This window comes from Peromyscus maniculatus, chromosome 9 (assembly GCF_049852395.1).
Source record: "Peromyscus maniculatus bairdii isolate BWxNUB_F1_BW_parent chromosome 9, HU_Pman_BW_mat_3.1, whole genome shotgun sequence".
NCBI lineage: Eukaryota > Metazoa > Chordata > Mammalia > Rodentia > Cricetidae > Peromyscus > Peromyscus maniculatus.
Genome location: NC_134860.1, coordinates 33,555,838 through 33,617,065, shown reverse-complemented (window position 1 = coordinate 33,617,065; position 61,228 = coordinate 33,555,838). Strand labels below are relative to the sequence as shown.

The following is a 61,228-nucleotide window of genomic DNA, read 5'->3' as shown; positions in this document are numbered from 1 at the left end:
GAGTAGAGAAAAATAACATTCTTTAGATGATCCGTGGAGGGCCAATCAGACTTCTCAAAGGGGTGTTAGTTGTTCTGACGCCAAAGGCATTGCAGTATTGCCAGCAGACACCAGGTGGCGGTGTGGGAGGCTGCAGGGAAGAGCATAAGCAAAGCTCAAGGGAAAAATTACACACACAAGCCAGACCAGGCTTAGGGGGCACACAGTCTCTATCCAGATTGACTGATAATCTTCCCTTAAACCAAGCCGGGCCATGGAAACTGGGAGAAGCTGTTGTATTGTTGTTGCAGCTTGTCAAGTGCTCAAATTTCCACAAAAGAATACAAGGCATTAAAACACCAGAGAATGGCTCACTCAAGAGAGACAAGTTTCTAGGACTGTTGTTTGCGTTACTTGAGACAAAAACTCATTCACAGGAAGCCCCACATTGGGCAGATTCCCACTTTTTCCCCTCCACACAGAAAAGACTGGAGAGTTCAGAGTTTGTTCAGCCAGGACATTTCCTCCTAATCATAGGACAGGTGTGTGTGTGTGTGGGGGGAGCAGGATTGGCTGCACCCTCTGGCATGCTGTGACATTTTACTCATTCCTAGAAGTCTCACAAAGGCAAGCTCATGTTATTGTTGAGTTCTTGTCTCTACCAGTACACAGGGAAGGGCATGGGACTTCCTGTTTCAGCATCACACTGACAGTCCAGGTCCAACTGAGCTTTTGTCTCTCAGCTTGTTTGTGGCTTCACTTCCTGACTGAGTGTGCTGAGACTCTGTCGTTCCTGCACTGGAGGCACTGCCAGGACCCAGCAGCAGCCATGCTCACGGGATCCACACAAAAGTGTTTCTGTGAGAAACATGACCTCCTCTAGGCCATCATTACTTCAGCATTGTGCACAGGCTGCCCAACAGTATCAAACCCAATCAGAGCAGAAGAGTATTGAATATAGTTCTTTTCCAACTGATGATGTAGAAAACCAAATCTGACCTGAGATTAATGTGCAGGAGCTCCTGGGGTGATCATCCAAATGAGGGATTGCTCCCCCTTAACTCTGAGATCTGAACTGGGCACTGGAACCTACATCATAGTCCATCTGAAAAAAAAAAAAAAATCTAGGTTCTGTCCATAGTTCTGGAATTCTTGCTTATTAATGTAGCTTTTCCTCCATCTATTAAAAACCTATAAAAAGTTATGCCAGGTCTGGTGGTATACCCCCTGAATTCCAACACTTGGGAGGCACAGGCATAGAGTTTGAAGCCAGCCTGGTTTACATAGAGAGTTCCAGAACAGTCGAGGCTACATAATGAGACCTTATCTTGAAACAAACAAGCAAACAAACAAACAAACAACCCCCCAAACCAAACCAACCAACCAACCAAACAAACAAACAAAAAATAAGCCCAAAAGGCAGAGCGCGTGGTGGCCTGTACTTTTATTCCCAGAACACAGGCTTTTGGATCTCTGTGAACTGGAGGCCAGCGTCATCTACATAATGAGTTCTGGGACAGCCAGAACTATATACAGAAACCCTGCCTCAAACAACAACAGCAACAAGACAGATACCAGAAAAGGCATAACACGTGAACCCACATGAGAACAGGTTGTGAGCTTGTCTGAAAAGATTATACTAAAGACATTAAAAACCTTTCTTCACTCAATGTATCCTTTAGTCCATACATCTTTACTTGTAAGTGTTTAATGCTATGAGTCATTGGTCTGGTTTGAGGCCTCTGGCTTCTGCTACACTATTGATAGATAGTCAGCCCTCACTGGGACTCTGCATGGAGATCCTGCAGTTTTGGATCTGTAGGTCCAGCCCTTTCGTATACTCTAGCAGTTCATAGATAAAGAGGATGCTGTGGTGGGCCAACTCATAGCCCTGGTTCTGGGCCTCGGTGGTAGCTGGGTTGGTCAGCTTACCAGCTTTCCCTCATCGTCATTACCAGGGCAAGCTCTCCAGAATTGCCCTAGCTAGCTCACTTAATGCAGCAGGCAGCAAGGAGCAGGGCCAGTTTCCCTGCTTTCAGGCCCTTGGGTTTGGTTCACCTGCACTGGTACTACCAGGGCCAGCTCTACTGTTTTGTTCAGGTGTGGTGCAAGGCCTGCTCTCCCAGTTGCTGTATGGGGAATATGGGGGGGGGGTCAGCTTTCCTGCTTTCACACCCTCAGGGCTGGATCACCTACATCCCTCCCCACCAGGGTCAGCTCTAGTGTGCTGTCCAGCTTTTGTGAGGGGCCTGCTCTCTTGAGTGCTTTAGCCAGTAAGGGACAGTGCCAGCTCTCCTACTCTTGTGACCTCAGGGCCAACTGTCCCACTCGACATGGGCAGTGAGAGGTGGGAGATGGAGGAGGTCTTCTCTCCCTCACCCACTCCATCTTATGGCAGATGAGGGGTGGGGCCAGATTGCCTGTGGCCCTGTCAACAGGGTCAGCTCTATCGTGCTGCCTGGGTGAGGTGCAGGGCCCGCTCTCCTGAGTGCTGCAGTTGGTGAGGGGCAGGGACAGTTCTCCCTAGTGCTGCAGCCATGGAGGGGTGGGGCCAACTCTGTGCAGCCCTATCCTCACTGCCTTCAGTGGTAAATAGCCATGGGGACATCAACACAGACTGTGGCTGTGGCAGGGCCATGGACCCAGACATGGCCCTTGGCAACAGCCCTGGCCCAGAGGACACATGGCCCCAGTGGCAGTGCAGGCCACCAGACCTCTCTCTTAATTGCTGGGATTTGCAGCCAACCCTTCATAACTTGCCTTCTAGATCTACTGCCTTATCCCTGGCTTCATGTGCACAAGGCATATTCTCTAATTCACTCATTCACTCATTTATTACTCATTCTCTTTTTCTCCTCTCTTCTCTCTCCCTCTGCCTTCATCTCCCCCTACCTCTCTCTGTGTTCATAAAGACACTCTTAATACCAGTTTAGGCACATGCCTTGCTCTTAGACTTCAGTGTAGTCTCAACTTGTTGGTCTCTACGAAACCCTATTTAGAAATAAAGCTGACCCCCCCCTTTTACTGGATAGGGCTTGTAATAACTATTTTTAGTTGTCAACTTTATTACATCTGAAATTAACTACAGTTCAGAACTGGAACACACACCTGTAAGAGATTTTTTGTCTGGTTTGAGTAGGTAGATTCACTTCCAGTCTGGATCTTTGAGGTAGCAAGACACATACTTTTGATCTGGATCTTGAGACATGAAGACACACACCTTTAATTGGATATTGAGGCAGAAAGACACATGCCTTGATACACCTTTAATCTGGGCCACACCTTCTGTTGGAGCCTGTATGAGGACACAGAAGGAGGAAGCTCCCCCTCTTCACCTGCTTGCTCTTGCCTTGCTAGCAGCTCCAGTCCTTCACTGATGTTAAAGCCGACTTATGTGGGATTCCAGCATCTACCAAAGGCTGGCTGAGACACCCAGCTTTGTAGACTGAGCAAATACTGGATCCTTGGACTTTCCATTTACAACCAGCCATTGTTGGATTAGTTGGACCATAGCCTGTAAGTCATTCTAGTAAATTCCCTTTATACATACATACATACATACATACATACATACATACATACACACACACACACACACACACACACACACACACACACACACACACACACACACACATATATATATATATATATATATATATATATATATATATATATATATGTATGTATCTGTAGGTTCTGTTACTCTAGAGAACCCTGGCTAATACCAGGTTTCAACATCTGAAAACACACAGATCACCAACAGCCTTCCTCAGACCTAGGGTCCAAGGAACACACTTTGGAGGAAAATGTTCGGAGGTCTGGAGAACGTTCATTCCAGGCTGATGAGGGGCTGGGTCCTCTTTACAGGGACTGTCAGGATAAGCAGGAAGGTGTGGTGGAGCTTTAAATAAAGCTGTATGGTATAAGAACCCTGAGTGGCTCCCCTTGCCCGCCCTTCTCATATTCCTATAATGGATGTTGTGCCCAAAGCTAGGACTGCTACCTGTTTTCAAGAGCATGTGAATTGTCACAGACGACTCTAGACCAAGGAATTGGGCTTTTGTTCACTGATTGAAGTGCTATTGCAGTGATCTACCACGTTTAAACCTGTGACTGTGCACTCTGTGCTGGCTTTTGTGTGTGTGCGCGCATGTGTGTGTATTCATGTGTATGTGTGTGTTTTCCTACTCATCATGCCTCTCCATAGCCGAGGCTGACCTCTTACTTGCTGCTACTCTTTCCTCAGCTTCCTGATTCCAGGTTTGGTCCATCATATGCTCTCTCAGAATGTTTGCTTTTGATGGCTGAGGGCCATCTCTGCTGACCCAGTGCTCAGGTGTCTTCAGCTTGACCTGTGAACAGCTCATCACATCTTCACTAACAGGCTCATGGCTGGAGTCAGGTCTGCTGAAGCTCCGGGGGACATTTTCATCACCACGTATGTGATCTTTCTCTCTCTTTTATTTTGATCTCCACACTGTAATAGTCCAAGGATCTTCCCTAAGTACTCGTTCATTTCAGGGGACTCACCTTTCTTTCCTCCACCCCATCATCCTGACCTAGTTTCTCAGCATCCTTTATTTCTCATCTTAGAGTATGGATCTTAGGGAGGGGAAGAGCCATTCTTGGGCAGTGTTTGGAAGTGAGCCCTCAATACCCCACAGATTCTACTGAAGCAGAGAGCTAATTTCTGGCTTTGGAAGGAAGAGGTGCTGAAGGGCTTCCCTGTGACCCTGGAGAGGCTCCTGGAAAGGGCAGCCTGGCTTCAGATCAGTCTTGGATGAGCTAGTTAGCAGGAAAGCAAGGACTGTATAATGTGACACCAGCGGTCTCTTCCCTGGTCATTCTATTGTATCCTGGAGAGCCCTAGCACCTCTTGTGATGTCACCAGTGTTGTGGTGACATCAACTGCCCTCGGGGCATTCCTTCCATGTTTTTATGGTTCACCCATGAATGTGTTGGGAAGACTGAGGAGTCTACTTGGGAGAGAGAATAGATGGTGTAGAGAGACCAGAGAGAGGCAGAAGGAAGCTGGCCTTCGATCTCTGTAGAACATGGAGAAATAAATGGTTCTGGTGAAGGCACAGTGGGTCCTGGGCAGGGGATGGGAAACTTCTGGGAAGATGTGAGGCTCGAGCTGTGCCTCCCAGTAGTGGAGTTCAGCAGCTGGGAGCTTCTGGAGAGCAATGGGTCTATCCTGCTTCTCTGGGCTCCTAAAGAGCAGACCGAGCGTCAATGATCTCTGATGGTTGGTTTGGGAGAGCCACAAATTCTTCAGGCTGCAGCTGCTTTTCTGGGGGCACCTTAATTTCATCCTGAGTGGCAAAGAAGGCCCCCAAGAGGCACAGAGTGATTAGAGCTGTCCCCCTCTGGATAGGGTGTCATTGCAGTTCATCCTAGTGGATTCCTTCAGGTTCCATGGGAATCTGTTGCTAATAAGGGAGGGAAACTCCCCTGGCCATGCACCAAAGTCTCAGATATTCAGATGTTTTGGTCCTGGATACATGTGATGAGGACTTGGTGCTGCTAAGCTCTAGGGACAACGGGACTCACCTGCATCACATCAGATATGAGCTGACACTGTCCTAAATCTACATGGCTGGGCTAGCTGATGCCTTCCAGGGCCAGGGGACTGCAATAGGGAGTGAGGCACAAGCCTGGCCACGCTGGTTGAGGACAGAGACATAGCTCATGGGCCCCAGTTTGAGGATAGCTGCCCTGCTCTTTGGTGGCTTCACTGGGTCCCTACCATTTCCTCTTCCTCAGGCATCTTCTTGGGACCCAGCATGGACTCCCCTGGCCCTGTGCCATTCTACTGCATAAGCTCACCTGTATTTATCTACTGCAGGGACGACTGCGGAGGCACCAACCCAACCCTCCATCTTCACTGAGAAGGATCAGGAGATGAACAAGTGGAGAAACTGACCATTCAGCTACAGATGATGACCTGTGAGAGGAATGAACTGCATGGTATCCTGACCCATTATACCAACAATGATTTGAACAGCAGGTAGTCATTATGCCCAGTTCTCTGTCGACTGTCTTGAAACCACTGTGTGAAGCCCGGGTTTCCTGAGGAACAGGAGGCTGAAACTCTAGGTTGTCCTGGTGCCTAAACTAATTTTCCTGAGTGCAGTTGAGATGCAGAACTTGGAGCTTGGGTAGGAGTGAGATGGGGAATCAGGCTGTTCTGCTTCCTCCGAATGAAAAGCAGAACCTGTGGCCTGAATCACAGTCTAGTGGTAGGGACAGTAGTGTGTGAGTCCTCAACATGCATTTCTTTTCCTTTCCTTTCCTTTCCTTTCCTTTCCTTTCCTTTCCTTTCCTTTCCTTTCCTTTCCTTTCCTTTCCTTTCCTTTCCTTTCCTTTCCTTTCCTTTCCTTTCCTTTCCTTTCCTTTCCTTTTTCCTTTCCCTTCCTTCCTTCCTTCCTTCCTTCCTTCCTTCCTTCCTTCCTTCCTTCCTTCCTTCCTTCCTTCCTTCCTTCTTTCTTTCTTTCTTTCTTTCTTTCTTTCTTTCTTTCTTTCTTTCTTTCTTTCTTTCTTTCTTTCTTTCTTTCTGTGTGTGCGTTTTTATTAAGAAATTTTTCATTCATTTTACACATCAATCAAAGATCCCCTCTTCCCTCCTCTCACCCCCAGCTTCCTCCTCCAAACCTACCCCCCACTGCCCCCCACAAGAAGGCAAGGGTCTCCCATCGGGAGGCACATGCAGTAGAGGCAAGTCCAAGCCCTTCCTCAACATGCATTTCAAGAGGCCTTGACAGGTGTTGGCTTGTGGGAGATGCTAGGTGCTGTGAGTTCAAGGTAAGTCTTTGTACTTAGCCAGCAGGTTCTTGGGTGCTGGTTGCTCCTGGCAGTAGCTGGAGGAGCCTGGTCCGTTCATCCATCTCAGTGTGTGGCTGGAAGGCCTGGAGCTCATCACTGCTCCTCTCTGGTCTTGTTCCTTATACTCTGAGACAATGCCCCCTTCCTGCACTTCTTTGGCAGCATAATTGTGTGTGTGTGTGTGTGTGTGTGTGTGTGTGTGTGTGTGTGTGTGTGTGTGTCCCCGTCTCTCCGGATCTTGAGAATAGGTAGGTCTGTGGTGGGGTCTGAGGAGTTGCCTGTCTCACAGCTTCCAGATGATGCCTGAACCAGCCTCATAACCTTGCTCAGGTTGCACAGCTGTATTATATCTATGTATAATATGAGGTGGTGGATCACTCACTCATTATGAACAATGTGTGTATCTCTCCTATGCTGTTGACTATGGTGTTAATATGCTGTTACTTTTTATAAAATGATGTCCCTAGAGTATAGGAGAAAGTCCTGTTCTTTATAGTAGAACAGAGAACATACAGTACTCAGATCAAAATCTGACACTTAGGACTAGCTACTCTGCAATCCTTATTCCTTAGTCAAAAGTTCAGTGTTGACTTATCAGCACAGTTGAGTTAATGGGAGGTAGCCGCTTGAGAGCTCAAATGGTAGATCTCCACTGGGCCTGTGTCTTAACTCCCTTCCTTTCTCAGGTCTGAAAAACTCCAGCCTGAGCTGGAACAGGCCACAGCCCATGATAGGAGCCTTCTGCAGAAGGAGCTGCTAAACCAGGAGCCACATGCTGAGCCTTATCTCCCCTTCCCCACCCCCAACCCCCCAGCAACCAGGGAATTCCTGGGATGGATTTTCTTTCTTAAATTTTGTTTCCTATGTGTGAATAGGCCCTGATTCTACCTAGCCAGTGACCTAGGGAGGCTGCTTCTGAGTCTGATTCCCTTTCTTTTTCGACAACACCACTTGAGAGAACCGAAGAGGCCAATGGAAGCTACAGACAACTTGAACCCATGACATCCTCTACTCCTGGATCAAGGCCATCTCATAAAACAAAACAAAACAAAACAAAACAAAACAAAACAAAACAAACAAGCAAACACGTCCCTTGTAACTGTGAACTCACCAATGAGGAAAATAACAACTGACCTCCAGGTGACCCATGTCCAATCTGATCCATGTGTCTGTTGGCTCAGTATTCCTGAAGAAAAGAGAATATCAAAAATAAGCTTGAGATACAGAAAACCTGAGACAAAAATTACTCATAACTCCAACATCCACCAGCAAGTGGTCCCAGTGAGAGGTACAACAATATGGAGGGAGGAGATGTTGGTGAGCAGGACTTACTCTGTTAGTTTACTGTTGAAACCTTTGGCAAACTTGAGTCCCCAGCCCTCCATGTGGTGGGAAATCTGTCATGGAAGACTTTATTGATGTCATGCTGTTATCCAGACAGACCACACCCAAAAGCATAGGATTCTCTCTCCAGTGCAGTGCTGAATCAGACCAACTCCATGACATGCAGAAGCACTGCTGAAGACAGTCCCCACAGATATGACAACAGTCCCTCTTTCCATGTAGGAGTTATTTGATCTTCCATTAGGAGGACCAATGGGGATTCTCAGTTTCACATCTGGACTGAAGGGATCAGACTTGAAAAGGTTCTGTAGAGGGTGTCAGAGTCACCTTTGACCTTTGTAGACAGCAGATGATCCTCATGGATTTGTGGGTCTTGAATAATCTGACACAGGCAAATGTTGAGGAAAAAAATCTCATAGTGGCCAACACATTGCAGGATCATCCTGCTGCAGAACTTGTTCACAGATCGGCTAGCCAAGTCTGTGTATATTATGCCAGCAGAGGGCGGTAATTCATCAGAAAACATCCCTTAGTGTTTCAAGAGTGTTCTATGAATTACCAGGCAGTGGTAAGCCCATGTTGGGTAGGGTCTAGCAGTCATTTGACTGGGAAATTTCAGATAACATCATGACACTCAAGAGCTGTGTCTGGTGTTGCTGGATCATGTGAATGTCAGCTCAAAGACATGTATATAGAAGACACCATTCCAAAATTATCTGGAAGCAGCATGTCACCCTACCTTCAGCGCAATGAGGTCAACTCCCAGCCCCTGCTTTAGGATGAGATCTTTTGAGTATAAAGGAAAGATGTATAGGAATCACCTGTGCATCATGTGACAGTAGAACAACTAGACAGTACAGCATCATGACCTGCAGGGAGCACGGCCTGAGTGTGCTGCCAGTGTTGTGCCTGCAGCTGATGAGATCCAGGCATGATCCCAGATGACCTAAATATTGAGGTCAATGATAAGCTTGAGTTTTTAGGGCAATACTACCTGCTGAATTTTGGGGAAAATCAGAACCCAAGGATCCTAGAAATTAGTCACCACATAGTCCTGATACCCAGCGCAGAGAATCATGATGGATTACAAGGCTAATCTTAATCCCAAAGGAGACTGCAAATGAGGTGTTTTGGTCATGATGAAGTGTGCAAAATAAATGTGTTTGATAGAGGGAACCTGATGTTACCTTTGAAGGTGTATGTTCCTAAAAGCTGGAGCATGAGTTACTGTGAACAAATGTGAATGCCCATATATATCTGATAAATGTGTAACTTGTCTGTTGGGAGAGGCAGAGCAGGATTTATCCAGGATGTGAGTGGTATTTTCTGTGATGAAGGTAAACCCAATGTCTCAGAGAGGATTCAGGATTCCAGTTTCTTTCTTGACAAAGCTCTTGGTTTAAAGGAGGATGGTGGCACGTTAGAGTCACAGAGGGATGTGACCTGAAGACAGTAGCAGTGAGTCCTACTGCAAAATAAAAGAGCATTCCAGAAACTTCTATTGGCTCAACACAGACCCTATCTGGCTGCAGCGTTCCAAGGCTCAAGGTTATAGGTTTGGATCAGGTTTTTTTTGGTGATTATCTAATTGTGTAGGGACAGCAAGAGCTTTTACAATTCTTCAGGCAGAGAACCTAAGAAACTTCACAATCAGCAGCTTAAGTGAAAAGCATTGTGAATGGACAGCTTGTGAATAGACAAAGTGTTAAGTGCATGAGGCTCAGCATCCAGTTCAGAGCTGAGGAAGGAACACTATATCCAGACATGCATGACTATGTGCAGGACGTCTTAGAAAAAGAAAAAGAAAAAAAAAAGCTGTGGGGGTTCAGGAACAAAGCACCAGGGAGACTCAGGCTGCTAGAAACTGTATGCTACAAAAGTAGTGCACATTAGGAAGATGAACTTTCAGAAGATTTATCTCTTTGGGATGGAAAGATTGCAGCTGAGGAAAAGCCTTGGCCCAGGTAGACCTTATGGTGTGTTTGCACATGGAGGTGTTTGGGATTCCACTCTTGCTAGGATGAACAGGAGAGGGCTTTGAAGAAGTGCTGAAGCATAGCCAGAGCTACTAGACATCCAGGAGGAGTCCGGGTGTATAAATCAGTGCTCGTCCTGATGGACCATCAAGAATACTTTAGTGAAGATGACTCAAGTGAATTCAACAGTGTTTGAGCCAAAACCTGTAACATGTTCTATTCTTTTATTTTCATGTTTTTGACATAACAATATTTTATTTTACTTATTTTTATTTAATTTTTTCCCTTTTACATACCAACCACAGTTCCCCCCTCCCTTTCTCCCGCTTCCTTCCACCTCCCCCACCTCCATATCACATCCATTCCTCCGTGAGGGTAAGGTCTCCCATGGAGAGTCAACAAGGTCTGGTATATCAGGTTGAGACAGGACCAAGCCCATCCCCACTTCAAGGCTGAGCAAGGTATCCCATCATAGGCTCCAAAAAGCCAGTTGGTGCACTAGGGAAAAATCCTGGTCCACTGCCAGGGGCTCTGCCAACTGCCCAAGCCACACAACTGTCACCAACATTCAGAAGGCCTAGTGTGGTCCCATGCAGGTTCCCGAGCTGTCAGTCCAGAGTCCATGAGCTCCACTAGCTTGGGTCATCTCTGTGGGTTTCCCATCATGATCTTTTACCGCCCCCCACACTTGCTTATATCATCCCTCCCTCTCTCTGACTGGACTCCAGGAGCTCGGCCCAGTGCTTAGCTATGGATCTCTGCATCTGCTTCAATCAGTTACTGGATGAAGGTTCTATGATGACAATTAGGGTATTCATCAATCTGATTACAGGGGAAAGTCAGTTCAGGCACCCTTTCCACTATTGCTTAGAGTCTTAGCTGAGATCATCTTTGTGGATTCCTGGGAATTTCTCTAGTACTAGGTTTTCCCCTAATCCCCATAATGCTCCTTCTATCAAGATATCTCTTTCATTGCTCCCCCTCTCTGTCCCTCTCCCAACTGGACCATTCTATTCCATATCTGCCTCTCCCCACATGCGTGAGCTCCCAGTTTACCTAGGAGATAATATTTCACCATCCTAGGGCAATTCATGTACGTCCCTCTTAGCATCCTTTTTGTTACCTAGCTTCTCTGGGGTTGTGGTTTGTAGCCTGGTTATCCTTTACTATATATCTAATATTTAATTTCTGGGTCTGGGTTACCTCACTCAGGATGTTTTTTTCCTAGTTCCATCCATTTGCCTGCAAATTTCACAATGTCATTTTTTTTTAAACTGCTGAGTAATACTCCATTGTGCAAATGTATCACGTTTTCTTTATCCAGTCTTTGGTTGAGGGGCATCTAGGTTATTTCCAGGTTCTGGCTATTACAAATAGTGCTGCTCTGAACACAGCTGAGCAAGTGTCCTTGTGGCATGATTGTGCATCCTTTGGGTATATGTCCAAGAATGGTATTACATGGTCTTGAGGTAGATTGATTCCCAATTTTCTAAGAAACTGTCATACTGATTTCCAGAGTGGCTGTATAAGTGTGCATTCCCACCCATAGTGGAGGAGTGTTCCCCTTGCTCCACACCCTCTCCAACAGAAGCTGTCTTCAGTGTTTTTGATTTTAGCCATTCTGACAGGTGTAAGATGATATCTCAGAGTCATTTTGATTTGCATTTCCCCATGACTAAGGGTATTGAGCAATTCCTTAAATGTCTTTTGTCCATTTGAGATTCTTCTTTTGAGAATTCTCTGTTTAGATCTGTACCCCATTTTTAAGTTGGATTATTTGGTATTTTGACATCTAGTTTCTTGAGTTTTTTATATATTTTGGAGATCAGTCTTCTGTCAGATGTGGGGTTGGTGAAGACCTTTTCCCATTCTGTAGGCTATCATTTTGTCTTATTGACTGTGTCTTTTGCCTTACAGAAGTTTCTCAGTTTCAAGAGGTCCCATTTGTTAATTGTTGCTCTCAGTGTCTGTGCTACTGGTGTTATATTTAGGAAGTGATCTCCTGTGTCAATGCATTCAAAGCTACTTCCCACTTTCTCTTCTATCAGGTTCAGTGTAACTGGATTTATGTTGTGGTCTTTGATCTACTTGGACCTGAGTTTGTGCATGGTGACAGATATGGATCTATATGCAATCTTCTACATGTTGATATCCAGTTATGCCAGCACCATTTGCTGAAGATGCTTTTTTCCATTGTAGAGTTTTGGCTTCTTTGTCAAAAATCAGGTGTTCAAAGGTGTGCATATTTATGTCAGGGTCTTTAATTCGATTCCATTGGTCTACATTTTGGTTCTTATGCCATTACCAAGCTATTTTTTTTTTTTTTGGTTTTTCGAGACAGGGTTTCTCTGTGTAGCTTTGTGCCTTTCCTGGAACTCACTTGGTAGCCCAGGCTGGCCTCGAACTCACAGAGATCCGCCTGGCTCTGCCTCCCGAGTGCTGGGATTAAAGGTGTGCGCCACCACCGCCCGGCTACCAAGCTATTTTTATTACTATAGCTCTATAGTAGAACTTAAAGTCCAGGATAGTGATGCCTCCAGAGGTTCCTTTATTGTACAGGATTGTTTTAGCTATCATGGGTTTTTTTTTCTCATATGAAGTTGAGTATTGTTCTTTCAAGGTTTGTGAATTGTGTTGGGATTTTGATGGGGATTCCACTGAATCTGTAGATTGCTTTTGGTAAGATTGCCATTTTTACTTTGTTGATCCTACCTATTCAAAAGCATGGGGGATCTTTCCATTTTCTGATATTTTCTTCAATTTCTTTCTTCAAAGACTTAAAGTTCTTGTCATACAGGTCTTTTACTTGTCTGATTAGAGTTACCCCCAGGTATTTTATGTTATTTGTGGCTATTGTAAAGGATGATGTTTCCCTGATTTCTTTCCCAGCTCATTTATCATTTGTATATAGGAGGGCTTGTAGCCAGGATTTTCTTCAGTCCTGCCTAGCTCCGTGGTTGGGACAAATCTCTCCCACCCATGTCCTTCAGCTGCTTGATCCCAAGTGAACACACAGGGGCTTATATTACTTACAAACTGTATGGCCTATGGGTCAAGCTTCTTGCTAGCTAGCTCATAACTTAACCCAACCCATTTCTATTAATCTGTATGTTGCTACATTGCTGTGGCATTACCAGTCTGCAGGCATTTTGTTGTTCCTTGGGTAGTGGGCTGGTGTTTCCCAGACTCCACCCTTCTTTGTCTTGTCTTTAGTTTGAATGTACTGCCTAACCTTTTCCTGCCCTGCCATAGACCAATGCAGCTTTATTTATCAACCAATCAGAGCAATACATATTCACAGCATACAGAAAGACATCCCATAGCAAGGACTACTGTTTTTTTTTTTTTTTTTTTTTTTTTTTAAGTTCATCTTGTATCCTGCTACATTACTGAAGGTATTTATCAGCTATAGGAGTTCTCTGGTAGAATTTTTTTTTTCAAGACAGGGTTTCTCTGTGTAGCTTTGTGCCTTTCCTAGAACTCACTCTGTAGCCCAGGTTGGCCTCAAACTCACAGAGATTTGCTTGCCAAATTTCCCCAGTGCGCCACCACTGCCCGGCCCCTGGTAGAATTTTTTTGGTAACTTATGTATACAATCATATCATCTGCTAATAGCAGAAGTTTGACTTCTTCCTTTCTAATTTGTATCCCTTTAATCTCCTTTTGTTGTCTTGCTCTAGCTAGAACTTCAAGTACTATATTGAATAGATATGGAGAGAGTGGACAGCCTTGTCTTGTTCCTGATTTTAGTGGAATCGCTCTGAGTTTGATGTTGGTTGTTGGCTTGCTATATATTCCTTTTTTTATGTTTAGGTATGTTCCTTGTATCCCTGATCTCTCAAAGATCTTTATCATGGAGGAGTGTTGGATTTTGTCAAAGGCTTTTCAGCATCTAATGAGATGATCATGTGGTTTATTTCTTTCAGTTTGTTTATATGGTGGATTACATTGACAGATTTTCATATGTTGAATCATCCCTGCATCTCTGTGATAAAGCCTACTTGATCATGGTGGATGATTTTCATTTTTTTTTTATTAAGAGATTTTTCTATTCATTTTACATACCAACCACAGATTCCCCTGTCCTCCCTTCTCCTGCCCCCCAGGCTTCCCCACAACCCACCCCCAATTTCCACCTCCTCCAAGGCAAGGGGAGTTAGTGGAGCCTGACACATTCAGCTGAGGCAGGTCCAAGCCCCTCCTCCCTGTACAAAGGCTGCACAAAGTGTCCCACCATAGGCACTAGGCTCCAAAAAGCTGGCTCCTGCACCAGGGACAGGTCTCAATCCCACTGCCTGGGGGTCCGCTAAACAGTTCAAGCTAAACAACTGTCTTGCTTATCCAAAGGGTCCAGTACCATGGGGGCTCCTCAGCTAATGGTCCACAGCTCATGTGTTTCCACTAGTTTGGCTAGTTGTCTCTGTACTTTTTCCAATCATGGTCTCAATATCCCTTGCTCATAGAATCCCTCCTCTCTCTCATCGATTGGATTCCTGGAGCTTGGCCTGGGACCCAGTTGTGGATTTCTACATCTGCTTCCATCAGTCACTGGGTTCTATGATGACAGTTAGGGTATTCAGCCATCTGATCACCAAAGTAGGTCAGCTCAGGCACCCTCTCGACCATTGCCAGTAGTCTATGGTGGAGTCATCCTTGTGGATTCCTGGGAACCTCCCAGCACTCTGCATTTCCCTATTCCCCTCATGTCTTCATTTATCATGGTTTCTCTTTCCTTGCTCTCCCACACTGTTCCCATTCCAGCTCGAACCTCCCGCTCCCCTAGCTCTCATCCCCATCCCTTGCTCTCCATTACCTGCTCCCTCACCCCCAGTTTGCTCATGTAGATCTCATCCAGTTCTCCATCGATGGGCGATCCATGTGTCCTTCCTAGGGTCCTCCTTACTAGCTAGCCTCCCTGTGGGTTGAAGTCTGGTTATCCTTTGCTTTACATCTAGTATTCACTTATGAGTGAGTACATACCATGTTTGTCTTTCTGAGTCTGGGTTACCTCACTCAGGATGATATTTTCTAGATCCATCTATTTGCCTGCAAACCTCATGATGACATTGTTTTTCTCTGCTGAGTAATACTCTATTGTGTATATGTACCACATTTTCATTGTCCATTCTTCACTTGAAGGGCATCTAGGGTGTTTCCAGGTTCTAGCTATTACAAATAATGCTGCTATGAACATAGTTGAGCATGTGTCCTTGTGATTGGGTATTCTTTGGATATATGCCCAAGAGTGGTGGTATATCTGGGTCTTAAGGAAGATTGATTTCCAGTTTTCTCAGAAACCGCCATTCTGATTTCCAAAGTGGCTGTACAAGTTTGCATTCCCACCAACAGTGGAGGAGTGTTTCCTTGACCCACATCCTCTCCAACAGAAGCTATCTTCAGTGTTTTTTATCTTAGCCATTCTTACAGGTGTAAGATGGTATCTCAGAGTGGTTTTGATTTGTATCTCCCTAATAATTAAGGATGCTGAGCAATTCCTTAAATGTCTTTCGGCCAATTCTTCCTTTGAGAATTCTCTGTTTAGCTCTATAGCCCATTTTTAAAATTGGTTTGTTATTTTGATGTCTAGTTTCTTGAGTTCTTTATATATTCTGGATATCAGGCCTCTGTCAGATGTGAGGTTGGTGAAGATCTTTTCCCATTCTGTAGGCTGTCATTTTGTCTTATTGACTGTGTCTTTTGCCTTACAGAAGCTTCTCAGTTTCAGGAGGTCCCATTTATTAATTGTTCTTAGTCAGGTGGGTGACTGTTGCTGTTTTTGCTGGCTTTGTTTGTATGGCCCTGCTTTTTTTATGCTAGCAGTTTTCCCAGGTCCTGAACCTCCTCTACCTGGGCTCTACACTGTTTGACAACTGCAGGGACCCTGGTATCTCCAGAACACACTCAAACTCCCTTGCTTGCTCCCTTTGCTAATTGCTTCCAGATCACTGGTTAGCAATGACAAAAAACCGCTGAAAGTAAGATTTAGCCACGCTTCAGGGGATTTTTCTTCTATACTAGGGCAGTTACAAGTGATTCTCCCATTCAGATAGATGTTTCTCCCAGGTGAATTTAATTTTTTGCCCCTACAGAAAGAGAAAGAAATCTGAGAAAGAAAGGTCTGAAAAGCTTTTAGATTTTTAGAGAGAGATTTGATTAAGTTTTTTCCAAGGAAAGCTTTCAGTTCTTGAGAGAAAGATTATTAAGTTTTCCCCAAAACTTCTGTTCTCTAAACTTTGATTTTATGGTCAAATGGAAACTAATTTTGATTGTACTGTGTTGCCAGTGGAGCAGAGAATTTTGTTTAGTTTGCATCTGCCTCAGGGAAAATCCCCCCCCCCTGCTTCTCAAGTCTTGATTTTAAGTTGTCTCTAGGCAAAAGCTTTCATAGGAGTCTTTTTCTGCCCATTCTTTTTCTCGTTTTTTGATAGATTTTTCTGACTCTTCCCCTGGATTTTGCATACATAGACCCATACATGGAAAGCAAGGACATAGTTCCTCTGTCTTGTTGCTTATTTTGTCCTAAATTTTTCTTAAGTTATATTTCTAACACAATATTTATATTTTCTAACTCATTTAAACTTTTTTCCTACACTATTTTCCTATAGATAGAAATTAAGAGAGAAAAAGAAACTTGATAGAAAGAAATATACATGGTAGCCTAACTTTTCAACTTCAGGATTTCACTGCCTAACTGGACTCCTGAGAATAAAATACCATTGTCTTTATCAATTCCTTATTGGCATGCCTTGTATATGCCCTGACACTTCCTTTCACCAAGTCCCTGGGTTCCTGTTCAGGGTGCCATCTGTGGGCACCCACATTGTTGTTATTTATTAAGATCAATCCACATGAGTCTATTTAATGGATAATAGGGATTTATTAAGATATAAATTGAGGAGATACACTCATGAAGACAGAATGGAGTAGACAGCTGAAGTTGTCCTCTGATCTGACCAGGAATGAATCCACCTCACAGGCAGTAGGGAGAAGGGGCCCCTTTCCTTTTAAGAGGTCACATACAATGGCAAGAAGCACCACCTCCTTTGGGCCCTATAGCCCAAGGTCATGGATGGAGCAAATACCACTACAGTTGTTGGTAGTGTGTGTTTCCCTTCTTTGGGATTTGCTGGTGTGAGGTTATCTATTGCCTGTTTTTTCGTGGGTGCAGCTTACTTCCTTGGGTTGGAGTGTTCCTTCTAATACTTTCTGTAGGGCTGGATTTATGGATAGGTATTGTTTAAATCTGGTTTTGTCACGGAATGTCTTGTTTTTTCCATCTATGGTGATTGAAAGTTTTTCTGGTTATAGTAGTCTGGACAGGCATCCATGGTGTCTTAGTGTCTGCAAAATGTCTGTCCAGGACCTTATGGCTTTCAGAGTCTCCATTGAGAAGTTGGGTGTAATTCTGATGGGTCTGCCTTTATATGTTATTTGGCCTTTTGCTTTTGCAACTATTAATATTCTTTCCTTATTTTGTATGTTTAGTGTTTTGGTTATTATGTTGTGAGGGGACTTTTTTTTTCAGTCCAGTGTATTTGGTGTTCTTCTTTAGGTTGGGAAAATTTTCTTCTATAGTTTTGTTGAATATGTTTTCTGTGCCTTTGAGCTGGAATTCTTCTCCATCTTCTATCCCTATTATTCTTAGGTTTGGTGTTTTCATTGTGTCTCAGATTTCCTGGATGTTTTTGTTAAGAATTTGTTGGATTTGAACCTGGCAGTGGTGGTGCATGCATTTAATCCCAGCACTTGGGAGGCAGAGACAGGTGGATCTCTGTGAGTTCAAGACCAGCCTAGTTGACAGAGCAAGTTCCAGGAAAGGCTCCAAAGCTACAGGGAAACTCTGTCTTGGAAAACAAACAAACAAAGAATGATTTGACATTTTCTTTGACTGATGAATCTATTTCCTCTATCGTATCTTTAATGCCTGAGAGTCTCTCGTCCATCTATTTTATTCTGTTGGTTATGCTTGAATCTGTAGTTCCTATTCATTTACCCAGATTTTCCATTTCTAGAATTCCCTCAGTTTGTATTTTCTTTATTGTCTCTATTTTAATTTTCAAGTCTTGAACTGTTTCCATCATCTGTTTGATAGTTTCCTTTTGGCTTTCTTAGTTTTCTTTTAAGGGATTTATTGATTTCTTTCAATTTTTTGTTTGTCTTTTCCTCCATTTCTTTAAGGGAATTTTTTGTTTTCTCTTTAAGGACCTCTATCATCTTCATAAAGTTATTGCTAAGGTCATTTTCTTCTGCTCCATCTGCATTGGGACGTTCAGGTCTTGCTGTTGTAGAACCACTAGGTTCTTCTGGTGCCATATTGACCTTTATGTTGTTGAATGCGTTCTTACACTGCCGTCTACCCATCTGGGTTTGGGGTAATTGTAGGTACAGCTGTTGATTCTTCCTCCAATCGGTGTGTATGGTGCTTGTGCCTCCAGGAGCCTCTGATGCTGCTGGGGAGGGTGGTGGAGCAGCCCAGCTGCAGGAGTCTTGCCTGTTGACTGGCTTCTGAGACTCTTCCTTCAATCGGTACAGGTGGAGGCTGTGCATTCATGGGGCCTCTGATGCCATTGGGGATGGTGGTGGTGCAGCCTCTACATGTTTCATTCTTGATCTTGGTGAGAACATGACATATAAAGCCCCAAAGAGGCATGGCCATACTTGTTTTCAAAAGGCTATTACAATCAGTGACTGCCTTGCTAAGTTATGTCCAAGAACAAGCACAGGTTCTACATCTGAGCTGCTATCCACACCCAAGACACCAATTCCCTATGTTTCCCGGCTGGCTGGGAACTCACTATGTAGCCCATGAAGCCTGGAGCTTGCAGAGAGTTGGGCTTAATTGTGAAGAGTTAGAAATTGCTTTTTTATTCATAAAAAATACATTTTCCTCAAAAGGCGCTCTAAAAGGCAGTCAGTATAAACAGGGAATGGCCTTAGCAAATTATGAAAAACAAGAAGAGCAAATAACATCAAAATAACAAAACCAAAGCCAAAACAATGAAAAGCAAAAACTTAAATCAAAACCCAAATAAAATAAGATAAGCAGCATGCTCTCACTGCAGATTAAACAGCACAGATCTACAACCTGTGGCTGGCCTTGGAGACATGCTAGGAAGACAGTCGCCAATTATAACAGCATTTTCAAGAGGAGTATAGCCATTCCTCTTTGGGGCTTTATATGCCATGTTCTCCCCAAGGGTAAGGGGTTTTCCTCCTTCTGAGTTCACAGCTACAAAGGGGTGTCATTTTCTGAGGAGGCCTAGATCCAAGGGTGGTGAATGCCATGCTCTCTAGTTGTCTGTGGCTTCCTTTGGCTTCCTCAGTTCTCACAAAAGGTGTTGTCAAGAAGGAAAGAGAGTCGAGACCCAGAAGTAGCCATGGTGGGGTCACTGGCTAGGCACAGTCAAGGCCTATTCCACAATGGAAACCAAATCTGAAGAAGAAACTTCATCCCCAGATTTCAGCGGTTGCTGGGAACGGGGCTCAGCAGGTGGCTCTTGCTGTAGAGCCTCCCTCTGCATGGGGCTCTCACCCTGGGCTGTGGCCTGTTCCAGCTGGAGTTTTCTGGACCTGGGAGAGAAAAGCAGTTAAGACACAGGTCCAGAGGGGCCCTGCCATGTCAACTGTCTAGCTACTACCCCCCCCCCCCCACCTCAGCTGTGCTGGACAGTCAACATTGATCCCTTGACGGATGTCATTGTTTGAACCCCCAAGGAACAAGGCTCATAGAATGGCAGGGCCTAGAACTTTTCTTATCCCTAAACACATCATAACTTAAACTGAGCACTGTGTGATGTCCTCTCTACTAAAAAAATAGGATATTCTCCTATAGTTCAGGTACATCATTTTGTAAATAGCAAGAGGATGTTAATACCATAGCCAACAGTATATGATCAATACACATGGTACTGATGATGAGTTACTGATCAACCACATCATTTTATTGATAGCCATAATACAGCCTAACCATCTGGGCACCTGAAAAAGGTCATGAGGCTAGCTCAGTCCTCATGCCCAGGAGACACCTTGAACATGAGCAACATGCAAGATAGAGTCAGTCAGTAATCCTAGAGCATTTCCTGAGATGTGTGCCTGAGAACACGGGCCCTGCATGGACTCTGGGACCAAACAGAAATTTGTGATTTCCTTAGGAATATCATGGGAATCTGCATCCTGACTTTCTTTGGGAGTATGTTACAGAACATTCCTGAGAAGGTTCTGATCTTCCCTGGAGCAGAGGCATCTGCCTGGGTTCATTCTGGAAAGTCATTAACCTATTCTATCCAGAGAACACTTTACACAGTAAATGGACAAAAGATGCAGAGAGCAACGTTCAAAGGTGGGAATCTCTTCTCTACAGGGGATGTTCCTAAATAAAAATGTAATTTTACCCAGGTGTGTTACTGTACACATTTAAATCCAATCACTTGGGATGCTGAAGCAGGCAGATCTCTGTCAATTCAAGAAAATCCTGCTCAGAACACAGAGTTCAGAAGAGAGGAAGGGAAACTCAATTCTATAGACATACTGAGTATCAAATGTATTGTTTTCTGGACAAAAGTTATTGTTGACGGGACCAGCACATTTATGTGAGGTCTTCTTTCCCTGGTTGCAACTGGGAACCATACATGTGAACAGAGACCCATAAAAGACAGAGATCTCAAGTACAGAGGCTCTACCTCCTCTCCCAAGCCTAGGATCCTAATTCATCTGGGAGAATTCAAAGTGATGCTGCAGTTTTTCTGCCAAGTCCTTTTCCTGGGTGACCATCTCCTTCTGCTTCAGTAGGAACTGAAGTCTTTCCTCCAAACTTTGGAGCTCCAGTTCATTAGAAGATTGGGTTCTTAGTGGAGGGTTACACACTGTCATACAAATGCAAGCACATACGCAGAATCCCAGTAGCTTGCTGGTCAGCCAGGCCCGCAAAACAGTAAGCATCCAGGGACATAAGAAACCCTGATTAAAGGTAGAGAGTGACAAAAAACTCAGTGGTGTCCTCTAGGCAATGGACATATGCATGATGCACCACAAGACCCACATGCATAACTACACACACACACACACACACACACACACACACACACACACACACAGAGAGAGAGAGAGAGAGAGAGAGAGAGAGAGAGAGAGAGAGAGAGAGAGAGAGCAAGAGAGCGAAAGTAAAAGGAAGAGAGAGGAGAAATGGAACTAGCAGAAAGAAACATTATGGCAGGTGAGCAGTTGAGTTTAGACTAACAATACCAGCCTTTTAGAAGAATCTCACAACTTAGTCATCACTCCTTGGGGGACTAAGACTGCTGTGGGAAACATGATTGGCTTGGCTAGACTATGTTCAGTTGCTCAGAGAAAATTTGCCCCCAAATATCCCACTCTCCACCACTAGCTTGTCAAAAGCCCCCAGGTGATCATCCAATGAACCCCAGATATATTCTGTTGGAGTGGAGAACTGTCTAGCACCACTCACAGAAAACAGGGCTCACAAGCCACTACTCAGGCTTCTGTAACTGTGACCAAGAGCTGGGCAAAGTGAAGAGAACACATCTGGATGCAAGAAGAAAGGAGAAGGCCACATGCCACCCTAATCCATGAAATGAGAAGCACTCATTTGGCATGTGCACAGAGATCTCCTCCTTGCAAACTGCTTCCAACAAGTGATCTCACATGAGCTTTGCCAAGCAGATGAGCCCCAGGACCCAGAACTCATTTACTCAAAGCTCTGAGCATAGCATCCTACCTATCATAATGACATGTAGGTGTGATATGTTATTGACCCATTTCCCTCATTGGGCCGCAGTTTCAAGCAGAGTAGTAGGCATGGCTTGCCAAAAATTTAGTTTCTCAGAATAGACTAACTTCCCAGAAGTACTTGTCCATGGACACTGAAGTGAACACCTCAGATGGCATGAGATGGGTGGCTGGATGGGAGCATGGATGAGTAAGATGATGGGTGAAAGCACAGGTAGGGGGATGGACAGACAGAAAATCCAATGGGCAAATGGTGCCAGACCTTAGCCTGACCCACCTACCTGCCCCTACCTGTTGTTGCTGGGTTTGGAGGTCACTGGTCTCTTTCTCTTGGTCCTTACAGATCACTTTCAAGTCCTTCAAATGGTGCTTCAACAGGACCCAATCCTCCATTAGTTTCTTGTTCTCCTGCCTCAGCATGTCTACTTTCTTCTTCAGCTGAGTCTGTTCCATCAGGAGCCGGCTGTGCAGACCACTAGAGACACACGCTGCATAATAAGGCCCTGCCAGCCTCCTCCTGCCACCCCAGCCTCCAGGAACCAGCACTTCCAAAACCACAGGTTTCCAGGAAGACAAAGCCTAGAGTCCCATACAGCGTGACAGCTGCACTCAGAAGGCCAAAATGAGGACAGCTGATACCAGAAAAAAAAATCTAACTACTATGGAAAACCCCAACACCAAAAGGGATCCATTACCCTTCAATAGAAAGAGGAGTCCCTAACTGTCATTAACTGTTCATGGTAATGGGGAAAACTCAGCAAGTGGTGGGTAGATACCCTCTGAGGGAGGACAGGAGACCCAAGGGGAGTTTATTCTATCTACAGGTTCCACAGCAACTAGATCTGTAAAGCCTGGGTATGAGCTACAGATGCCCAGGACTGCCTGACAATCCCCTCACGGTGGAAATTGCTTGTCTAGATGCTCCTGAGGCTCCAGGACAATGGTGGCAGGGGCTAACAGTCTCTTTTACACTTAGCAAAACTGAGTCTAAAAGACACAAGTCCAAGAGCTGTTTGCTAAGGCTGCTTACTAAGAAGAAGAATGGCTAGAATCAGAGTTGGGGAAACTCCAGTTCAGAGAAAAAGAAAGGCAGAGATGGCCATTCCACAACTAATGGAGTCCATGTCAAGACGGGAACTTACCGACAGAAGACACTCCTTGGTCAGATCACTGAACTTCTCTGAGGACTCAAGTGTTCTCATTCTGTAAGCTCTTTAATTCTGACATGATCTCTTTATGCTCCAACTTCAGTTTCTTACAGAATTTGACTTGTGGTAGAGACTAGAGACAGGAGGAAGGAAGCCTGAGAACACAGGCCTCAAGGCTCACAGGAACTCAAGTTGTATCCTGGTCTATCACTGCACAGTAGATATCACATTCTGGCTCAAATGTACTGGGACTTCCTGGTGCTTTTAAATTCATTATCCTGGCCCCAGGTCAGCAGAGGCTGGGGGTTCAGATGGAGGCTGGCCTGGCTGCATGAGCTTACTCAGTAGGCCTAGAAGGTTAGTCTAGCTTTCTATGTTACCAGGAGTCTATGCCACAGGACTTGGCACAGCAGATATTGCAGTGACATTTCTCCTGTTTCACAAGAGTGATTCTAGGTCCTCGGTGACTATTACTGAACAGTTAGATAGAGCACGTAATTCTGGGGTTGAGACCCAACATCAGGACAGCTATAAAAACTCCCCAAGGGATTCCTAGGTGCCACCAAGCTGAGCACATTGGGCAAGAGCAGAGCGGCTTAAAGTGGGGTTCGCAGACCTCAGCACTGGCATCATCTGGAAACTGAGACAGGCAAATCCTCAGGCTCCACCACAGTTCCCTGGCTCCCAAGAGTCTGGAGGGACACACAAACCTGCAAGTACACACACACACACACACACACACACACACACACACACACACACACACACACGAGAGAGAGAGAGAGAGAGAGAGAGAGAGAGAGAGAGAGAGAGAGAGAGAGAGAGAGAGAGAAAGAGACAGAGAGACAGATAGCACACACAATCAGATGCTCAAGAAATGCATGGGGCACAATTGTCTAAGAGTATAAGGCACACAACTAGAGAGGAACAGTGATGAGCCCCAGTCACACATGGACATGGACCAAGTGGGACCAGGCCCCTGTAACTGTTACCAGGAGCTTCCAGCATACAGTCACCTACCAGGCAAGTTCAAAGACTCACCACAGACTCTCAGCAGCTAGTATCTCACACAAGCCAACATCTGTCAGGTTCTTTCAAAATGCATCCTGGGAACTCACACATTAGTGCCTCAATCTCTGAGTGGTGTAACTCAGACCACAGGCTCTGGTTTTCATTTGGAGAATGCAGAATAGTTAGAGTCCCCATCTCACTCCCTCCAAAGCGTCAGGTCTGCCTCTCCTCTGAGAAGAATTTAAGACATGAGTTTGGGAACAGAATCACTCTGGAAGTGCAGCCTCCTAGAACCTAAGACCTTGAAAGGAAGAAGGTGAGGGTGACATTGAGGACATGCCCTGGAGTCTGAAACAATGGATACCTATTGTCCATGGTTCCTTCAGTGACAAAGATCAGGCGATCCCGTAGCTCATTTCTTTGGCTGGTCACCAGCTGCAGCTCCATGGTCAGTCTCTCCAATTTCGTCCTCACCTCTTTCTTGGTGAGGAGGGTTGGGTGGGATGAGGGCTCCATAGCAGCCTCTGTGGAAAGATGAACACAAGTGAACTTGCATAGTGACAAGGCATAGAGAATGGACAGACCACCCTGAGGCCCAAACAGACAGATCATGTCTGGAACTCAGTGACACCCCAAACATTTTGGGGCAGGCTGAGATGCCCACACTGTGGATCTCAGCTCTCTCATCATTCTGTAGAGATGCAGCTATGTAAGCAGTTAGGGGTTTCCTCTGCCTCCCTACACATACTTCAGGGGAACAAAGACCACCTCCTCAGGCATATTCAGAGCAGCACAGGATGCAACATAGTCCAGAGCTCTAAAGTAGGCCTGTGGTTTCAGAAGCCAGCAGAAAAATGGCACAGTGCACAAGCACTCAGATGTTGTGAAGAGCCCAGATCTCCTGCCTGGTCACTCCAGGACCACAGCTATGGATTGAAGTCATGCAGGCACACAACATGCTCTAAAGACTCAACAAATTACTCCATTGACAGCCCAGAACAATGACTGGCATGAAGGAGCCAATCTGCCCTGATCCCACACCTCTACAGTTGTTTGACTACTCTAGAGAACTGCCTGCCACCCTTAACTGCTGATCAGAACCCTAAAGGGGCCGCTGTTAGGGAGAGGTGTTCAGAGGAGTCTGATGGACAGCCTGATGACATGATGTCTTGACCAGAAGCACTTGTCTCTCCATGTGACTAGTGTCAACAGCCACTGCACCTAAAGGAAACTACTGGGCGTGAAATACACTGATGCCTGGCCTCAGCTGGGGACACATTAGTCCCTCTCTGCCTCCTGCTTGTCTCCTTCTGTCCCCTCATTACACCCCCAAGACCCAGGAAAGGTAAAAGCTAGGTGCTCCTAGAACGACAGCCTTGGCCTTGCCAGCTCCTGGCTTAGGAGATGAAAAAACCAATGTTCTGGAATCCTTGATTTTAAGGAATTATGATAAGCAGGGATGCCCATTTGCTTCTCAGAGGCTCCAGCTCCTCTGCCCCATTACTGGAAGGCCCAGCTCAAGCCCACCTCCTCCAGGAAGGCCCCCATCTCCTGCCCAACACTCACTGTGCCTTTGCCAGAACCACTTATTTGTTCCTGTTTTCCTCTGAGCCTGGACAGCAGCTTCCTTCTGCCTCTCTCTGGTCTCTGGATGTTCTCCATTCTCTCTCCCAAGTAGACTCCTCAGTCTTGACAACATGTCTATGGTGTACCCTACAGACACTGAAGGAATGCCCTAAGTGATGTTGGTGTCTCTACAACACTGGTGACATCACAGGGGATGCCAAGAGCTCTCCAGGATACAATAGAATGTCCAGAGAAGGGACTGCTGATGTCATGGGGAACAGCCCTTACCATCCTGCTAATTGGTTCTCCCTGAACTGACCAGAAGGCCAGATTCCCTTTCCAGGATCCTCCATTGGGACATAGGGGAAGCCATTCAGCACCTCTTTCCAAAGCCAGAGTTTCCTTGGCTTGATTGGAAGCCCCATTGCACTTTCCTTGGTGAGAATTGAGCTATACTTTCCAACCAGGAATGTCTCATTCTTTCCTCAAAATTCCTCTATTAAATAATACTGAGAGGCCACATTAGGATGGAAATACTCAGGGGTTTCCTCTACCTTTCCACACATGCTTCAGCTGAACACAGAAATAGTCTCTTCAGGCATATTTACAGCTGTACAGGATGCAACGTGGGGAAGAGCCTTGAAGTCTGCCCGTGGTTTCAGAAGCCAGTAGAAAAATAATACAGTGCACAAGCACTCAGGTGTTGTGGACAGTCCAGATCTCCTGCCTGTCACTCCAGGTCCATGGCTGGAATTGAAAAGTCATGCAGGGGCACAACATGGTCTAAAAACTCAACAAGTCACCACACTGACAGCTCAGAACATGAAAGCTGGCACAAAGAAAGCCAATCTATGCCCTGGTCCCATGCCTCTGACAGTTGTTTGTCTACACTAGAGAACTGCCTGCCATCCTCAACTGCTGATTCATGATGCTAAGGGGCCACTGTCAGGCAGAGGTGTTCAGAGGAGTCTGATGGACAGCCTGATGACATGATGACTTGGCCAGAAGCACTTGTCTCTCCATGTGATGTGTCGAGAGCCACAGCATCTCAAGGAAACTCCAGAAGCTGAAGTGCAGTGATGCCTGGCCTCAGCTGGGAACACATTAGTCCCTCTCTGCCTCCTGCTTGTCTCCTTCTGTCCCCTCATTACACCCCCAAGACCCAGGAAAGGTAAAAGCTAGGTGCTCCTAGAACGACAGCCTTGGCATTGCCAGCTCCTGGCTTAGGAGATAAAAAAAAAACTAATGTTCTGGAATCCTTGATTTTAAGGAATTATGATAAGCAGGGATGCCCATTTGCTTCTCAGAGGCTCTAGCTCTTCTGCCCCATTACTGGAAGGCCCAGCTCAAGCCCACCTCCTCCAGGAAGGCCCCCATCTCCTGCCCAGCACTCAACTGTGCCTTCTCCAGAACCTCTTATATGTTCTTGTTTTCCTCTGAGCCTGGACAGCAGCTTCCTTCTGCCTCTCTCTGGTCTCTGGATGTTCTCCATTCTCTCTCCCAAGTAGACTCCTCAGTCTTGACAACAGGTCTATGGTGTACCCTACAGACACTGAAGGAATGCCCTAAGTGATGTTGGTGTCTCTACAACACTGGTGACATCACAGGGGATGCCAAGAGCTCTCCAGGATACAATAGAATGTCCAGAGAAGGGACTGCTGATGTCATGGGGAACAGCCCTTACCATCCTGCTAATTGGTTCTCCCTGAACTGACCAGAAGGCCAGATTCCCTTTCCAGGATCCTCCAATGAGACATAGGGGAAGCCATTCATTCAGCACCTCTTCCTTCCAAAGCATGAGTTGGAAGGCCCATATTACTTTCCGTGCTGAGAACTGAGCTATAATTTCCAAACACTGTCCAGGAATGTGTCGTTCCTTCCTCAAAATCCCTCTATCAATATGAGCAATTATATATTAGTGAGAAGCCACGTTAGGATGAATGTAGACAAGGAAAGATCACCTTCCTCAAGTACAAGTGATTAAAAACATTCAGGAAGAACCTGCTGGGCTGGTTACAGTGTGGGGTTTGGGTTAAGGGTATAGTCATGGAAGCCATGTGCTTAGCTTTAGGGAATTGCCCCAGGAGTCCTTAACAGATAGAGAATGCAGCCATCAGGGAGCTGATAAAAGTGTGATGATCCATTGGCAGAGGAAACAGAAGTAGTGGATCAAGACAAAAGGTCTCAGGATGAGTGTGGTGCTCTCCACTTTGCATCAAAGACACCAAAGCAGGATTAGTTACAGGCCTCTGAGTTACAGTGAGATTCTGCCTCTTGGGGGAACAGAAAGGATAGTGGAAAATAAGAACACCTGAGATATACCTCAGTTGGGAGAGTGACTTCCTAGCATGTAGCAAGTATTGGGTTGATGCCTAATGCTTTCCCCACCGGCCTAGTTGGCCCCACCTGTAATCTTAGCACTTGTGAAGTGGAAGCTGGATGATCTAAGCTAAAGGTGAACCTGAAAAGCCAGTGTGAAGACATCTTGGGAGCCATGAGACCCTGTCTCAACACACAAAACAGAAACTTACCCTACCTCCCAGGTCTCACCTGCCAATCCTTTGTATTGAAAAGAACTTACCATTCTCCCTACCAGTCTTTCATCTTAGGGAGGTGGAGGGGAAGGTGATGTGATGTTTTATATCTGAGGACCCTATTCATGCCTTTCCTTAGGACCACATACAGAATAGATGAAATTGTGTATGACCATGTGAACTACTGAGTAATATCCACTGCTGCCAGCATAGAACTGTGCCTATGACAATCTCTGTCTTTCTCTGAGGGATACTGCCCCAGAAGGTAAGTATCAGGGTCTGAGACCAGACTGCACTGATCCTTCAAGGGACTAGACAGAAGCCATCAGAGACACCCCACTTCCTTCACCAGAAATTAAATCAAGCTGATTCATTCCAAACCTGGTTGTCTATTGAACTGCAGATGATACCCCCACTCTCTTCAGAGTTCAGTTCAGGGTAGAGTTCAGACACATTCCTGAGGAGTACCTTTGTATATTGCCCAATGGGCAGATTTGTTATAGGACTGGGTGTAGAGCAATGTGTTGCTGTCAGTAAGAGGTCCTGCCCAGGACCTCTGTCCATAAGAGACTTTAGAGGAATCACCCCTCTTCTTCCTCAAGACTGCTAATGATGTACAGTCTTCACTTGGGAGCCACAGGCTACAGAGCCCTTCAAAAGTGACTCACATGAGGAAATTCAAAATTTCTATTTCCTTTGCTTTTAAGGCAGTTAAATTCAAAGAGACAGTTCCTAGCCAGGGACTAGCCATCCCACACTGAACCTCACATCCTAAGTACTTTTCCAGGAATGCTTTGAAGGTGGTTTTCTTGGTTTACACCTTCCAACTTCAATGTAAAATAGACATGGTATATCTTTCATACAGAACAAATAAGTGATGTATTTACAATGAGTACATTAGTGGCAAATCCAGTCTAACTGAATGGGAAGCAGGACTGTGTCCTGGCCCCCGTGTGTCTAGACCTGGCTCACAGGCAGGAGTGTGCACACCTCAGGTCCTCTGCAAGGACAAAGTGAGGTAGAATGGGCACTGATTAGGCTGAACAGCTGTCTCAAACCCCCCACAAGTTAGGTTACAAGCAGACTCCCAGTTAACCTTCCAAGGAGTTCCTGCTGAGGCCATGGTCTCTGATTCTGTGCACCATAAAAGGTCATGAAGGTGTCTGTTGAAGGGATCCAAAATCCTTCCATTCAGCACCCTACAGGACAAGGAGCCAATGTCAGGAATGGTGACCTGTCATAAACTAGAGGGATGTGGAGTTCATTTGTGTTGAAGATCAGGGGCCTCCTGGGTGGTTTTGGGTCCCTGTTGGCCTTGTGTAACAGCTTGAAGAGCCCAGTTCCAATGTTCATTGGGATTCCCATGATGATGCATTCGGACATACCTGGAACCAACCAGAACCAAGGTCAGAGAGCTGGATTCACAGAGTGGAGAAAACATGACTGAATCAGGATTGCAGACTTGGGATCCGAGGTCCAGCTCTACCACATACCACCTGGCTGAACTTGGCTCATTATTTTCCTTCCCATGTATATACCCTAGGGGGATGGCCAAGGAGCAACTGTCTCTCGAATGACAGTGCCTGCCTCAGACCAGCAGGTCACCAGAAGCCAATTCAGCTCAGCCAGTTCTCTGCAACAGGAGTAAAGATCAGGAGATAGACAGCCTTTGAGAGGCTGCTTAGGCAGCAGGATCCCTGCACATGATCAGGAGATGGTGACTTTGCCACCTGCCTTCCTTAGCTTAGTGCCCAGAAGAAAAGATGCCAATGGGGCTGGAAGTGCAGGGCCAGGGGCAGCAGTGTCCTTATCAGACACTGGAAGGCAGGCTGCCACTGACTTCCAGAAGAATAGCCATTTCCTCTGCTCCTGGCTTCACTTCACCTCTCTCTTGATTTTTGGAGACATGGTTTCTCTATGCAGTACTGGCTGCCCTGGAACAACTCCTGTAGACCAGGCTAGGCTCCCCTGAAACTCAGAAATCTGTCCACCTGACTCCAATGTGTGGGGATTAAATGCATGGATATACACCACCTGATTCAGTTCAAATTTTAAAAGCTCCAAGAGTCTTTGCTAGGACTCTGATTTTACAGGAAGGAAGTTGAAGGTAGATGCATTCTATGTTGATGTCAAAGACAACTCCAGAACAGAGAGGCAAAGTGCCAAATTAACCCCAACACAGTGAGATCTAACACTGGGCTAGAGTGCTCCACACATAGAGACAGGTAGGGTGGTGGACAGAGGCTGGACCCAGGCTGCAAAGGTGTCAGTGGTGGGTGCTGGGTTTCAGTCCTGGTGTCTGACAGCTGCACTCTGGCTTGTGCATGGGCTTCTCCATTCTAACCCTCCTCACTTTTCTTTCACTTCATCTTGATGTTTTGAAGACAGGGTCTCATGGTGTAGCCTTAATTGGCCTGGAACTTGCTATGTAGAACAAGCTGGCCTTCAACTCAACAGAGAACTGCTTGCTTCAGACTCTTGAGTGCTGGGATAAAAGGCACCAACCATCAGGCCTGGATTTCTCATTACCTTCTGTCTCTTCATCTTTAACCTCTGTCTCTCCATTTTCTGTGCTTCTTGGCTCTTAAAATGATGTTCAGTGCCTCACAAGGAGGCAGGACCACAGAATACCCTACTGCTACACCTGGAGGCTCTTCCACTGTCTACCCTCTGTCAATCCTGGACAACATGCAGGCTGTTAGTCAATGTGGCCAAGTACAGCTTCAAGGATTAAAAGGTCCCCCACTGCCTCAGGGTCCGTATTTCCTTTTTTGCAACTCAAAAACTGTCTGCACTGAAAGTAGCTCTCATAATGGGGAGAGGGAGGGTAGGGTGCCTTAGTTGGGCTCTGGAGACAATTGATCTGTTTCTGTAAACAATAGGCCCGGAGTCTTTCTGCCAAGTAAGCAGCATCAAAGAGATGGTCAGCTGTTGTTTCAAAGGAGGCCAGCATCAACACCCTCTCCTCCATCTTGGCCAGGCATGTTGGGCCTCATAAGGCCCAGGTGTGAGGCCCAGTGTAACTTCCTGAGCCTAGCTTGAGTTTGGCAACCTGTCTTTGGACATGACTTCCGCATATGAGTGACTCAGCTCAACCCAATCTAGAATCGCCTCTGCCTAATAACTGCTGAGATGGCATCATCTCATTGGCCTGCTACCCTCACTCCATCCCTCATCACTCCGACCTATATAAGTCCATTCCTGATGCAATAAAATGAATTCCTGCTTTGACAAGACTCCTGGCTCTGTGTGCTTCTCTCCAGTGGACAGGGGAGGTCTGGGCCGTCGACACTCACCATCCCGCTCAGCCCTGGGGAGAGACCGGATGGACTGGTCCTGCCTCCACCCTACCTGTCAGTCAGACCAACAGACTGGTGCCCTGTGTGAGGAACGATTTCTTCGATAGAAGAACGCTGATGGGCCAATCGGTCTGTGGGTGAGTGTACCTCCATAAGATATGGGGCAGTCTTCTTCTAAGATAAATCCTTCCTTGGAGTTCCTATAAGTATTACTAAAGAGCAAGGGTCTCAACCTCTCTGATAGTCAGGCACTCCAGACATGGATTTACCTCATTAAGATTGCCCCATGGTTGCCTGGTGGCAGTCTTTTCAACTGGGACACCTTGGATAGAATAGAAACCCTGATTCACAGGGCCCAGATTGACAGAGGAGAGATTGAATGATAATCGGTGCCGGTGGAGGTGCTGGTTGTGTGAATAGGTCACGGTCATGAGAGAACCCAGTGTTAGTTTTTAGAGCTTTATTAGGAGGGAAAGTGGGGAGGAGAAAGGGGAGAGCCAGGCCTGGAGAGAGAGAGAGAGATGGTAGTGGGGGGGGGGAGCAGAGTAAAGCAGAGAGATAGAGCGAGCATGGGGTCTGCATCCGGCTTTTAAGGCGCAGGTTTCGTGACCATGCCACGCGTACATAGTCCCCAGTGCCCCCAATGACATAAGACACAAGACCCTGAGCTGCACATGTGCTGGAATGAGGGCAGGATCCTAACATCCAGACTTTTGCTTATTATAAAAAAGTGAGTGAATAGGAATAGGGGCGTAGTTTCTCCTGGAAAAACTGCTTCCAGCTGACTTGGTGAGCGTCAGTTGGCTCTTGGGGAGGGTAGGGAAGGGAGCCTTCCGAGGTAGACAGGTGTCCTGGGACAGTGGGTTGTCCTGCTGCCCTGGAGCCGTCCGTCCCTCTTGGCTTGGCACCCTGGCTGCTTTTGTGTCTGACAGGATGCTGGTGAGACAGAGAAAGCCTGAAGTAGATCTGACCTGTCCAGATGGATTTAAGCTATATTCAGGAGCTTGGGAAAAATTTTGAGCATATTAAGAAGCAACCATGAGAAAATTAGTGACCGTTGTAGTGTTTAGTACTCTGCTTATATTGGTTAGTGTTAATGAGAGAGACAGAGAGATTGGAACATGTTTATAAGCTTTATCAGAGACAGATTGTTTAAGGCGCCTGTTTCCTTTACTAGTTTAGCATCCAGGAGACACAGGTGATGAATTGTTGAAAGCATTTAACAGTAACAGATGGTTATATTAAATCTCTTTTTGTAGTGCCCAGACACTTTTAGGTCTGGGGGTGTAAATGTCTTTTAGCTGTTACAATTTCTTACTTGATGATCTCTGGACTCCAGTTCTGTGGTGGTCTAAAGCAGCCATTAGCTGAGCAGTTAGTTAGAAGAGGGACTGGGAAGAAAAAAAGCCTGTGGTACATGAGAACTTATTTCTTTGGAATTAGGGACAGTACAGAGATCAGGACCCTGTCTGTGTACATGAGGAGGAGAAGCACTTCTGATAGGTCTGGAGTGAGGCACATGGAGGGAACAATGAAATGAAAGCTCCTACCTTAGCTGGAAAATCTTTCTCATTAAGTAACCATGAAAATACAATTAAATCTGGTGAGGTGGGTAAGGCTGTCCTCCCTACCCTGACAATAGGGAAACGAAGAGAGGTGAAACCCCAAAACTCCCAGGACTGGGTTAGTGGCTCTGGTGTCTAGGAGGAAAGAAATGGATCGCTTCCATGCTTCTGGGTTCCCTGCGAACGAGCCTGTGGCTGAGCCTAGGTCTGCTGGAGGTCTTTGCTTGATGTTCCTCTGCCCCTTGGTGCCTGGGTGCAGTCAGCTGACTGGTTGTCTTTCTAGGCGGCACTCTGAACAAGGCTCAGTGATGGCCTGGCAGGGCACGTACTAGCCCACGTGGCCTTTTTTCCCCCACACCCAACGGTTTTTGGGAGCCAGCTGGACACTTGGGTGTTTTTATCTCTCCCTGGTACACCTTAAATGCCATAGATGAAACTTCTGCCTGTGGGGTCAGGAGCCTTGCTCTCCAGATGCTTAAGTTTTAGTCCTATGTTGGGGAGGTCTGGGGGACAAGAGATGGATTTTATTCTGTGTCTTGAATTTTTTTTTGATGTCTGTTGGCTTGGGGACAGCTTTAGGAAGACCTGCCAGGAGGCAGGCAATAAACTGATCTATGGCTAAAGACCATCCTGATTACTGTAAACTTATTTGCGTGGATCCTAGCCTGCTTCCAGACTCATCTGTGCTTCTCATGGTAGCTTGAGAACAAGTGGGAGAAGTTAAGGTGAGAGACAGGGTTGGGCAGAAGCAGCCCAACCAATACTGGAGAGCGGAGAGCAGAAGTCAGAGAGGGTAGTGGCTGCACATGGCAGAGAAAGAATCAAAAATGGAGAAGGAGAAGGGTATAGCTGGAGTTTTCTTGGCCCCCCAGGGGCATGGACAGCATCCTATATTTCATCAAGATAGAATGTCATGGTACTCAGCTGAGGACCCTCCAGGGGTCTGGTGTGAGTAATATAGCTCAGGCTGCAGTTGTGGGAAATGGCAGGGGACTCACCAATCTTGGCAGCATGTGTGGTGGGGGAGACAGCGGTCACGGTGGCACGAGCGTTACCGCAGTGGTGGTGGCAATGGTGGCTGGGCAAATGAGAAAGCAGATCAGGCAGTCACAGGTCCTCAGTATAGGTTTCTGACAACACTCAGCCCCGGATGCTGAGTGAGTGGAATCTCCTATCTGAGTCCACGGCACTAATGAAAGGATGATAATCAGCACTGGTGGTGGCGCTGGTTGCGTCATGGAAAGGTCATGGTCAAGACAGAACCCAGTTGTAGCTAGAGTTTTCCTGCCTGGCCCACACTCAGGACAAATCTCTCTCACCCGCCAGTCCCACAGCCGCTCAGACCCAACCAAGTAAACACAGAGTCTTATATTGCTTACAAACTGTATGGCCGTGGCAGGCTTCTTGCTAACTGTTCTTATATCTTAAATTAACCCATTTCTATAAATCTATACCTTGCCACGTGGCTTGTGGCTTACTGGCATCTTCACATGCTGCTTGTCATGGTGGCAGCTGGCAGTGTCTCTCTGACCCAGCCTTCCTGTTCCCAAAATTCTCTTCTCTGCTTGCCCCGCCTATACTTCCTGCCTGGCTACTGGCCAATCAGCATTTTATTTACACAGAGCAATATCCATAGCACCCAGTGTTAGTTTTTAACATCTTTATTAGGAGGGAAAGTGGGGAGGAGAAAGAGGAAAGCCAGGCCTGGAGAGAGAGAAAGAGGGTATGTGTGTGTGGTGGGGAGGGAGCAGAGCAGAGCAGAGAGACAGTGTGGGGTCTGCATCCGGCTTTTAAGGCACAGGTTGCATGACCACACCTCGAGTACATAGTTGACAGGACCCCCGACGTTGTAAGACACAAGACCCCAAGCACAGGAGTGAGGGCAGGATCCTAACAGCTATCCCCATTGTTACTGCCTTAAAGAGCTGTCTTCTACCAAGGCCCATTAAGGAGAAATGGCCTGTGGATACCTTGGAAAACTCTAAGAGGAGAGACATAAGTCCGGAGCCCTACAAGGAGAAGGGGCCTGTAGGGAGACCTCAAGGAGAGGAAACAGAGCCCAGGGGGAAAAGGGACATAAAAACTCAGGCCACATCCAAGCCAAAAACCCCTGAGTCAGCCTGGCTCATCTGGCTCATTGTTTCCATCTCTTGATCCCTTTGATGCTGCCCCCTTGGCCTTCAAAGGATCCCTCAATGTCTGCTCTCCCTGCCAATCCATTCCTCACCCCTCCATCCATGCATTCCATTCCCTCGAATCTGTCTGCACCTCCGTCCTACTCTGGGTGGGGCAAGGCCCCAGGGGATGTGACTGGCCTCTTTCCTGTTAATATTAACCCCGGCAGAAATTGCTCCCTTGCCTGGTACCCCTGGGAGGCTCAGGATCTTAAGGACATTAAAAAGGCTGTTTCAGAGGATGGGCTAAATTCCTCTTGGGCTGAGACTATCCTTCTTGTCTGGCTCATCAAGCCTTGACCACTCTGGATTAGAAGTCCCTCACTAAAGCAGTCCTCTCTGGACCCCTCTACTTGAAATGGGATGCCTTCCATATAGAGGAGTGCAGGGTCCAGGCAGAGAGAAATCAAGTGGCCAACCCTCAATTCCCTATCACCTTTGGGATGCTGCCTGGTACCTCTAACCAGTACTCCACTGGCCTCTATCAAGATCAAGTTAGGGCACTTGGGATAGCTGCTTGGAAAAAACTGGATGAAGGCCCCACGGAGGGTCCATCAGGGTCCATCAGAGATCAGCGGGGACTTAGTAATGTTTGTAAAAAGGGTCAATAAGAGTCTCCAGAGAAAGTTTCCTCCCAGAGAGTTGAGGGATAAATTTGTTAAAATGTTGGTGTGGGACAGCATGAACACTGATCATAAGCTTGCCTGTGCTGGATTGAGAGATCAGGGCATTAGCAAATTGTGGCCTCCCTCCCGAGATGTTGGCTCTACTTCTCACCAGGTCCAAACCATGGCCGTAGCCATGTCGGCAGCTAATCGGGAACAGATGACAACCTTAGTCAATGCCCTCCAGCAAGTCTCCACAGGAGGGAAAACAGTTCTGCTTTGGTTGAGGGGAGGAAGGCCATTTTAAAAGAGTGTCCTAACCATGCTAAGGGCGCCTCCATGGCTCCTCCCCAATCAGGCCTGCCCCGCACCCCATGCCCCAGGTGTAAGAAGGGGTTCCACTGGGCAAAAGACTGTAGATCTAAATTCAACCTCCAAGAGGTGCCTTTAAACTCCCCCAGGGGCGATTGCCAGCCCTGTTAAATAAGGGGAAAGAGGTGGTCAAAGCCCACTGGACCGTACCCAAGATGACCCTAACTATTAAAGGAAAAACCTTTAATTTTCTCATAGACACTGGGGCTGACCACACGGTCATCTGAAAGAAGGAAGTCCCCTCCTCCTGGACCCCACGTGCTTGGCATTGGGGGGCATTCTATGTCATGGGAGACAGCTAATTGGTTGTCCTGGACCGAACCTGACAGTAATCACAGGGAGGTTCGCCCCCTTGTGGTTCTTGGCATAACTGACAACCTTCTTGGTCAGGACATCCTTGGGGAAGCTGAGGCCTCTATCACCGTGGACCATAAGGACCCTTATCAGGACGTGCTTGACACTGAAGAGGAGGGGTGGGAAACACACCCCAATTACAGGGATGATCCTTATTTTGAGAAGCTCAGACAAGACTTTCCCCAGGTTCACCCCCAATCCTAAGGGCACTGCTTGCCCCCTGGTGCCAGAGATTCAGTGGACACCTGGGGAACCTGTATGGGTTGAGCAGTGGCCTCTACCGTACTTTAAATTGCTATAGCTTGATGCTCTGGTTAAACAATTGTTCTTGGGGCATATATAGCCATCCACCAGCCACTGGAACTCTCCTGTTTTTGTTATTTAAAAAAGGCTAATGGTTCCTGGAGATTCCTACATGACTTAAGAAAAATCAACAAAAGAATGATCCCCAAAGGGGACTTCCCTGGATACCTGCCATCCCTAATATCTATTATCCAACGATTATTGATATTAAGGATTGTTTTTTCTCCATTCCATTCCATCTAAATGATATGGAGAAGTTTGCATTCTCCCTGCACTCTACCAATTTCAGGGGCCTGGACTTAAGGTTCGAGTGGACCATTTTGCCCCAGGGGATGGCTAACAGCCCCCCTATTACATATTTTTTCCTCCCTGATGAGATGCCCGATATTTTACTTTATATTTACATGGAAGATACTATTCTAGGAAGCCCCACTTTTGATGGGCCTTCAGGACCTCACCACTAATTGCCTTACCATCTTGAAAGATCATAATTTTAGGGTGGTTCCAGATCAAATACAGTCCATCACCCCTTTAAAAAATTCTGGGCTCTCTAATGTCCCTTGATACAGTTTCCCCAGCTACATCCCAGTTGCTTATTCAAGAGACCTATACCTTAACTCAGCTTCAAAAGATGCTGGGAGAAATAAATTGGCTGAAGCCATGGGTCTCTGTGCCCAAAGTGCAGTTAAACACTTTAAATAAACTCCTTAAGGACCTTGACCTTTCACCCCCCATTACCTTATCCTTCCACCATCTGCAAATCTTGCAAGAGGTTCAACAAGTCATTGATACAGCGGTCCTAAGGAGATTCAACCCTGACCTGCCTGTCTCCCTGTGTATTTTTCCTGTGGAAACCTTATGCACTGTGCTGTTAGCACAAGAGGGGGAGCCCATTCATTGGGTTCACCTCTCAGTGGGTAGAGCCTCCCCCCCACCCCCGGTTTACTCCCTGACCAACCAGGTAGCTGACTGTATTATTAAGGGTAGGGATATTTCTGTCAGGATGTTTGACACAGAACCTCATTCTGTTATTGTTCCATTTAAAATTACTGACTTTACCTGGCTTCAAAGAAATGATAGCAGAATTGCCATAGCCCTTGAGGAGTTTCTGGGGAAGGTTGACTGCCCATAATGGCCCCTATAAATGGATGAGTTCCTTCTCCATCTGGAGTGGAGACACCCTAGAATTTTTCTGCCTCACCCAAACCCCGATTTTCTTATGATGTTTACTGACAGGGGACGTTTGGGGGCCTCCCTTGTTGTGTTCCCACCCCTTGGATGAGGAGAGAAACCTATACCTATAAAAACAATATCCCACGAGGTGGAGGGGTCTGCACAGTTTAAGGAACTGTTTGCTGTTGTTATGGGACTAGCTTCCATATCAGAGTCATTTAATCTCTTCTCTGATAGCCTTTATGTTGTAAATCTTTTGCCCAACCTGGCTGAAGCCCATATTAAATTAGATTCCAACCCCATTTCTCCTCTTATGATTCAGACTCGCTCCTTACTTAAACAGAGACTCAATCCCATTTATTTACAACATCTTAGAGGTCACCAAAATTTGCCAGGATTCCTTTCCAAAGGAAATCAGTTGGCCGAACATCTGGCTTCAATGCCTCAATGTAATTCTGTTACTGAGGCCACAGATTTCCACCTACTTACCCATGTTAACTGGAGAGGCCTGAAACATAGGTTTCCTCAGGTGCTGATTAAAGATCTCAAAAAATTGTCTGGACCTGTAATTCTTGTCAGCCCTTCCTTCAGATCCCTCCCCTCCAAAAGATGGGGAGCAATCCCCAAGGACTTTGCCCCAATCATCTCTGGCAGATTGATGTCACATATTCTCCATTTGGAAAACTTAAATATGTTTTTATTTCCATGGATACCTTCCTCTGCGCCTGTTGGGCACCAGCTCATGCTGGGGAAAAATCCAAACATGTGATTAGCCATATGCTTCAATGCTTTGCCACCCTTGGTTTACCCAGCCAAATCAAAACAGATAATGGCCCATGCTTTACTGGCAAAGCTTTTATAAATTTTCTACACACCTGGAAAATTTCTCATTCTACTGGCATCTTATAAAATCCAAGGGGTCAGGCCATCATGGAAAGATTCAACCAAACACTTAAGTCGCGATTACAAAAACAAAAGGGGGAGTCTCTACTCCCACATGATCAACTAAGAAAGGAATTATTAATCTTAAATATTTTAAATTTTTCTAAGTAAGATAAATTTTTGTCTACTTTTCAAAAATATGTCCTCCTTGGTTACTTACAGTACCATTTGGGTCAAGTAGAGGGACCCCTTAACTGGGGCCTGGAGGGGGCCAGACCCATTCCTCACTGAAGGAAGAGGGTTTGGATGTGTCTTTCCTCAAAATGAAAAGAGACTCATGTGGGTACTGGCCAGAGACCTCAAATATTTACCCCAACAAGGGGACAATGATAATGATGGCTCCAGGGAGTGTTCCACCCCAGAGGATAGTCTTTTTGCTTCTTCCTCCAAAACGACCAAAGATGCAGATGTTGTTGCTCATCCTGATGGTGATACTGACTGCCCAGCCTGGTGAAGAAGGGTTTGGGAATTCTTATGATGCACAAGAAACCCTGAACTTGATATACGGAAAACCCTGTGATTGTGGTGGTGGAATGTTCAAGGCCTCACCATAGTCCAGACAGCTGATGAGCACAGCAGATTGTGGTGGTAAAGTCGCACACCTCAGCATTTGTACCAGCACCACTGTTATTGGACCTGCCTCACATAAATGGGTTTGTGTACAGAAGCCTAAAATCATACCTACAGTAAATGGCAAATATGGGCCCTGCCCTTGCACCTCCTTTTACCAATCTATTCCACCTGCTATACCATGGTGCATGAATACATTAGAAAGACTGATAATAAGACCTACTGGATTGCCATCAGAAATGGCATTGGCCATTTGGGTACATTTGGTTCTGCTTTGGAAGGCACCCAGCGGGGAACTGAATCCTGTTTCAGCCACTCCAGTTACCCTGTTTACTGGGAATTGGAGGCCCCCATTGGTTATTCTGATGGAAGAGGAGTGCAGGACCAGTTGTGGGAATTACAGACCCAAAAGAGAGTGGAACAACTGCTTAAAGCTGAGTTTCCCGAGCTCTTCTACCACCCCTTAGCCCCTGCTGATGCCCAGCCTATCCTCTACATGCTTAATCAGATCAATCCCTCCCTTTTGGAAAATTGTTGGCTCTGCTTCCACCCAGGGCCACTGCGACCATTGGCATTGCCTATTAATGTTTCCCATTTCAACTTTACATTTTTTAAATTGATGTTTCCTCTACTGTCCCCCCACCTGGCTGTTCCCCTACCCCACCTATTAAGGTGCATCCCCTCCATGTTTTGCCCACTAATTCCTGTCTCTAGGCTCCACCACAAAATGGTACAAATGCCACCGATGTGGGCCAGGTCTCCTCTTCCTTTTGTGCTGGCAACCACACTAGCCCCCCCTTAAGCAGGTATGTCCCCCCATGGGAATTTTGTGTGTAGAGGAGGAATGGCTTTTCGCTTTCTCCCTGGGACATGGACAGGCCTTTGGGCCCTTGCCATACTCATACTGGATGTGGATATTGTCCCTGGTGATGAGACTCTTCCAGTACCCTCTTTTGACTACATAGGAGGAAGGTCTAAGAGGGCCATTCAAATGATACCTCTCCTTGTTGGCCTGGGAGTAACTGCAGGCATGGCCACAGGAGCCACCAGGGTAGGCCTGTCCACACATCTTTTCAGAAAATTACCCATTCAGTTAATTGATGATGCAAAGGCCATCTCCAGCACCATTCTTGACCTGTTGAGTCAGTTAGACTCTCTGGCTGAGGTAGTCCTCCAGAATAGGAGGGGGTTAGATCTTCTAACTATGGAAAAGGGGGGATTTTGTTTGTTTTTACAGGAGAAATGCTGCTTCTATGCTAACAAGTCGGGGATTGTCCAGGATAAGATAAAGAGGCTCCAGGAAGACCTAGAATGGAGACGGCAGGAGTTTCAAGACAATCCTCTGTGGACAGACCTTCATGGATTCTTACCCTACCTACTTCCCCTCCTTGGACCCTTCTCCTTATTCTTCTCACCATTAGGCCTTGTGTGTTCAATAAGTTCACACAATTTATCCACCAGAGACTGGACACGATCAAGATAAATCAGGTTGAGGTACACTACCAAAGATTAGCCACTCAGGAGTCTGGTCCCTCCCATGGCTGGGTATTCTCCTACAAACGCCCTTCTTCTGCTTTCCACTTGAGCAATGACAGGTAAGCTCTCAGACAGGCTGAAATAACCAAAGACAGGTCATGGAGTGAACCCTACTATCCTATTCATGATACATGACACTCAATGATGGGTAAGATCTCCAAGTGGGGGACAACCTAAGACAGGGGGCCATGTCTTACAAAAAACAAAAGGGCCAGGCATGAGGCCCAGTGTAACTTCCTGAGCCTAGCTTGAGTTTGGCGACCTGTCTTCGGACATGACTTCCATATATGAGTGACTCAGTTCAACCTGAACTAGTATTGCCTCAGCCTAGTAACTGCTGAGATGGCATCATCTCATTGGCCTGCTACCCTCACTCCATCCCTCATCACCCCAACCTATATAAGTCCACTCCTGATGCAATAAAATGAATTCCTGCTTTGACAAGACTCCTGGCTCAGTGTACTTTTCTCCAGTGGACAGGGGAGGTCTGGGCCGTCGATACTCACCATCCTGCTCAGCCCCGGGGAGACCAGCTGGACTGGTCCTGTTTCCACCCTACCTGTTGGTCAGACTGACAAGGCCAAACCTGGTAATACCCAGGACTTCACCCTGTGTCAGAGAATATGATCAGATGAGACATTTCAAGAAGTTCAAAACCAAAGCAGAAGACATTATCCCAACATCAGAACCAATAAAAACATCCAGGCAGCTATTCATGGCACCACTAAATGCAGATGGTTTTCAGTGCAGCTTCAAAGCCACTGAGTTCGCGGGGAATCCTAAGGACAGCCTGTCACCTGTCAATTGTACCCAGACACTGTGCCACACAGAATTAAAAATATGAGTTTCAGAAAGGGGGATTGCTTCTCCTTTCCTATGATCATTAACCTGATACTAGAAACAATTTATCTAATTCCAGTCAAGAAAATGAGCCAAACATGCAACAGATCCACACAGGACTGCCACTGTCAATATTTTATCATGTGAAGGAGGACTTCATGAAGCCTCACCTGAGGATTTATAGCCAGGTAGTGGTTGTTGGGGGTGGAGACAGACATATTCTTTAATGGTGTAAACACTGGTGAGGTGCCCATGGTCCAGTAATGAGCCTGTCCCTAACATCTGTCCTTGTAAGCAGCCCTAATGACATTCATTGGGTCATTAAAAAAAAGGAATGAAGATAGAAGGACTAGGAGGAAGAGGAAGGAGACAAGGGGGAATGGGAAGTGCACAAGAGAGGGTAACAAGAGGAGAATATGACCAAAGTATGTCAGGATATACATACATAAAAAGGTCATAATGAAATCCATGTTATGCACAATTAATATATGCTAATAAAAGCATTTGAGAAAACAAAATCAATGGCTCATGAGGAAGAGTAAAAAAGGTTGATCTCTGGCCTCCACATAAATGGAGGGGGCACCCACATGATTATGCACCCACATGTATATACAACAAATAGATATAAACCTGTATTGCAGAAAAAGTGAAATACTATAATCACACATTTGCAGACACCTTCTCCTTCAGGGCTGCCATGGTCACACCTGGTGTTTATGTTTTGATTCTGGAGGTGAGCCCAGGAACTCAGGGATATTTACTATGACCTTGCTCTACATCTGAGCTACACCTCTGGCTCCATAATGTCCTCTACTTCAGTATAGGCTTATTAGGAAAGGGTCATATAGGCACAATGCACTACTGTATGGGGAGGAAGCAAACACCCATAGCAGCTCCTACTACACTACTTACTGTGTGTGTGTGTGTGTGTGTGTGTGTGTGTGTGTGTGTGTGTGTGCTGATGGAGATCAAACACAGGGTCCATGCATGCTAGGCAAGCACTCTACCGCTGAGCCCCTAGCCCTACTCTCTGGAAATGGCTACAGAAGCAGCACTGGAATGGGTTAAGGAACCATCACCCCAAGTCACCTGGGTGTCCTAGTTTTGGTAATGGCCAGTTTGGCTGTAGAATAAGACTCAGGACATGGACAAAAGCTGTGTTCAAGCTTTTCTCCTCCAATGACTGGTTGTGTTGAAATTCTCACATTGAGAATTTAACAAAACACCTGATCCCATCAGCACACATGGGCCTTTGTTGGTGACACCTACTTCCTGTCCAGGTCAGTCCTCATAGAAGTGTACTTTCTATGCTGTTTACACTCTCTGGCTGTTTGCCAGATGGAGGATTTCATGACCCCTGACAACCTGGAGCATCCCTTCTCTCACACATTGTAGGTCATCAGGTCGGAGAGCAGCATCACGTGCCTCATGTCGATGCTCATACCATGGTTGACCATCATGTACTGGATCTTGTTGATGATGGTTGTCCAGGAAGCCTCAATTCCCAGAGTTTTCTCCACCTAGGGAGAGCTAGGAGTGAGTGGAGGCAGTCCCTTCTGGGAGCTACTTCACTCCTACTTCTTCCCATTTGACAAACACAAAGCACACACTGCTCTATTTCCCAAAACAGATTGCTGTTTAAATGCTGGGGAAGAGAGAGCAAATGCCAGGGGTAGGAAACAGCTGGGTACTGGCTCAGGGTCCAGTTGCAATGGTACCTCATACGTGTTCCTGGAAGTGTGCTGGGTACCTTCTATACCATGGGTGGCCATGACTGCCCACAGGCTGTCACCTTCTACTAGACACTTAAACTTTCCCATTGCCCTCTGCTTGCTGAAATGGATGGCAGCTCTGGACACCCCTGGGATGCCTTGTTCCACCACCTACGTTCAACACAAATGCTCAAGATGCTGCAACCTCTAGGTCCCTACTGAGAGGCTCAGAAACAGGGCTGAAGAATGGGCTGGTATCCTAGTTCATGCCATTCTCAGCACCATTATTAGCAGCAGAGTATATACTCCAAGAGTGTCTAGGTACTGCCTAGGGTTAGGTGGCAGACAGTTCAGAGGACTGTGCCCCAACCTATAATCAGCTTGAAGAGAGTAGAAGAAGATTGACAGACAGACTTCCTGTCTAAGAGGTCAATACAAGAGCTAGCTGAGGGCTCAGTAGATAAAGGAGCTTGCCACAGCCTAACAACCTGAGTTTGATCCTTGGGACCCACAAGGTAGAGATAAGGAGCCAAATCCCACAAGCACACCACCCACTCCCACACCCCAAAACCAATTAAGAACCAGGCTGAGCCCATGGCCATGAAGTACTTGGTGCCGTCCTTGGTCTCTGTAGTGCTCTGTTCCCCACCCCCACTCTTGGCTATCTATCCATGAGAGGACTCTTGGTCTTACCTTGGGTAGATCCTCTTTCAGAAACTGCAGCACATAATACATGGAGCTCTTGCTGTTTTCCCTGGGTGTGACACACACCACGGCCTCACCATGAACAGCCACATCACCAGGCTTCACTTGGAGCTTGGATGTGCAGATGGAGTACCGCACTGTCTCAGCATTCACCTGCAAAGTGCCAGGGACATTACCAACAGACACCTGAAGACTTCTGTGTCAATGGCTTTCAGCCTTAATGTCATGATGCCTTTTCCGCCTCCAAAGACAGGGTTCTCTGTGTAGTCCTGCTGGTCCTAGAACTATGTAGAACTGATGTCCTCAAACTGAGATCTGCCTGCCTCTTGTCTGGCTCATGAGGGCTCTTGAAGAAGTCTTGTAGTCATGTTTTGCTGCCTGGTCTACCACAAAATTTACTTTTATTTTGATTCATGTGTATGTGTTTGTCTGTGTGAATGCATATCACTTGTGTATAGGTATACATGAAGACAGATGAGGGGGGTCATCTCCTCCAGAGCTGGAGTTACAGGAGGTTGTGGGTGCTAGAACAGAACTTTTGTCTCCTGGAAGAGCAGTAAGTGCTCTTAACTACTCGGTAAACTCTCCAACACCACAAAATTATGATATAAAACATATTTATGTTAAGTATCTCTGCTTGATCCATAAATAGTAGATTCTTTTCACTAAGAAGGTTGCTGTTTGTGTGCTACACTCCCACATGTAACTGGAGTCTTCATTTTTTTTCTGGTCCCTAGATAAAACCTTGTACATGCTAGGCAATTACTCTCCTAACAAGCTACACCAATGCTTTTAAATAAGCTCTGTTACCAGAGTCACAAGGCCCACAGCAAGATAGACTTGATTGTCATGTGGGAACCACAGACTGTGGCACTTGAGAATGGCTTCCAGAACTGTTTCAAGGCTAAGACTGACGTAAGGATTAGAGGGCAAGGGGAATGTGGCAGTTCTCAGTCTGCAATCCCAACCCAAAGTCAGCTGACCCCTAGATCCATGGTTACCAGTCAAATGTTCTCTATCTCCACAAATACCAGTGTGAGGGGGTCAGGTTAACCCACCAACTGAAAACACTACAAACCAGCCAAGCCCTGTGCTGAGACCCACAGGTGAGTAAGGCAGAGCTGGCCCTGGCTCCTTCCACAGAACATGAAGACGGACACAGAGATCAAATATCCTAACATACTGTGAAGGTAAACCCACAAATGTAGAACACACCCACACCAAGTCAAACAGTTTCTTATGATGGCCATGTCTTGTCTGCATCAGGGTCAACTCAGAAGGACATGAGAGTTAATGGGGTGACCAACAACAAAGACCAGCCAGAATCTTTGCACGGCCTCTCTGCCTGCTGAACGTTAACCCTGGTTTGGCAGCACCTGCCTCAGGACCATGGGATCACATCCTCCACATTTTACCTCTCTGACTCACCTCCAGTCTCAGAAGTCAGAGCCATTCCAGGGAAAGCTTGACGAGAATAAAGCAGTCATCAGGAAGAAACACCTCTTCAATATACTCTGAGATCTGCCATGGCAAAAGAGTCTCCATCCTCATGTCCACTCTGCCACCCCAGGCCTGCACAGACACACTCTCCACCCAGGCACACGGTCTCTGCTGCAGCCACATCCACAGCTGCTGTGCTGCTTCCACACATTGCTGACAGGACGTTTGACACCATTTTCTTGTTATCAAGAGGGATTCCTTACCTCTCCCAGGAGGGTTTTCTCCATTCTGCCTTTCACTGGGCATGTATAATCCACAATTTCATCCTTGTCTAGGTGTGCTGTGATAATTGGAGTGCTGAAAGAAGGAGGAAGGATCAGCACACAAGGGACCAGGACTGTGTGCCGTGAACTGTTATAAAATCTGAGTGCTAGGCCGGGCGGTGGTGGCGCACGCCTTTAATCCCAGCACTCGGGAGGCAGAGCCAGGCGGATCTCTGTGAGTTCGAGGCCAGCCTGGGCTACCAAGTGAGTCCCATGAAAGGCGCAAAGCTACACAGAGAAACCCTGTCTCGAAAAACCCAAAAAAAAAAAAAAAAAAAAATCTGAGTGCTACTCACAAACCATGAGTACTTTATTAGAACTCACTTTGGGGAGGCCTGTAAGAAAGGACTTTAAAGACCTGTCACTGAGGCTAACTAATTTCAGAAGACCCCAAGTGCCCATTCCATCCAGGAGAAGGTTTAAGAAAGTTTCCTGATGGAGGGAGCCCTCCCTCTTAGTTCTTGACTTTCTGCTCCCCAAGGAACCAACTCCTCATGCATTTCACCTCCCTCTGCCCCTCCCCTGCTCCTGTGACCACCACTCTCTTCAGGAGACAGTATCCCATCAACACAGGCCCTTAGCACAGATCTGACCAGCATGCAGGAGGCAGGCAGACTTCCAATCACCCTGGATATCCACTCTTGTTGGTCTACAACCAGGAGCAGCTATTTCTCATTTGATTTTATTCTATAGCAAATTCTACAGCAAAACTTAGAGAATAGGTAAAATAAAATTTACTCCTAAAAACATGATGTATCTCTAGTTCTTCTAGTCTCTGATCTCTTGAAAATGTGATTGTGACATGTGGAGTTTACAGAGAACGGCTACAAACCAAGCAGGAGAAAAATCAATCAGGGCCATTCATGTGTAGAGTGATGGCACCAAAGGATGACATGTCTACTGACCTAGTGCTCAACACTGCTAGCTCATTTATTATTTTCCCTTTCATGTAACTAGTAGCCATAAAAAATACACAAAAAAAGCATCCAAGAAATGGCTCAGGGGGTGAGAGCACAGGCTGCTCTTCCAGAGGTCCTGAGTTCAATTCCCAGCAAACACAGGGTGGCTTGCAACCATCTCCAGTGGGATCTGATGCCATGCTCTCTTCCGGCATAAAGGCCTGCATGCAATAGAGCATTCATGTATATGTATAAAATCAATAAACAAACCATAAAAATAAAAATAAAACAAGACTAAGATTCCACTTTGACTCTATCCAGTTTTGACCTGAGCAACTTTCTAAAAGCCCAAACACTGATCAACACAGCAAACCTGCCCTCTGAACACCAGACACTGCCCTATTAACAAATCACAGGCATTCATGAGCATAAGGACCACTGGACCTCAAGAAACAAGCCAGGGAGTCCCTACCTAATGGCCTTGAAAGCATTGATGATCTCTTTGATCCGTGGCACACCCAGGGTGATGTTCATGGAAGCTACCGCTGCAATGTGGAAAGTCTTCAGGATCATCTGGGTGCCTGGCTCACCAATGCTCTAAGAGCCTGACTCCACCTGTGCCCTACAAGAAGATATTGCACAACAGTGAAAAGGACAGCAAAGTTGCTGGGCACAGGCTTCTGGTTACTGCCTCTTAAAGGAAAACATATAGATTCTGTTGGGTTATTATGGAAACAGCAATTGGCCAGACAATGTTTGTGCCAGAGAAAGAGACTGGCACAGACTAGGAACAAGTGCCATTAGGCAAGCAAGATGGTCAGAGGGACAGACAACATGACTAAATTCTGTGTGGTCAGCATGTGATACACAGAGGGCTGATGTCCAGTGTGTGGAGTAGTTTGAAGTGGTCTGCTCTTACTGAGTATTAAGGTGGTCAGAGAGCTGGAATCTGCCACAAAGAACACGAGTTTCCTTATGGACAAAAGAAATCCAGGAAATTCCTTGTAAGTCCTTTCATGTTAAGGAACATCCAGTCAATAGTCCTACTGGAAACCAGAGATGCCAGGCACAAATCTTTCCAATCCTGCAGTGGTGCTGGGACAGTGTGCTTGCTAGTTTTTATTATCAGCCTGATCCGACCTAGAGTCACTTAGAAAGAGGGACTCCCAATAAGGAATTATCTAGATCAGGTTGATTTTTGGCATGTAAGGGGGTTATTTTATAGATAATGTATATGTAAGGGGGTTATTTATTGTTAATTGAGATGAAAAGACTCACCCTAAAATGGGCAGAATCATTTCTTTGGCTGTGGACTGAACTGTGTAACAGTAAAGAAAGAGCATAGGGGGCTGGAGAGATGGCTCAGCGGTTAAGAGCACTGGCTGCTCTTCCAGAGGTCCTGAGTTCACTTCCCAGCAACCACATTGTGGCTCACAACCACCTGTAGTGAGATCTGGTGCCCTCTTCTGCGTGTGCAGGCAGAACACTGTACACATAACAAATAAATAAATCTTAAAAAAAAAGATAGAGCATTGCAGAGCCAAGCAGGCAGCATATGTGTGTTCGTTTCTCTATGCCAATATGATGTGACTAGGGAAGTTCTTGCCTTGACTCCCCCAGATAGACTCTAATCTGGAACTGTGAACTAAAAGTCAATTCTTCCTTCCCTAAATTACTTTTGGTCAGAGTATTCTGTCACATCAACAGAAATGAAACCAGGTCAGCCAGGATGCTGAACCTAGTGAGAATATCCTGTACAGGAGAGTCCTGCATGGATGCCTGGCAGTCTAGAATAATTAGCATGCCCACCTCATGTACTTGTCCCTACAGGTCTCCAGAAACTTTGGGGTGGAGGTGATACGGTCCAACTGGTACAGCACACAAGGCTGGAAGGACAAAGCCAAGTGCACAGTCAAGACCAGCTACATCTGTGAAACCCTGTCCCCCTCCTCCCGTCTGGGAAAGCCGTACTTCTGTTGTGCCATTATCGTTGATGCCATATTTATCTCTGGTTTTCTTGATCTTCTCAGATACCCCTTTAATGCATGTTTTTTCCTGAAATTATTTCCTGAAATAATTACAGAACACACAAAAATTGTATGATTCTCAATGATTTAGACAGCATAATCATTCCATCACCTCCAACAATGGACACAGTGCACCATATCTTAGCAACTGCTAAATACACAGCATCAAGGATGCAGTGTGGGTCTTGGTTCTCTTGCACAGTGTTATAAGGAGTCTTCCACTTGGAAAACTGACACTCTTAAGATGTGGCTAGGTCTCATTACTCAACCATTTCCCATGTGTTGTTTGATATTTTGTTTGAGTTCTGACAAATAAAGCTTGCCTGGAGATCAGAGGGTGGAGCTAGCTACTAGTTAACCATAGAGGGCAGGCAGTGGTGGCACGCACCTTTAATCCCAGCACTTGGGAGGAGGAAGCAGGAAGATCAGGAGTTCAAGGCCACCCTGGGTTACTCAAAATTGAACCAATCTAAAAGAGAAACAGAGCTGGGAGGTAGTAGTGCACTTGTTTAATTCCAGCACTAGGGAGGTGGAGACAGGAATATAAGGCAGGTGGAGACAGGATCTCTCAGATTGCCTAGAGGTAAAAAGTATCTAGTGGCTGCTGCTCTGCTTCTCTGATATCCAGGCAATCTTTATTTGTCAGAACACAAACAAAATATCATACAACACCCATGAGTTATCTTGGGCCCTCAGTCATACTGTTGTGGGAAGAAGCTCAGCATAGCTCTGGGGACTTTACGAGGCTTACATTTCCACACTCAGAGTATGCATGACCCCACTGTGAAGGCCTCTTTGGACACATTATCAATCACTCTGAACATTACTGTTTCTGTCCTATGGTTACAGCTTCTCAGAGTGGCTTGGGATAGTCAGCTCTTTCTCTGTTTGGTTTTTCTCTATGTAACAGCTCTGATTGTCCTGGAACTCACTTTGTAGACCAGGCTGGCCTTGAACTCACAGAGATCCACCTGCCTCTACCACCCACTGCTGGGACTGAAGCTGTGCACCACCATGCCTAGCTCAACTCTTTCTTTATATTGAGAAGGGATGAGACATGGAAGGTAACTCTGTAGTCAGACATCTTTCTAGATAGAAATGATTTCATTTAAGAAAGAGCTTTATGCCAGGCGGTGGTGGCACACGCCTTTAATCCCAGCACTTGGGAGGCAGAGGCAGGTGGAGCTCTGTGAGTTCAAGGCCAGCCTGGTCTCCAAAGAGAGTTCCAGGAAAGGCACAAAGCTACACAGAGAAACCCTGTCTCGAAAAACCAAAAAAAAAAAAAGAGCTTTATTAAAGTAAGAATTAAAGTCTCAGAAAGGGCTGGAGAGATGGATAGGAGTTAAGAACACAGGTTACTCTTCCAGAGGATCCAGGTACAATTCCCCAGCACCCTCACAGTCAAAACCAAAACATAAACCAAGGAAACCTTCAAGGCACACCATAGATGAAGGCCCCCAAGAGGAATGGGAAGACAACACAATGGTTTTCTGATCCTCAATGGAAAGATGCTGCAGTCTGAGACACATGGCAGTCACTAGTGACAGATGCTCAGAATGGCTGCAGGAGTAAGAGTGGACGTGGGCTGGTAACAGGGCTCACACAGACCAGCTCTCTAGGTTCTTTCTCCTAATAGGAAGACAAGACATCAATTCTTCATGCTGGCTAGTGAGATACTGTCCAGAACACAATAAAAACCACATTAAGACCATGGCTTACAAAATGCACTGGGAGGCATTTGACAGACTACGTTCTCACCACCACAGGGCAGAGCCTACCTGCAGGAAGCTGTCTTGGCAGCAGAGGAACTCGTTCTTCTTCATGATGGCCTCAGTGGTCAAGGTGAGCTCGTTCTTACTGAGAGCAGGTTCGCTCTGACATGGAAACACTGCCTGAGTACAGAAGGGACATGGGTTACATATACCTGGTGAGGGGGAGGGAGAGCACTAGGCAGAGGAATTTACCAGACATAAAAACACTCAGTGAGATTTTAGCAACCTGTGGCTCTCTCTGCTAACAAACTCTAGACTCCCCTTTTCATCTGAAAATGAAAACCAGATAAGATGATACTCTGCCTTTTGTTTGTTTGTCTGAGCCAGTGTTGGGTAGCTCAGGCTAGCCTCAAACTCACTATGGAGTGAAACTCCTTTAACTCCTGATCCTCTTCCCTCTCAAGCCACAGAATTACAGGCATGCACTATCACCCCAGTCAGGAATCCCCATTGTATTTAAAGAGTTCCACTCTAACTGGTTAGTATGGATTTATTACTTTCAAACTCAACTCCAGCCCAGAATTGCCTTAAAAATGTACATTGCTGTACATTTCAGCCATCTGGAAGACCCAGGCACATAAATCACAAGTTCAAAGCTTGCCTGGCTACAGAATATATTGAAGGCCAGTTTGGGCAGCTGAGCAAGACCTTGCCTGAAAATAAAAAGTAAACGCATACCAAAAGATCAAGGTGTTGGTAATAGAGTTTTTCCCAGCATACCCTAGGCCCAGGCCTCAACTTCTGCACTCCAAAAACCATCCAGCCAACTAAACATCTCCAGAGGGGTTTCCTCCTCAAGCTCATGGGGTTTTCTCAATGTTTTAGTGCTTTCTGACCCATTCTCAACTGGTGGCTTCCAACTACTAGAAACAACTGAAAAACCACCTTGGTGGAACCTTCTGCTGCTAGAAGATCTGGGTCAAAAAGATTGGTTCCAACTCATATTCCTGACTACTAGCAATAGTGGAGAGGGTGGCTGATGTGCCTACTCTGATGATCAGATTGGTGAATACCCTAACTGTCATTATAGAGCCTTCATCCAGTAACTGATGGAAGCAGATGCAGAGATCCATAGTCAAGCACCAGGCTGAGCTCTGGGAGTACTATCTATCCCTGATGCATGAGCTGCTTTTTCAGAGAAACCTTGAACAGCCTTGATGCAGGGAAGGGGCTTGAACCTGCCTCAGATGAATGTACCAGGCTTTGCTGAGTCCCCAAGGGAGGCCATACCTTTTTGGAGGAGGGCATGAGGAGTGGGTGGGAGTGGTAAGTGGTGGGGGAGCAAGAGGAGGAATGAGGTGGGGATCTGTTGTTGGTATGTAAAATGAATAAAAAAATTTCTTAATAAAGAAAAAAAAAAGAAATGAAGAGCGCCTATGAAGTTACCACTATGACAGACGTTTTCTAGAGCCAAGCCCCTGGCAGGGCACACAAACAGCCAACCTTAGCTCACCTTTGGAGCCACACAGGGCCATGCTGAAGGAGCTGTTGCTCTTGTCTAGCTCTTGGAGGCAGGCTCTGCCAGGGTGGTCCTGGATCACAGACAGCACCTTCAGGATCAGGGCCCGGGGGAGGGGCAGAGAGGGAAGAAAATGCAGTCCCTGATGGGACATGCTTTGGGTCTGCAGATCACAAACCTTCAAATTGACATTTATAGAAAAATCAAGAACATTTCATCAGTATGTCAGATTTCTAATTAACGAAGTTTCCTGAACTCAGACAATCAAAAAGTGCAAGCTGCACAAAGTCCTTTCTTCTGCAAGGGTCTGGAAGAGAGTGCATAGCAAATTATAACAAAATCCTACAAAAAAATTTCAAATTGTTCATGAAGTAGAATATCTATGGTTTTGTGTATTGCTGTCTACATGACAGCATGTGGACATCCAGTTGTGTGTGCGTGCACCCCTGTAAATGCACAATGCTCATGTGAAGGAGAGCTGCTCCCTCTGCTTGCACAATCTGTCTCTACCTGTTCTCATAAAGCATGCTTTCAATCTGCATGAGCAAAGAATGTGACAAGATTACTCCAGGACACTCTGACCTGTGAGCACAGTCACAGTTCACAATTTAAGGTGCTGAGCTCTCTAGAAGTCGTGGTCCTAATGAGGCCTCAATTACTTGTCATGGTGGGTACAGTGAGAAGCTTCCTCTTATATCTGTGTCTAAAACTCAGGAAGACTGAAAAGGAGCAGATTTTCAGGGGATTGGTACACTCCTGGGAGCCCAGCACTCAGGATACTGTGGCAGGACTGTGAATTGGCGGCTATAGGTTACATAGAGAAAGTGTCTGAAAAAAGTATCACAGAAAGAAATAATTCATCTTCCCATCTCGCTTTTAGCTACTGTATTGCTAAACTTCCCCGACCTGGTTTTGAATCCTCTTTAGCAAACTATTTATGTATTGAACAGAAAACAAAACACTGGCTCTGAACTCTCCATCTTTCTGCCTCATCCTCCAGGTGGTTGAGATTATAGGTGTGTGCCACCACACCCAGCTGGGAAGACCTGATGCTTCAAGAGCCTATCTTCTATACTCTAGGGAGGGAAAAGTGCAAGACATAGGCTATGGAGAAGGCAGAAGATAGGCAGGTATGGCAACATGTACTTGCAAATCCCAGGACTTGAGGCTGAGGTCAGAAGACATTGAAATTGTGGCCATCCTGAGCTACAGAGTGAGACTGTCCTGAAACAGAAGAAAACAAAGCCAGTGCCCCAACTCCTGGTCCATTTGCTTTTGAACTTCAGGCTCCTAGAGAAGAACAGATTTAATGTGGCCAGCTCAGCGCTCAACCAAGTGGTTTCAGACATGAGGAGGCTGTGGGCTGGATGAGACAATCCAACATGAGTATTTCCTAGCCTGTATCCAAGTCATGGTAATAATGATCAATGTACTGAGCGTTGGTGTGGTGTCTGTAGAAGGATGCTGCAAGGAGGGAGGGCTGAGGATCTCAGGGACAGTCAGAGCAGCCCTAGTGAAGCACAGCCCCATGTTGTCAAATGAACATTTTGTTGGACCCCAAATCTGGGGGTCTTGAGTGGGCACCCCAAGAACCCAGACTCCAGTCCAGTTGATGCAATAGCAAGAGGTATTTATTTAAACTTCTATATAGAAGGACAAACTCTGCTCCTAAGAGCAAGAGCCACATCTTACTGCAGCCCCATAAGGGCTTATGAAGGAAAAATCCACAAAACCCACAAGATTACAATTCCCATACAGTTTCATTTCACAAGATCATGGTCTGGTCACAGAGTGATTACATTCTTCCTGAAACCCCAAAGGGGGTATCAAGGCGGGAGTGGAGTTTACACACAGGTCACAGTGGTCCTTCCTGGAACACCTGCAAATATCCCAGTCACAGTTGAGCACACCTCTTAACAGAAATCTTTTTACATTGTTATATGGTTGCAGAGGAGATCGAACAATGGCTAAGTCAGGTTGTCCTCGGAACTAGATTTTTAGTTTCTCATTTCTTGGTGCTTGAAGTTTCTCTTTTCCTGAGGCTTGGGGGTGTAAGCCTGAAAGGCTAGGGTCTTTCAAGTTTTTTTTTTCAATAATTGAGTAAAACTGAAATTATTATAAGCCACAGTCGTCCTAGGGACCTCCATGCTATATATATAGCCTCCATAGTTCTATGGGTTGTGGTCTGATTGTACTTTATTTTATATCTAGAATCCACCTATGAGTGAGTACATACCATGACTGTCTTTCTGAGTTTGGGTTACCTCACTCAGGATGATTTTTTCTAGTTCCATCCATTTGCCTGCAAATTTCATGCTTTCATTGTTTTTCTCTGCTGAGTAGTGCTCCATTGTGTATATGTACCACATATACACATGTACCACATTTTTTTCATCCATTCTTCCATTGATGGGCATCTAGGTTGTTTCCCGGTTCTGGCTATTACAAATAGTGCTGCTATGAACATAGCTGAGCATGTATCTTTATGGTATGAATCAACATTCCTTGGGTATATGCCCAAGAGTGTATCCCAAGGTATTTTATATTATTTGTGGCTATTGTAAAGGGTGATGTTTCTCTGACTTCTTTCTTAGCCCTTTTATCATTTGTGTATAGGAGGGCTACTGATTTTTTTGACTTGATATTGGATCCTGCCACTTTACTGAAGGAGTTTATCAGCTGTAGGAGTTCCCTGGTAGAATATTTGGGGTCACTTATGTATACTATCATATCATCTGCAAATAGTGAAAGTTTCACTTCTTCCTTGCCAATTTGTATCCCTTTGATCTCCTTTTGTTTTCTTATTGCTCTAGCTAGAACTTCTAGTACTATATTGAATAAATATGGGGAGAGTGGACAGCCTTGAGTGGTATCACTTTGAGTTTCTCTCCGTTTAATTTGATGTTTGCTGTTGGCTTGCTATAAATTGCTTTTATTATGTTTAGAAATGTTCCTTGTATTCCTGATCTTTCTAAGACCTTTATCATGAAGGGGTGTTGGATTTTGTCAAAGGCTTTTTCAGCATCTAAGGAGATGATCATGTGGTTTTTTTCTTTCATTTTGTTTATATGGTGTATTACATTGACTGATTTTCATATGTTGAACCATCCTTGCATCCCTGGGATGAATCCTACTTGGTCGTGATGGATGATTGTTTTGATGTATTCTTGGATTCGGTTTGCCAATATTTTGTTGAGTATTTTTGCATCAATGTTCATGAGGGAGATTGGTCTGTAGTTCTCTTTCTTTGTTGCATCTTTGTGTGGTTTGGGTATCAGGGTAATTGTAGCCTCATTAAAAGAGTTTGGTAGTGTTCCTTCTGTTTCTATTGTGTGGAACACTTTGAAGAGGATTGGTATTAGTTCTTCTTTGAAAGTCTGGTAGAATTCTGCACTGAAACCATCTGGTCCTGGGCTTTTTTTGGTTGGGAGACTTTTGATGACTGTTTCTATTTCTTTAGGGGTTATTGGTCTATTTAAATGGTTTATCTGGTCTTGATTTAACTTTGGTATGTGGTATTTATCCAGAAAATTGTCCATTTCTTCCTGGTTTTCCATTTTTGTGGTTTACAGATTTTTGAAGTATGATCTGATGATTCTCTGGATTTTCCTCATTGTCTGTTGTTATGTCTCCCTTTTCATTTCTGATTTTGTTAATTTGGGTGCTCTCTCTTTGCCGTTTGGTTAATTGGTTAGGGGTTTGTCTATCTTGTTGATTTTTTCAAAGAACCAACTCTTTGTTTCATTGATTTTTTGTATTGTTTTCTTGTTTTCTATTTCGTTGATTTCAGCTCTCAATTTGATTATTTCCTGGCATCTATTTCTCCTGGGTGAGTTTTTTCTTTTTGTTCTAGAGCTCTCAGTTGTGCTGTTAATTCATTAGTATGGGATTGCTCCATCTTCTTTATGTGTGCATTTAGAGCTATGAATTTTCCTCTTAGCACTGCTTTCATAGTGTCCCATTAGTTTGGGTATGTTGTACTTTCATTTTCATTGAATTCTAGGAAATCTTTAATTTCTTTCCTTACTTCTCCCTTGACCCATTGATGTTTCAGGTGGGCATTATTCAGTTTCCATGAGTTTGTGGGTTTTCTATAATTTTTGTTGTTGTTGAGGTCTAACTTTAAGGCATGGTGGTCTGATAAGATACAGGAGGTTATTCCAATTTTTTTGTATCTGTTGAGATTTGTTTTGTGGGCAAGCATGTGGTCAATTTTTGAGAAGGTTCCATGGGGTGCTGAGAAGAAGGTATATTCTTTTGTGTTAGGATGGAATGTTTTGTACATATCTATTAAGTCCATTTGAGTCATAACATCTGTTAGGTCCTTTATTTCTTTGTTAAGTTTCAGTCTGGTAGATCTGTCTGGTGTGTTAAAATCTCCCACTACTAATATGTGGGGTTTGATGTGCGTTTTAAACTTTAGTAGTGTTTCTTTTATGAATGTGGGTGCTTTTGTATTTGGAGCATAAATGTTTAGAATCGAGACTTCATCTTGGTGGATTTTTCCTGTGATAAATGTGTAATGTCCATACTTATCTCTTTTGATTGATTTTAGTTTGAAGTCTATTTTATTAGATATTAGGATAGCTACACCAGCTTGTTTCTTAGGTCCATTTGCTTGAAAAGCCTTTTCCCAGGCCTTTACTCGGAGGTAGTGTCTGTCTTTGAAGTTAAGGTGTGTTTCTTGTATGCAGCAGATGGATGGGTCCTGTTTTCTTATCCATTCTGTTCACCTGTGTCTTTTTATAGGTGAGTTGAGACCATTGATATTGATGGATATTAATGACCAGTGATTGTTAATTCCTGTTATTTTTTTGTGGTTGTGTTGTGTTGTCCTTCTTTGGTGTATGTTGGTGTGGGGTTATCTATTGCTTGATTTTTCATGGATGTGTTTAGCTTCTTTGGGTTGGATTTTCCCTTCTAGTGCTTTCTGTAGGGCTGGGTTTGTGGACAGGTATTGATTAAATCTGGTTTTATCCTGGAATATTTTGTTTACTCTGCCTATGGTGATTGAGAGTTTTGCTGGGTATAATAGTCTGGGTTGGCATCCGTGGTCTGTTAGTGTCTGCATAAGATTTGTCCACGATCTTCTAGCTTTCATAGTCTCTATTGAGAAGTCTGGTGTTATTCTGATGGGTTTGCCTTTATATGTTACTTGGTCTTTTTCCTTTGCGGCTCTTAATATTTTTTCTTTGTTCTGTGTGTTTAGTGTTTTGATTATTATGTGGCAAGGGGACTTTTTTTTGGATCCAGCCTATTCGGTGTTCTGTAAGCTTCTTGTATCTTCATAGGTATTTCTTTAGGTTAGGAAAGTTTTCTTCTATGATTTTGTTGAGTATATTTTCTGTGCCTTTGAGTTGGTATTCTTCTCCTTCTATCCCTATTATTCTTAGATTTGGTCTTTTCATGGTGTCCCAAATTTCCTGGACATTTTGTGTTACGACATTTTTGTCTTTAGCGTTTTCTTTGACTGACGAATCTATTTTCTCTATTGTGTCTTCAGTGTCAGAGATGCTCTGTTCCATCTCTTGCAATCGGTTGGTTATGCTTGTTTCTGTAGTTCCTGTTCGTTTAGTCAGGATTTCTATTTCCAGCATTCCCTCAGCATGTGTTTTTTTTATTGTCTCAAATTCATTTTTCAGATCTTGGAATGTTTCTTTCATCTGTTTAATTGCTTTTTCTTGTCTTGATTTGATTTCTTCCCATTTTTTGTTTGTTTTTTCTTCCATTTCTTTTTTTTCTTTTTTTTTTTTATATATTTTATTTATTATGTATACCGAGTTCTGCCTGCAGGCCAGAAGAGGGCACCAGATCTCATTGTGGATGGTTGTAAGCCACCATGTGGTTGCTGGGAATTGAACTCAGAACCTCTGGAAGAGCAGCTCTTAACCTCTTAAGATGGCTCTTAACCTCTGAGCCATTTCTCCAGCCCCCTTCTTCCATTTCTTTAAGGGAGTTTTTTATTTCCTCTTTAATGGAGTTTTTTCATTTCCTCTTTAAGGGAAGTTTTTATTTCCTCTTTAAGGGAATGTTTTATTTCTTCTTTAAGGGCCTCTATCATCTTCTTAAAGTCATTTTTAGGGTTGATTTCTTCTGTTTCTTCTGTCTTGGTATGTTCAGGTCTTGCAGGTGTAGAATCACTAGGTTCTGATGGTGCCATATAGGTCTTTATGTTGTTGCCTGTATTTTTACACTGGTGTCTACTCATCTCTTCCCTCTGCTCGGTGCAGATTGTGTCTGTGTCTGAGAGTGCCTCCCTTGTTCTAATTTTTAGTCTTGGTTCAATAGGAGTTCTTGGTTAAATTGGTGCTATTGGGCTGTTTCTTCAGGGGCAGCTGATCTCAGTTGGTGAAGTGTATACTTATGATTCTGGTGATCTGGTTTGGTGGCTGGGCAGCACCTTCTTCTGTGTTCCCAGGTCACGTTTTGTTCATTCGTCAAATCCTCAGCTGATCTTGTTTCTTCACTTCAAACTCTAGGGATCTGAATCCTCTCCTGGATGGATTTCAGCTGAGCGGGGTAGTCTCACCAACACCTCCAAGTTGTTGGGTTTCACAGGATCAGCAGCTGGGCCCTGGGTTGTCCTCAGATGGAGTGTTCAGATTCATTCTGGTTCCGTCCCATGGAGATAGCTTCTTCCCCAGGTGTTGGGGTTAGAGGCATCCCTGTTCCAAGGTTTTGATTAAGAGTTTGTTTTTACTAGCTCTTCAGAGGGTAATACCTCTGTTTCTGGTCTTTATTGTGACTGTATTTCGGCCGTCACCTGCTGTGCCTGCCTGCCTCCACTCCGGGCCTGCCTGCCTCTGCCATGCCATCTACCTGTTTGGGCCGCTGCCGGGCCTGTATGTCTCTGCCGACTGCCGCCTCGGGCCTATCTGCCTCTGCTTGTCGCCACTGTGGTGCCTATCTACCTCTGCGGGCTGCCGCCGCTGGGCCTGTATGCCCCTGCTGGCTGCCGTCACTGGGCCCATCTACCTCTGCCGGCTACTGCCGGGCCTGTATATCCCTGTCGGCCACCACTGCTGCTGGTCCCGTCTACCTCTGTGGGCCACTGCCGGGCCTGTATGTCCCTGCTGGCTGCCTCAAGTTTTTATACCATGTTTTTATACCAGAGTGTGAAAGCTAAAAGAGCAAAGGTCCCACACTGCCAAACAAACAAGAACACATTGCAGGAATGGGACAAAACCGCGTCTCTTCTTGCTTCTTGGCCACCTTCTTTTCATGGCTTTTGGCTCATCCCAACACACTGTCAGCAGGACAGCTGACCACGCCGATCTGGAGGGCAGCTCACCTCTAGCAGTGCAGCCTGGCTGCTGCTGCAGCTTGCCTGTGTTCAGGGCTTCAATATTCATTGCACTTCTTGTAGCCAGCATTTAGTAGCTCATACTTGGTCAGCTTCCAAGGCTCTATCCCCAGGGTGGGAGACTGAAACTAGAGGAGATGTCTCTGAAGAAATCAAGCCTCCCTAGAGAGAACTGTTATTGATGGGTGAGTGGTGGCCCTGCAGTGAGAAGGTGGGTTCTCAGCCCAAACCAAGGGACCCAGAGGACAACAACCCTGCAGCTCTATTTCCAGTCAGTGATTAGTCTCTCACCCCAAGGATGAGTGGATAACCAAGGAACAATATGGATTTTATGTATCTTAGAGCAGTTCTGTTTTTGTTTTTAAATATTTTATTTATTATGGATACAGTGTTCTGCATGTATGCTTGCATGCCAGAAGAGGGTACCAGATCTCATTACAGATGGTTGTGAGCCACCATGTGGTTGCTGGGAATTGAACTCAGGACTTCTGATCTCTTAACTTCTCAGCCATCTCTCCTGCCCTTTAGAGCAGTTTTGACATGAAATATGAGACCATAAATACAAAAGAAATGGAAAGGAAATGGAAAATTCAGGGAGCAAATATGAAAATACTCAGTAAAACTCCTTCAGAGTAGTCAAAGTCAAATCCAGAGACCAGAGTGAGGCAGCTCCAGCCTGGTGTGGCAGTGCACGCCCTTAATCCCAGTGCATGGGAGGCAGAGACAGGCAGATGCTCATGAGCTTGAGGCCAGCCTGGTCTACATACCATTTTCCATGGCAGTGGGACTACATAGTATAACTTGTCTTGAAATCATAAATAAATAAAACAAAGGAAGCTGGGAACAATCCCAATGTAGAGAACAGACAAAGCCCCACCTTATCTGTAAATAGTAATCATGGGAACTTTTGTCAAGGAAACATTTCAAATCAACAGAAATGATAAAAGACAAAAGGAATGAATAAAGTAATACATTAAAAAAAAGGTAAAAAAAGCAGGATTGATCCAGTAACTGGAAATTCAATTAACACAAATTCCAAACAGAAAGCAATGGAGATAAAATTATCAAGGAAATAATAAGGAAATTTCCAGAAAGGACATTGCTGCAAAACACCAATACATGAAAAAAAATTATTTAAAGAAGAAGCCTAGATAATACATGAGAACAGAAAGAAATTAGAGATTGGGGAACCTGTATACTCTCAAGTATTTCAATCTTCTTCTCAGTATCATCAAGTGTGGGGTGGCAGTAGCAGCAGTGAAGCCACATCTGCAGGGGCCCACAGCCCTCAGCGTTCTTCCAAGTCATGCTGCCCCTAAGCCTGTGGCACTCAACACTCTGCAAGAGACCCACTGTGCAAGTCTCTTCAGCATTTTAGGTGCTAAGTTTCCTTTCTTTTTTTTGTTTGCAAAAGTCTGGGTTTCTTGGTGTAACAGTCCTGACTATCCTGGACCTGACACCATAGACCAGGCTGGCCTTGAACTCACAGAAACCCACCTACCTCTGCCTCCCAAGTGCTGGGATTAAAGGCATGTGCCACCACCACCTGGCTTTAGTTGCTAAGTTAACAGGTAAAAGCAAATAAAATCAACTTTTTGCCTATTTTATATAAAGCTGTGTACACAACACACATATTTTTCTTTGCCAAATGAAACCATTCCAGGATTTTCATACCAACTCTCAATTAGATCTGTGCCACAGTAATGTTGTATATGAACCTTATA

The 61,228-nt window shown here is 45.4% G+C and overlaps 2 pseudogenes across 1 annotated transcript; both read right to left on the bottom strand.

Moving 5' to 3' along the window:
- Positions 1 to 16,984: 16,984 nt before the first annotated feature.
- On the bottom strand, positions 16,985 to 29,392 carry LOC102903649 (disks large homolog 5-like; annotated as a pseudogene). Its single transcript, XR_013042040.1, has 7 exons — positions 26,152 to 29,392; positions 25,598 to 25,753; positions 24,333 to 24,555; positions 24,232 to 24,259; positions 23,015 to 23,153; positions 22,164 to 22,451; positions 16,985 to 19,697 (listed from the first exon to the last, which is right to left on the bottom strand). The product of XR_013042040.1 is annotated as a disks large homolog 5-like (transcript).
- Positions 29,323 to 52,355, bottom strand: LOC102903967 (DNA-directed RNA polymerase III subunit RPC1-like; annotated as a pseudogene).
- Between the last annotated feature and the right edge of the window lie 8,873 nt (positions 52,356 to 61,228).